Source organism: Cetorhinus maximus, chromosome 13 (genome assembly GCF_964194155.1).
Source record: "Cetorhinus maximus chromosome 13, sCetMax3.hap1.1, whole genome shotgun sequence".
Lineage (NCBI taxonomy): Eukaryota > Metazoa > Chordata > Chondrichthyes > Lamniformes > Cetorhinidae > Cetorhinus > Cetorhinus maximus.
Genome location: NC_135891.1, coordinates 66,560,862 through 66,632,950, shown reverse-complemented (window position 1 = coordinate 66,632,950; position 72,089 = coordinate 66,560,862). Strand labels below are relative to the sequence as shown.

At 45.1% G+C, this 72,089-nt stretch overlaps 1 protein-coding gene across 1 annotated transcript; it reads right to left on the bottom strand.

Annotated features, from left to right (window-relative positions):
- Window positions 1-18,397: 18,397 nt before the first annotated feature.
- LOC144688288 (transcriptional repressor CTCF-like) lies at window positions 18,398-61,271 on the bottom strand. Its single transcript, XM_078554720.1, has 9 exons — window positions 60,981-61,271; window positions 57,425-57,704; window positions 53,631-53,801; window positions 43,786-43,919; window positions 39,229-39,349; window positions 34,937-35,086; window positions 23,679-23,839; window positions 21,278-21,460; window positions 18,398-18,586 (listed from the first exon to the last, which is right to left on the bottom strand). Exons 1-9 carry the CDS (start codon window positions 61,269-61,271, stop codon window positions 18,398-18,400), a joined length of 1,680 nt encoding a protein of 559 aa, XP_078410846.1.
- Window positions 61,272-72,089: the final 10,818 nt, after the last annotated feature.

Genomic DNA, 72,089 nt, shown 5'->3' with positions numbered 1-72,089 from the left:
AGTCCACTGAAAAGCAGAGTAGGAGGATGAGGGGGAGGCTCCGCACTCCCTTTATCTGCTTCATACTCAAAGGGCTAGAAATTTGATTCGGCCTTTTAGCAGGAATGAGGATTGTGAAGCATGAGTATCCCACATCCTGTTGAGGTGATGCAAGCAATACAAAAACCCAGTGATGACTTTTCATCTCAATGACTGTGCAGTCCAATGCTAAACGTGTTTACTGGATGCAAACTCAGGAGGGAGCCCAGACAGATGTATGGATAGCATGAACATGGCTAGCCAGCACTTCTTAAAAACAGCTTGTTCCATGTTCTACAGCTGCAACACATCACCTGCCATATCATCGTTATTTTGTTTTCATTTGAGTAGTTAGGTTTTAAGTTTAGAATAACTCAACGTTATCCCTAGTTATATTATGGAGTTTAACTTACACTTTAGATTTAATATAATACTTATATTTCCCCACTACCAGTTTAGAGGGAAAAACATTTAAAACTCACCAATTGCCTACCTGCACACCTAAGGCCTCTGGGCTTCAGCTCTCAGGTCTTGCTGATTCCTACTCCCTCTCTTGGACCACTCCTTTATGTAAAGGTCAGAACAGTACCTCCTCTCTCATTTCACCGAATTTCCTCATTTACTAAATTCCCAGATTTAAGCACTTGGTCTCACTGAACTCAGTCTCAAACTTCGACCTTTATGTGACTATTGCTCCTCCTCTGAGGTCCAATCTAAGGCACCACCAATCCTGATCTAATTCAGGAAACGTCTGAAGTGTAGAAAATAAATTCTCAGCAAAAGAAAGATGAGTAAATCTTTTCCCAGTGATAAGAAAGCAGTTGTAAGCAGTGAGTACCCATAAGACTTTTAATCAGCCCCATCAATTGCAGTTCTGTTCTCGCTTTGGTTTCAATGGTGAGTTTTAGGAAGTCTGGGAAACCCGTGGATGCGAGATTAATTTAAAACTGGGTCGAGATATTGATGCAATCGAGCAATTAGTTGAGTTATATTAACCCTAATCCGCCCCTCTCTCTCGGGTTGCTGACAACTAGCCTAACTCAATCAAGTTAAGCACTGAAGTTGGTGGGCTTCTGAATGCATTAACATTTTTGTCAACTTTAAACACCTCAGCTGCTCCTCCATGTTAAGATGGCCTCTGTTGCCTGTTCAAAAAGCCAAGGATCCTGCACGTTTTTGTTTTAAACAGATATGTGTATGTAAACCCCCAGGTTCTGCAATCCCTTTAGAATTGTCTCAGTTAGTCCACGTTACTCACCACTTCGATCAAATTCAAGGTCTCTACTTACCATCAATAGCTGTTGCTGGGTGGTGCTTTTACCCACTGTGAGCCATAAAGACTGATTCACTAAGTAGTTAATAGAAAATTGATCAGGTTTACAGGCCAGGTTCAAACCTTGGCCTGACTGAGGTGGCCTGTGCAAAGAGTGTAGGTGCTGTCAACGAGAGACATCATGTGGATAAGGAAGAAAAGGAGCTGGGGGCCAAGATTAGATCCTGCAGAAAAAGTGGAGGCAGAAATGTGATGCAGGATGAAAAGTCACTATAGAAACTGCACTGGTTATATTTCATAGGAACAGAATTACTCAAGGGAAGGCTAATAGAGCAAGATAGCACGTTGCAAGTTCAAGCGCAAAATTTAGGCTGACATTCTACTGCAGTACTGAAGAAATTCTGCACTGTCGAAGGTGCTGTCTTTCTGACGAGACATGAATCTGAGGCCCCATCTGCACTCCCAGGTGGACGTACAAGATCCCAAAGCAACTAGCAGGGCAGTTTTTCGTGGTGGCCTGGCCAAGTTATTCCTTCAAAACCTGAAGGGCTGAATTACAAAAATTTATGGGGGTTTTGACATGTGGCCAATTATCATCAATTTTGGAATTCTATCCTACAGGTGGATGTAAAAGATCCAATGACACAACTTGAAGTAGCCCAAAAGTTCTCACCATTTCCCCAACCACCGTCAATATAAACCAGGTTATCTGGTCATTATCTTATTGCTCTTTGTGTAACATTGCTGTGCATAAATAGGCTGCCTGTTTCCTACATTAACATTACATCAGTAATTACGCTTGAAGATACTCCATGGGGTGTAAAGCACTTTAGAATGTCCTGGAGTGAAAGATGTCGTAAAAATTAAGGTCCTTCTTTCTCCTCTTTGAATACTGCCACTGCTGCAAAGGGTGGTTAAAATTCAGCCAGGCTTCTTACCCCAATCGTTATCCAGTGACTCTCACTGTGAAATTTATGTTGGTGTGCATCCGGTTGGACTTTAACTGAATAGCCTGATGACACTCAATGGAGGAGATTTAACTCCCAAAACAAGCAGGTTTGGGTCAGTTGAAATCTTAAAATGTTAAAAATCTGAATCCTGATCCTGGCATGGCCACTTATGGTTTTAACAGAGGTGGGAAGGGGATGGATGAGTAATCAATCTACTTCTATTGGGAGAGTTGGAAATTTAAATAGTATAATTAAGATACTTTTTTCATATTTAACCACCATTTTAAATTTAATCCTGGCCAACTGAGTTTCCGGGTCTTCGGGAAACAGAGCAGCTAAAGGGAGGTGAGGACTAATGGATGCAGGAGGTAAGTATTTTTCCATCAGACTGTTGGAGCCAGTTTCTGTGCTTCAACAGTTTCTGCAATCAAATACCCACCCCACCCTTCTGCCCTCCAATGCCACCCATTCTTCTGAACTCTGCACCACCTTCCCCCAGCCTCCCTCACCATAACCCTGCCCTTCTGAGCTCCTCCACTGGTCTGTGATCTTCTCATCCACCCTCTGATCTGCCTTCTGGCCTCCAATCTCCCTTATGTGCTGGACCTGATTTTGCCACTGGCTTCTGACATCCCTCTCTCCTTTGCTCCAGCCTCCAATCTTCCATTGAGCCTCTGATTTCAATCCCTGCTTCGGGTCCTGAACTTCTTTCTCCTCTGTGATATTCCTCACAACCCACTACCCAGGCTGTTCTGAGTCCTCTCTCCCTCCTCTTGTCTCTGCAAACTGCATTATGTTGCCAAAAGTTTATATGCTTGACACCCAGCCAGTCTCTCAATCCATGGCTAGGAAATGAGAGACAAAATATGGTAATCAGGCTCTGCCACTAAACTGTTGGACATGCAGGAAAGCCATTCTTCCAGGTTTCAACCCAGAACCCTGCCACCTCCCTGCCTCCAAGTTAATATCCACAACATCCAGCTCAATGTCTTGAACTCTAGGTTGACGTATGAAGGATGGCCACTTTGACCAAGTACCAAAGAGCATTGCTTCTAATGGCAGTTTTTATTGCACATTCCTAATTGCAAATGAAAATATGTTAGTGAACATTCACCTTGAAATGTTGTAGACCATGTGGTGTAGGTACATTCACATAGGTATTAGGAAGGGAGTTCCAGGATTTGGACCCAGTGGCACTGAACAAATGGCAAAATAGTTACAAGTCTGAATGTGTGTGACTTGAAGGTGATGGTGTCTCATGCATCTGCTGCCCTTGTCCTTCTAGGTTTTAGAAGCGATGACTTTGGAAGGTCCTCTCAAAGGTGCCTTGGGGAATAACTGCAGCACATCTTATGGATGCTGCACCCGTGCGCTGGTGATGGAGGTAGTGGACAGGTGCTGATTAAGCAGGTTCCTTTAGGCTGAATGATGTTGAGCTTCTTGAGTGTTGTTGAAGCTGTGCTTCTGGCTGAAGCGAGCTGCAGATCCTTCAGCCTTGCCATTTACACTCACATGCTGAGATCCGCCATCAGGATGGGGATGTTCATGGAGCCTTCTCCTCAGTTAGTTATTTAATTGTCCACCATCACTCACAACTGGACGTGGCAGGACTGCAGAGCTTTGATCTGATCTATTAGTTGCGTGATCATTTAGCTCTGTGTATAGCATGCCATTTTCAGTGTTTAGCATGTATGTAGTCTGATGTTGTAGCTTCACAAGGTTGGCACCTTATTTTTAGGTCTGCTTGATGTGCTCTACTACACTTCATATTGGACCGGGGTTCAAACTGGATGGGGAATAATAATGATTCAAGATTCTTTCAGGGCCCCATGACTACAGTATTTTTTTAACACTTGACCCTAAAACTGATAGAATATATGCCAGCAACATCTTACACCAACCAAAAATACTTTGTAAGCTATCCACACTATCAAAGCCCACAAATAAATTAAGTGTATGAACGGTGTTTCTTTCTGAGCAAAAGACGAACTATTGTGTAACATAGGAAAAGGAACTCATGACCAACATTTGACTGTTGTGCCACACAGCCCTCTGAGGAAGTTGTGTTTTGGTGATTTCTTTCAGGGGACAATTTAAATTGTCTCCAAATAATCTCTCAAGATTTTGATAGAGACCAACATGGCAATGTCTCGATATTGTCATCTTCCTGCTCAAATCCCTCCTTTTCTATGTAACCTCCTCCAGCTCTACAATCCTCCAAGTCCTCCTTCAAATATGGCAACTTGTGCATCCCCAATTTTGATAGCTCCAGCCCTTTAGCTGCCTGGGTGTAAGTCTGGAACTCCCTCTCTAAATCTCTCTGCCTCTTGATCTCTCTTTCCTCCTTTAAGAAACTCCTTCAAACCTCTCTCTTCCGCTAAACTTTAGGGTCGCCTATTCAAATGTCTCTTTGTGGTTTGGTGTCAAATTTTGTTTGATAACACTCTTGTGATATGCCTTGGAACACTTTACTATATAAAGATGCTATACAAATGCAAGCTGCCACTGTGGTTTCCTACACTGGAAGTAGTTGGCTCATAGTAACCTCTCTTTTCAAACAGCAAAGCAGTAAACAAAAACATAGAAGATAATTATGCTCCAGAGAGAAATTAAGTTGAAAACTTCTAGAAATCATAACACCTGAGACCAATACTGGATGATCATCATTAATCATATTCCTTTCCAATCAGAACTCTAGAATTTAAGAAATGCCCATAGGAATGTCTTCTCTCAGAGTCAAAGGTTTGCAAACCCTGTACAAGGAGCAACAGGTAGGGACGTGTTTGTTGTTAGAGGAATTCTCACTACATTACACAGATAAGATTTTCAGATATAAGGAGCCATCACACCTGGGCTTGGTCATTATCTCATCCCTGGACATAATGACTCCCTTGGCTTGTTTTTGTGACATGAATCACAATGCAGGATCTGCTATGTACTTTTGGCTTTCTTGGTGCTGCGGACCTACTGATCTGGAGCAGCCAAAGCCAATGCACATTTGCTGAAGGCATGGCTGGAGGGAAGCCTTCGGCAGCACACAAGAAAAGCCCTTTCTTCCCACAAATTCTGAAACCCAAGGAACCTGCATTTCAGAGGGGCTAACAAAAGAAGAAAATAAATTTTTTTCAGCCAAGTAACTTTGGGCAAAAAGTATAAAAGAGAAGATTTATGCACAACAGCTTGCATTTGTATAGCGCCTTTAAAGTAGTATAATGTCCCAAGGCACTTACAAGGTGCATAATTTGGGTTAAGGATATCTCATCTGGGCTGCAGAGGAACTTGGAGCGGGAGGGGAAAGAGCCAGTTGTCGTGGTCCACATAGGTACCAACGATATAGGTAGAACAAGGAAACAGGTTCTGCTGAGGGAACACGAGCAGCTAGGGGCTAAATTAAAAGGCAGAACTAAAAAGGTAACAATCTCCGGATTACTACCTGAGCCACAAACTAATTGGCACAGGGTCAATAGGATTAGAGAGGTAAATGCGTGGCTCAAAGATTGGTGTGGGAGAAATGGGTTCGAATTCATGGGACATTGGCACCAGTACTGGGGAAAGAGGGAGCTATTCTGTTTGGATGGGCTCCACTTGAATCATGCTGAGACCAGTGTCCTGGTGAATCGCATAACTAAGGTTGTAGATAGGGCTTTAAATGAACTAGTGGTGGGAGGGAGGGTTCAGTTGCATGGAAATATAAAAAATCAAGGAGGGTAAGAGTGCAGGTTAGTGACGAGGCTGATTGTTACCAAAAAGTGAAAGGAAGGGACAGAGTATGTGAACGTCATATTGCACCAAAGAATCATATGAGAGTAGGGAAAATTGACAATAGGGCAAACTTAAAAGCTTTGTATCTGAATGTGCGTAGCATTCGGAATAAAACTAATGAGTTAAGAGCGCAAAAAGAGATAAATAGGTATGATTTGGTGGCGATTACTGAGACACGGTTACAGGGAGAACAGGTTTGGGAGTTGAATATCCAAGGGTACTCAGTATTTCAGAAGGATAGGCAGGAAGGAAAAGGAGGTGGTGTAGCTTTATTAGTAAAGGAAGAGACAAGGAATGATATAGGCACTGGAGAGCAAGAGGTAGAGTCAGTCTGGGTAGAAATAAGAAGTAGCAAGGGAAGGAAGTCCCTGGTGGGAGTAATTTATAGGCCCCCAAACAATAGTTCAGCACAGTATAAATCAGGAATTACTGGGGGCATGTAAGAAAGGCACAGCAATAATCATGGGTGATTTTAATATGCATATAGACTGGACTAATCAAATTGGCAAGGATTACCTTGAGGGAGAGTTCATAGAGTGTATTAGAGATTGTTTCTTGGAGCAATATGTTGTGGAACCAACCAGGGAGCAGGCTATTCTGGATTTGGTTTTGTGTAATGAGATGCGATTAATTAATGATCTCATAGTAAAGGATCCTCTAGGGAAGAGTGATCATAGCATGCTAGAATTTCAAGTTCAGTTTGAGAGCGAGAAATTTGAGTCCCACACTAGTGTTCTGTAGTTAAACAAAGGTAACTACATAGGCATAAGGGCAGAATTGGCCCTAGTGGACTGGGCAGGAAGACTACAAGGTAGGACAGTTGATGAACAGTGGCAGATATTTAAGGAGATATTCAATTCCTCCCAAGTAAAATATATTCCAAACAAGAAGAAAGATGGTAAGAGGGGGAAAAAAGCATCCATGGCTAAGCAAGGAAGTTAAAGGTAACATAAAGGCAAAAGCTAAGGCATACCAAATTGCAAAGGTCAGTGGCAGGCTGGAAGGTTGGAAAACTTTTAAAGATCAACAAAGGGTTACTAAAAAAAATAATAAAAAGAGCAAAGGTAAATTATGAAGGAAAACTAGTGCAAAATGTAAAAAATGATAGCAAAAGCTTCTACAAGTATATAATAGGAAAGAGAGTAGCTAAAGTGAACGTTGGTCCCTTGGAGGATGAGACTGGGGAGTTAATAGTGGGGAAATGGCAGAGACGCTTAATCAATATTTTGCCTCTGTTTTCATGGTGGAGGACACTAGTACCACCCCAATAGTAACAGGTAGTGCAGAGGGTATAGAGAAGGAGGAACTTAGAACAATCACCATCACTAGAGAAAAAGAACTGAGCAAACTATTGGGATTAAAGGGTGACAAGTCCCCAGGACCTGATGGCCTACATCCCAGGGTCTTAAAGGAAGTGGCAGCGGATATGGTGGATGCATTGGATATAATATTCCAAAATGCCCTGGATTCTGGAAAGGTTCCAGTGGATTGGAAAAATGCAAATATAATGCCCTTATTCAAAAAAGGGGGAGGCAGAAGGTAGGAAACTATAGACCAATTAGTTTAACGTCTGTCGTTGGAAAATTGTTAGAATCCATTATTAAGGGCATTTGGAAAGTCAAAATATAATCCATCAGAGTCAGCATGGTTTTATGAAGAGTAAATCAGAATCACAGAATTACACAGTGCAGAAGAGGCTATTTGGCCCATCGAGTCTGCACCGACACGTGAGAAATACCTGCCCTACCTAGTCCCATTTACCGGCACTTGGCCCAAAGCCTTGAATGTTATGAAGTGCCAAGTGCTCATCCAGGTACTTTTTAAAGGATGTGAGGCAACCCGCCTCCACCACCCTCCCAGGCAGCGCATTCCAGACCCTCAACACCCTCTGGGTAAAAGAGTTTTTCCTCACATCCCCCCTAAACCTCCTGCCCCTCACCTTGAACTTATGTCCCCTCGTGACTGACCCTTCAACTAAGGGGAACAGCTCTTCCCTATCCACCCTGTCCATGCCCCTCATAATCTTGTACACCTCGATCAGTCTTCTCTGCTCCAACGAAAACAACCCAAGTCAATCCAACCTCTCTTCATAACTTAAATGTTTCATCCCAAATCGTGTTTGACTAATTTACTAGAGTTCTTTGAAGATGTGACAAGCAAAGTGGATAACGGGGTTCCTGTTGATGTAGTATATCTGGACTTCCAGAAGGTCTTTGATAAGATGCTGCACAAAATATTAATACACAAGATAAGATTACACGAAGATAGGGGTAATATATTAGCTTGGATAGAGGATTGGGTAACCAACAGAAAGCAGAGAGTTGGGATAAATGGATCTTTTTCTGGATGGCAAGCTGTAACTAGTGGGGTGCCACGGGGTTTGGCCCTTCGGCCCCAGATATTTACAATCTATATGAATGACTTGGATTCAGGGATAGAAGGTACTATAGTTAAATTTGCAGATGACACCAAAATAGGTGGGAAAGTAAGTTGCAATGAAGAAATAAGAAATTGACAAATGGATATGGACAGGTTAGGTGAATGGGCCAAAATTTGGTAAATGGAGTTTAACGTGGATAAGTGTGATCCATTTTGGTCGGAAGAATAAAAAGGCGACTTATTATTGAAATGGAGAGAAACTTCAGAATGCTTCAGTGCAGAGAGATCTGGGTGTCCTCGTGCATGAATTGCTGAAAACTAGTATGCAGGTACGGCAGGTAATAAGGAAGACAAATGGAATTTTGGCATTATTGCTAAAGGAATAGAGTATAAAAATAGGGAAGTGTTGTTGCAACTGTACAAGGCATTGGTGAGACCACACCCAGAGTACTGTGCACAGTATTTGGTCCCCTTACTTGAGGAAGGATGTGGTTGTATTGGAGGCAGTTCAGAGAAGGTTCACTAGATTGATTCCAGAGATGTGGGGCTTGACTTATGAGGAGAGATTGAGCAGTTTAGGCCTATACTCACTAGAGTTTAGAAGGATGAGAGGTATATAAGATGCTAAAGGGGACAGGCAAAGTAGACGTGGAGTGGATGTTTCCCCTTGCGGGGCATTCTAGAATGAGATGCCATAGTTTTAGGCGAAGGGGTGGTAGATTTAAATCAGAGAAGAGGAGGAATTACTTTTCTCAAAGGGTCGTGAATCTGTGGAATTCACTACCTCAGAGTGCAGTGGATGCCTGGACGCTGAATAAATTTAAGGAGGAGATAGACAGATTTTTAATTAGTAACGGGTTGAAAGGTTATGGGGAGAGGGCGGGAAATTGGAGTTGAGGCCAAAATGAGATCAGCTATGATCGTATTGAATGGCAGGGCAGGCTCGAGGGGCTGAATTGCCTACTCCTGCTCCTAGTTCTTATAATTTGACACTGATCCACATAAAGAGATTTAAAGGACATTTAAACCTTTTTCAAAACTGCCGTTTCCATGGTGGGCGGGCTCTCATTCACCTGCCACACCATCCCCTCAATGCTTCATCACGCTGGGTGCCATATTTAAAGTCCAACTCTGAAGAAGGGTCATACGGACTCTCTCCACAGATGCTGCTAGACCTGCTGAGTTTTTCTAGCATTTTCTGTTTTTGTTTCATATTTCCAACATCTGCAGTATTTTGCAGTATATTTAAAGTTCAGCCACACACACACCTCTTAGTGCTACCAGCCCACGACTGCTGCACAGAAGACAGGATGGTCCTGAAAGGCAAAAGGACTGCACGTTTTAGTTTAGTGTCGGGTCCCTCAAGTGCCTTTTGGACACCATGGAGGCCCGCCGTGATGTCCTCTACCCCTGCTCTGGCCGTAGGTGGGGCAGTGGCATCACCAATCCAGCATGGGTGGCAGTGGCAGCAGTGATCAGTGCCAATGCCCTGCAAAAGAGGACAGCCACCAAGTGCCGCTACAGGATGAATGGTCTCATCCATTCCACCAGGGTAACTCATTCTTCCCATCACTCTCAACTCACACTCACAAACCCATCACACACCCACAGGGATCTCACACTTCAAGGGACAACTCTCACATGTACCCTCACATCTCCACTCGGCTCATATCCTCTCGAGCTCGCGTCCTCATCCCGTCCATGACTTCACTCACACCACAAACATTCCATGCAGTGCCATGTGTCCTACTCACACGTTCTCCATCTGTTTCCATGCAGCAGAAGCCTGCTCACATCAGCAGGGAGAGGTCTCAGACCATGGGTGGAGTGGCCCACATAAGGCGCCTCACTCACTTTGAGGAGCGTGCCATCGCACAGACTGGTGAGTGCGTGGACTCTGCCTGCAGTGACGATGAGTTCAGCGGTGAACACCCACGTGAGGGTCCTGCACCACATCATCCCTCTCAATACAACTGAGTGCTCTCTCTTCTGCTTTTGACTCTGCTGCCATGCACTAATTACCTCTACTTTGGTTCAACAGGGAACTCTGCCAAGTGACCAACACCCTCAGCCAGCCAGTCCCTCAGTTCCATCCATGTCCTCACCTCCAGCCAAGAGGAGGCCTCCTCTGTGAAGAGCGGAAATGAACAGCCTAGAAGACCCATTACAGCACTTACCACACCCTCCGCCAGCACAGAGACACACACCTCGGTGGGACCTAGATCTAGAGCATCTCAGGTTCACAATCTGGTGGTCACCACACGGACACGTGCCCATAGCAGGAGATGACAGGTTCAGCCGAGCTCCCTGGCACTTGGAGGACTACTGGGGTAGAGACAGATGATAGGCCTCTGGATTTGGATTTTCAACTCATTCTGGAGAGCCAGCAGGTGTGGGAACATCACGCAGAGCTGTTGGGAACCCTCAACAGAGTGACACACGAGTAGGAGTGCGTCCATCTCCTCTCTGATGAAGTGGTGCCCAGGTGTGTGTGTATGGAGGTCTCCATGGGGAGGATGGCGGACGCCTTGGAGATCCTGGTCCAGCAGAACACGGAGATGTGTGCAGACCTTCACTCCATCGTGGGAGCCATGGGCGAGTTCCTGCAGTGGCATTGTGAGGGGAAACAGGGCATTTCGACATCCCTCCAGGTGCTACTTTCTCTCAAGGTCAGGCCGGGGCTCTTGGGGCACCCGAAGGGAGGAGCTGGACATCCCTGGGTCCTCCACTCAGGAATCTTAGAGGCTGTCCTCTCCCTCAGAGTCCCTTTTGCCTGTGAGCCCCTCACCCTTGTCCACTGTCACCGCACAGGGAACAGCTGGCTAACAAGTGACTGTGGAGGGAGAAGTGTGTGTGTGGCAGGGCCTTTCGGAGCCTCGTGCAAACACTCTCCCATGCACACGGATCCTTCACATACCACACTCACTTCAATCTCCTGAGCATTTTGAACGCTGCCTGCTGGGGTTCACTTTCAGTTATCCATCTGAGCTGACCTGTATCTCCACCCACCCAAAGATCACGCTCCCATGCAGCACCTGATCTCGCCCAACACGACTGTTGTTTCACTTTCAATTTAGACAGCGTGGTCTTGATTCGCTTTTTCACCAGCTCTCCCATATTTTCCCCTCCCCCAGTCACACATTTCCTTTCCTGCATCACAGCTGACCACCCTGGCATCACCTTCCACCTCCCCTCCGTGACCTACCAGCTACAACCCTTTTCCTTTGGGGATGTCCAGGTGAAAGTGCACATTCCCTTTCTTCCTGAAAATCCCACCCCAATTCACATTCACTTCCCAATCTCCTCCTTCCCACCCCTAGGGTCCGTGTCTGTCTCCGCATTGCTACCAGCCACCCTCGCTGTCCCTTCTACTGCTACCGTTGAACCCTCATCCTCCCACTCTGCTTCACTCTGTTCTCAGTCATTCTCACCATTTCCTCATTCCACGCCCACCTCAGTTCGCTCCCCAGGAGGCAGTCAAGGACCCAGCAGACCCCTCCCTTGCATGTTCACCTGGACAACCCCCCCTCCAGACCCCTTCCCTCCCTGGAACCCCATTCCCCCCTTCTTAGTCCTCCCATCCCCCAGGGCTCCTCCCCCCTCTTAGTCCCTCCCTCTTCCTGACTCGCTCAGGCACCCTTACTTTTTCCGCCACCTTTAATTCCTTCCCGCCCTCGACTCCTTCCTCCAGCCTCAATTCTTCCTCCAGCTTTACTCCTTCCCCCTTCTCAACTCCTTCCTCCATTCTTTCTTCTTCCTCCACCCTTATTCCCTCCCCTCTCCAGACTTCTTCCCCAGCCCAGTACTCCCTCCCCTCATTGCACTCCATCCTTCACCTTCACTCCCTCCCCTCTCCCCACTCGTGCCTCTCCCCGCACTCCTTCCCCCCTCCGAACTCCTTCCCTTACACCTACCTGCAAAGTTGCCATCTTCTCCCCGTTACCCTCTCCTCCCCCCATACATCCTTCCTCCTCCCAACCTCACCACCCAACACCTTCATTCCGCTCTCCCAACTCAACCCCCTGACAGCTTCATCCCCCTCCCAACCTCACCCCCCCCAACACCTCTTCCTCTCCCAGTCGATCCTAGACCTTCCTTTCCCACCCCCTCAACCATCATCCATTCTGAGCATCAACAGTGACTTTCCAACTTCTGTGAGCTGCTTTGCAGCAGAGCCATGTCCATGAGAATCCACCCAGCGTGCCATGGACATTCCTCTGGTGTGCCATTGTTGTCAAGCTCCAGCATTTTCTGCTCCTCGGATTTCCGCAATGTGAGCAAGACCCTGGTGGTAAGTCCTGACTTCTACACGTCACAGTTGTCGTGTTCTGCATTGGTGCATTTTCCCGCTGATGTGGGCGGACAATCCAGCAGGTTGGTGGGGGGGAATGAGTCCAGCGGGCTAGCCTTATAATAACATGATGTATTACAATGAGGTTCCCAACGTCCGATGGCGGGAAACGCGGCCCACCATCAATGGGCTGAGTGAACGATCACAAACTGGTTTCGCAACGTCGTGAAACTGATTTTTGGCTTTCTTGCCAAATTATCCGCTCACGCCACTGAACACACCTGACACCAGTGGGCAAGGACGATTACGCCTAAGGATGAAAATTCTTAAGTTTTCTACACTGCTGGACCAGGAGCCATTGTAGCTCAGTAAGCACATGGTTAAGAGGGGCTAGATGAAATTTAGGATTCAGGGAGACCAATTTTGGATAAGCTCATGGTTTACAAAGGATGGAAAATGGAAGGCCAGCCAGAGCTGTGTTTTGAAATAGCCACTTCTGGAGTTAATAAAGGAACGGATAAGGGTTTCAGCAGCAGATGGACTGAGACAGGGGCAGACACAAAGACAAGAGCTAGAGTAAAAGACTCTCTCAATGAAACACCGAAACATGTAGAAGCCACAGCTGAGTTAACAAAGGGATGATTCCTGGGCACTGCAGCCCGGAGTTGGGTATGCATAATGCAGGAGGTTTGAGAGCGACATGAGCAATATTACAACAGGAAGAACATCCTAAAAATATTAATCATTAGAACATAAGAAATAGGCCGTTTTGCCACTAAGACCTGCTCAGCCATTTAATAAGATCATGGCTGATCCGCACAACCTTAACTCCACTTTCCCGCCCAATCCCTATATTCCTGGATTCCCTTAGAATCCAAAAATCTATTTATCTCTGGACTGAATATATAAAATAACCTATCAACCACAGCCCACTCAGAGATCTGGAGCTCTTTGAGTGCAAGAATTTCTCCTCATCTCACTCCAAAACGTCAACCCCTTATTTTAAGGGCCCCTCGTCCTTCACTCCCCAGTCAGGGAAGCTTTGCAGCTTCTACTCTTTCAAACCCTCTCAGAATCTTCCATTTCAATCACCTCTTATTCTGCTAAACTCCAGGAAATCATGTGACTTTTACCCTCAATGGACCCACAAGTTTGCCACTCTCAGCAATGCAAAGTTTTCCTTTCATGACTAATTATTTGTAATAGCAACTTCAAATAATGATTTTGGCACCAAATTAAGAAAATGTACCTCCTTTTGTTTCAGCATTCTTTTTGGACTCCAGCTTCATCTTCTTGCTCTTCCTTTTCTTTTTTACCACCATCTTTGCATTTACATCTTGAACTGCCACATCCCCACACCTCTCAGCATGCTTTTTCATGACATTCTGATAAAGGAACATAGATTTGTACAAATCACATAGGTCACTCATTCTTTACTTCCACTGTCATCCCCAATCAGGACATTAAATAAGAAACAAAATATACAATGGGACAGTGACAAAGTGGGAAGGGCAGGAGTTGCATATATAAAACTGGGTGATTCAAGCAGCATTGCAACGAAAAGTGATGCTTAAATTGCTTACCAATTGTCTGAACCAAGATCAATGGGTTAGAAATTCATCTTCAACAACAGCAATTAATCAACAAGTTCCGAACATGAAACATCCAAGGATTAGATCCCTACTCACATCACATCAGTGAACATAAGAGACAGGGATAATTTTAACCTAACTTGAAGGTTCCATTCCTCTTATCTGCAGTGTGCTGTTTTCCCGATTGTCCATTGTTTATTTGTAGCCAAGGATCAGTAAACAAAGATTTACGTACCCAGGATCATCTGCTCCTCTCCATCAGGGACTTTTTAACGGGGTCAGCATTCACTGGTGCAGAGATTAGCCCTGTTTCCCCAAGACTGGAAGAGGCTGTAATATTTTTGACTGGCTTAATCATACTTACAATAGAAACTTGTGGTTGAGATTTGTGAAGCTATTCAACTCAGGGGGAACATCGATAGTTTTAAAGGAATACAGAATGCTGTATGCAGGATGTAGCAACTGCAGAATGGTATCTTCTGTTCAGTTTTCAGAGGCATTGATCCGTTACACCTAAAGCTATGGATGTTTAGCAAGAAGCATGAAAAAAGTTCTAAATGAATCAAAACCAATAAAGAAAAATGTTTTAAAAGATATGCTTTGCTTCAATGTCAAGTCAGAACTCTAGAGAAGTTTTACATACACTAAAATCTAGAGACATCATGTTCTGGGAATATGAAGATAAGGGATTGATATGTTTTAAAAATGCTAAATCAGTGGTCTTAATGTTTTGAAAGCTGCAAGGAAGAGACAGAAACTGATGAGGTCAGAGTTTGATCCTGCTGAATTGCAGAGAAATTAGGAATTCTAACAAACAATAGTTTATAAGTTAGAAAATTAATTGGTTTGAATTGTCTTATTGTCCTATGATCATAAAATGTGACAGAGACCACAAAAGAGGACGAAGGGCAGAGTCATCCCAGATTTGCACTGTACGGTAGTGGGTGTGAAAAAAGTTGTTTTACCTGCCAGCTGCAATGGCGGGTTTTCGTGCTATTCCTGACATGTCCCACTTCATGCATTCATGGAAAATATGCCGGATCGCTGACAGGGCAGCCTCTGATTTGCCTGCCCCCGCTGTCATCCCAGGTCTTCAATAATCCGGGTGCCATAATTAAAGGGTGCTCCTGCACAGAGCTAGCACTGTCTAAGGGATCGAAAGCTGCTGGAAAGTCATGGCTGCCAAAGAGAAGAAAAATGCTGCCCCCCAATTTAGTGACACCTCCCTTGGGTGCCTACTGGACACAGTAGAGGCCTGCCGTTAAGTTCTCTACCCTGCTCAGGGCGAAGACCGATAAGCAAGGTCACCAGTCCAGCATGCTGGCAGCGGTGGTAAGCGCCAGCGCCATGCAAGAGGACAAGCACCCAGTGCCAAAACAGGATGAATGATATCCTCTGTTCTGCCAGGGTAAGTCACTCTTCTCATCACTCCACAAACTCAAACCCATCACACATCCACAGGGATCTCACTCACTGCCAGTTCAAGGGACATCACCATTCATTCTCTCACACACACCTTCATTTGCCCTGCAGATCCTGTCCTCATCCCATCCATGGCACCACTCACCACCCACACATGCCTGGCATCCTTCTCATCTGGCCTAGCAAGCATCCTGCTTACACTCTCTCCATTTGTATTCATGCAGGACAAGCTGGCACACAACAAAAGGGAGAGGTCGCAGACTGGTGGAGGAATGTTCGACATGAAAGTTCCTCACAGACTTTGAAAATAGAGTCATCCAGCTACCCAGCGATGACCTGGAATGTTCCTGTGCTGACAATGAGGTTGGCGGTGCTCAGCCAAGGATCCAGCAGTGCAACATCCATCAGACAACAATGCTGTGAGTCAGTTGCCCTGTTCCACAGTCCCCTGCCATGCACTAATTATCTCTCCTTGCTTCTGCAGGCACATCACTCCGCAAACTCAAACCCATCACACATCCACAGGGATCTCACTCACTGCCAGTTCATGGGACTGGGAAGCAGCCAAGGAGGACACCGTGCCAGGTCCTCGACTCAAGCCCATAAGGCACCTTGGAAGAAAAATCTGATGATACCATAATTGAAGACCCGTCATAGCGCTCACCCACACCCTCCATCAATGCAGAGATACACACCTCGGTGGGACTTAGTTATAGAATAGCCTTGGAGTCACAATCTCATGAACATGTCGCACTGTCTGATCCACAGCAAGCAGTCCCCAGCCATGCACTAATTATCTCTCCTTGCTTTTGCAGGCACATCTGGGAAGCAGCCAAGGAGGACACCGTGCCAGGTCCTCGACTCAAGCCCATAAGGCACCTTGGAAGAAAGGCTATTCTATAACTAGGTCCCACCGAGGTGTGTATCTCTGTGAACTCCTGTGTGGTTGATGGCAGTGCACATACTCTCAGTGCTCAGGCTCATGTCATGGAGACGCAGCAAGCAGTGGCAGGGAGTTCTCAGGTTTCTGGCACTTGGAGGACTGCTGGAGGCCAGAAATCTGCTGAGTCCGAGTCGCGTGAGGAGCCCCTGGACTCAGTCACACCTCAGTAGCTGGAGCTGCGAAGTGAGGGATGTCGCTGCACTCCTCAGATTGCAAGGCACAATGGAGGAGTCCATCGCCTTCAAGCTGAGGTGATAGCACCAGCATGACAACACACCAAGAAGACCTTGGTCCAGGACATCGGTCCTACATCAATGCGTGGGCTGAGCTCCATTGCTGACACCATAGTTGGCCTCCAACAGTGCCAACGCGAAAGGGATGCGGGGCAGCTCAATCTCACTTCAGCTTTCCCTTCTCCTTAAGGAGTCAGCCAGGGACCGCCGGGCACCCACTGGGAGGAGCAGCTTGACACCCTGGGGTCATTCACCCAGTTGACTCCGGGAATGTCTGACTAATCCAAGTCCCCTCTTCCTGTGACCCCAGTAGCTCCAGCTCCACAGGCCGAGGAGGGTGCAGCTAGCCCACAGCAGGACACCCAAAGCAGGCCGGGGTCCTCCAGGTCTCGGCCCTCCAGAGGACGCTTTCCAATGTCATCGTAGACAGAGAACAGCAGTCAGCAGGCTGCCTCCACCTCCACTGTGGATGTCGGGGGAGCTCCAAGATGTAGCGGCAGGGTTAGGAAGGTTAAGATGTAGTTGCACAGCCTGGGCACGAGTGTTAATCACTTGTATGTAATGTTCGCTATTGTAAATAATCTCCTAAGAATGTCTCCCTGCCTATGGCTCCTTGTTATAATGAGCAGCGTGTGTATCACTCAAATGTGAAACCTTGATTCCTGCACAAGATAAAGGGCCTCTTCCCTGGCAGTGTGTAACCTTCAGACCAAAGTGATGGTTCGACTTCACAGTCACTGGACACAGTACTGATGCCTGCACCTCAATGGTGCTCGTCATTGCTGCGACAATGATGCGCGACACCCTTGGTGGACTGTATTGCAGTGCTCCACCGGACCTGTCGAGGCACCGGAATCTCATTTTCAAAATGCCTATTGTTTGCTCCACCAAAGTCCTGGTCATGTCATGAGCCTTGTTATGCTGTCGTGGGCAGGCGTCACAAAGTTCCGTCATTCTCTCTGTGTGCTCTCAGCACCTTTGAGGTGGGGTTGGCCCCCCATCTCTTCACCGGTGACAGTATGCTCCTGAAGGCTGACGAAAGGTCAGATGCATTTGAAGTTTCACAGCTGCGTCACCATATGACCCTGATCATAGAGCCCAAGCGAGCTGTCCTCAGCCAGACAGGAGTCAGACATTCTCAGAGGCTATGTGAAGATCTATGGAGTGTCCTCAGTACATGTTGTCCTCAGCCAGACAGGAGTCAGACATTAATAAAAATAAAAAATATATAAATATAAATAAAAACAAAAACAAAGTCAGACATTCTCAGAGGCTATGTGAAGATCTATGGAGTGTCCTCAGTACATGTCGTCATCCTCCTCCTGCAATCTAGCTTCCCAGAAACCTGGGAACTTCCTGCCACTGCTTGCTGCGTCTCCATGACATGAGCCTAAGCACTGAGAGTATGTGCACTGCTATCAACCACACAGGAGTTCACGGATGTAAGGTAAGGATGTCTGGACTGTCCTCACTGCATCTCGTCATCATCCTCCACGAACCTTGCGGCTATGAGGGCCTGTCGAGCGTGCCTGCTTCATCTGGCCAGTGCGATGGCCCCATCAACAGCATCCTCGCCTTCAAGGACCTCATCACCGTCCTCATCGGACCATTTCCTCCTCAGCCAGTTCTCCCCCCTCGTTGCAGCGTCAGGTTGAGGAAGACGCAGCAAGCGACAATGATGCGCGACACCCTCAGAGGACTGCATTGCAGTGCTCCACCAGACCTGTCGAGGCACCAGAACCTCATTTTCAAAATGCCTATTGTTTGCTCCACCAAATTCCTGGTCGCGACATGAGCCTTGTTATACTGTCGCTCTGCTCCAGTCTGAGGCTGTCGCACGGACGTCATCAGCCACATCCTCTGTGGGTAGCCCTTGTCCCCGATGAGCCATCCCTGCAGGGATCCCTGTCAGGGATCTGAGACCTGCTAAGGGTGTAGGAGTCATGGACGCTCCCTGGGAATTGTGCACTGGCCTGCAGGATGCGTTTGTGGTGATCGCACACCAGCTGAACATTCAGCGAGTCGAAGCCCTTGCGGCTGACGTGGTTGACTGCTTGTTGCCACAGAAAGCTGAGCACCATGTCAGTGCAGTCGATGGCACCCTGCTCCTGTGGAAAACCAGAGATCTGCGCAAATCCCAGCGCTCTTGCTTCCTAGCTTTCCTGATCCCGGGTGAAATGCACAAAGTTCTGTGCCTTTGTGAAGATGACATCCATGGCCTCCTGGATACACTTGTGTGTGGAGGCTAGCGAGATCCCGCACAGGTCACCTGTGGAGCCCCAGAAGGAGCTACTGGAGTAAAAAAAGAGCGCCGCGGTCACTTTCACGACCACTGGCAATGGATGTCCTCCATGTTCCTATGGCGCCAAATTCTGCAGCAGGTGGCATACGTGACCGACTAGTTCCCTAGACATGCTCAGTCTTTGGCGACACTGGTTCTTAGTCATCTGCAGGAATGCCAAGCGCTGTTTATAGACCCTGGGTCTAGCGAAGCGCCTACGAGTGACGGCTCTCTGTGGATGTTCAGCTGCAGGGGTGCTCCTCCCTGCGCCTCTTCCACACACTGCTTCTTCTTCTCTGCTCCCTATAAGCCATGAGGCATACCGCTAAATTACCAGGCTCCATGATCTTGATGTTCTCCTCCTGCAGGATCAAAGAGAGAGACATGTGGGTTAGCATAGGTGTCCTAAAAACTTCTCTTGGTTAAGTTTGAAGGCCCCTTCACGCATGCCGGAGGGTGTTGGCCACCACTTGGATGGCCAGTGTGTAGTGCGTTCATGGCTGTCCGAAACTCCACCCACCTCCATCCCACTCCACTTGACTGATTGGTGGCAGTTTTGGCCATTGAACTGCATACTGTGCTCTCAGCTCAGGCATTCTCCTAACCCGCACTGCAAGGCTGCGCTGTTAGCTTGAACCATGAGGGATACTGGTCCAAACCTTAATAAAGACATTGCAATGGGCTGTGAGCATCTCCACCAGTGACTGTGCCATGGGCACCTTTCACAAGGGGATCGTACAACTTGCCCAATCGTCCAATTGCTCTGCTGCCTCCTAAAACACAGATTAATTTGCACTCCGTGCCTGAGGGGTGAAAAGTTCTAGAGCATTTGGTGGTACTTTCATGCTTTTGCATTGCTTGTGTGGACAGATAAGCATCAGATGCCCGACTCCAGGCATGTCAATGGAGCTGCAGCTGAACGGTCACTGCTGTGGAAGAATGCTCACTTTTGACAAGCTTTTCCAAGTGTTTGGTTGTTTCCCTCATTCCCCCCACTCTGGCTGTGCTTGTGTACTTCTTTCAGTCTGTGCTGCCTTGCCCCCCCAAGGTAGCCACGTGCATGCCTTTTAAAGGCAGTCAAGAAGCACGCCGTTCTGAAGTCACACTGATGTGGGCGGTAAATTTGACATAGGGGAACGATTCCAGTGAGCAGGGCTTATAATGAGATGCTGAAATATTGAAATTAGGTTCCCGAGGTGTAGCAGTGGGAAACATGGCCCGTCATTGACGGGTGGAGCGGACGACTGCAAACTGGCTTCACAACGGTGTAAATCGATTTCTGGCCTTCTCGCCATATTATTGCCCCCCCCGCCCGCCATGACACCCGACGCCAATGGGACTAAATGATTCTGCACTAATAAAGATCTTGAAAGCATGGGCAACAGCCACATGGGCTGGAAAAATATTGAAAGGACTCAAACATATGCTCATTGTCAAAGAAGTGCCTCATATTGTGGTTTGAACAAAGAATTGGATGCTTCATTGGATAATTGTCGTTTGATTGGACTGTATGGTCTTGCCAATGAAACATCTTGCCTGCCTTGGAAAGAAGGGCATAAAGGTCATTGCAAAAGGTAATTTGATGCTTAGCCAAAGTAGCCCGGTCAGCTGCTAGAAGGTTTAATGGGCAAGAGGTTGACCACTCACTGGGTGATCATTTGTATGATTTCTTTTAATGTATTTGTGACTAGCAGATGTATTGTTAACAGATGTATTGCAATGGACGTGTTGTTCAAACCTAGTAAAAACATTAGTGTTTAATCTGAGCTTTCAGTGTTGTCTCATTATTTCTCATGTCCAAACAGTAGAGTAACCTGTCAGGGGTATAAAGGCATATCTTACAAGACCTATGGATCCAGTGTTGTTTCTTCCTCAACTATCGTGGAGCATCAGAGAATGCTGCACAATGGAATTGATAATGAAGAGTCTGATGTCCAAATGTGGGCCTTTGCGCTCAGGTGAATTCTGCCTGCCAGTGATTGCTGTATTCCTTGTTCAGCTGATGCTCCCATTTGAGGAGTTAGAGTAACACAGTTATTCTTTGGTTGTCACTCCCTGGATCTGCATGCACTGCAAGCTCCCTGATTTGACAGACGCTGCACTCTATAACAAAGGCAAAACACAAGCAGGTACCTTGCGAGTGAAGCTCTTACAACACCTGGAGCAAACGTATGCCTCTGGGATGAAACTGGGATTGTGATGCTTCTTGAAATGCAAATCCAGTAGCTGCTTCTGTCTGAACCGCTTATCGCATTGGGGGCAGCTGAATGGCTTTTCCCCGGTGTGGATACGCTTATGCATTATCATGTGACGTTTCTGTGCACAAAACAGGAACAGTGATTGCTAGCAACAGACTGGTTCTAAAATCAAATTGGTTGATAGGAAGTAAAGTATACTGAATGCTGGAAATGTGGAATAAAAACAGAAATTGTTGGAAATACTTAGTAGTTCAGGTAACATTGTTAAGAGATAAAGACCTTCATTTGCCCAGATAGCAATCCACTTCAAGGTAATTCATTGTATGCAATGCACTGTAAGGGTTTCTGAGAGATGTGCTAAAATCTGCGGGGTATTTCCATGCTTAATGTTTTTAACTCTTTAGGGGCATTTGAGCAAGGGCCAGGACTGGTTTCATTGACAGTAATGAGGAGGCATTTTAGACACTACAACTATTTCCATTGGAGTAAAAAGACTAGGAAATAGCTTTTTTCCAAACTGATGATTGGTTTTGACAGGGTGAACATGAAAAGGATATTGCCTCTGACTGACGAGTCAGAGACAAGTTAACAATCATTGAGAGGAGATAAGAGTTTTCTTCATCGAGTTGTTGGAGCTCCACAGGGAATAGTTGAGGCTGACATCACTGCATCATTTAAGATGACAATTAATGTTTCCTTGGCGGCATGGACGGGGAGCGCTGATGGCAGAGGCTGGTGGAGGCCTGGACCTGGAGAATGAGGAGACGAAGTGGCTGGCGGAGAAACCGCGGAAACACGACAGGGGAGCGGCGGATCTGGAGACGGCAATGTCCGTCATTGGAGACAGACGGTCCCAGGAACAGAAAGCTAAACAGGAAAGGAAGAAAGGGCTAGCAAAAGTGAACATCAGGAAGGAAGATGTTGAATTGATTATGAATGAGATGGAGATCTCTCGGAATGCAGCAGTGTGGCCTACGAGAACATTTAGGAAATGTCATCAAAGCTTTGGTTGCTCTCAATGACTGAGCTCACAGCATGTTGCCTGTGGCTGTTTCGGACATGCTTAGGAGGGGGGGTGCAAAGAGATTGGGGCAAGAGGTGAATGGAATTGAAGGTCCATCCATCTGTGCAAACACTGCCCACTGTTTGGTGACGGGATTGGGACAGTTTCAGTGAAGTGAATGCTTTACTGGTGCAAGTGCTACTCAAGATCCGACACTGAATCCTGAAGATGGGCAGAACCTTCCAAATGAGAAGGAATAAAAAGACTCAAAACTTGAATCAATAAAGTACAAGTTCACTTACTCAAAAAAAAAATTAATCTCTGGTCTAGCAAAGAGACGGCATACACGTGATAAAGTGATACCTCCTTCTGCTTTGTAAACTTTTGAGGCTTTTCAACTGGGAACACTTGACATGGCCTGCAGGTGGGGCCCAATGGTCATTTTTGGTAATTTTTCAAAATCAAATTCAGGCATAGCCTTTAATTGAGAAGGGAAAATGTGAAAAGACTGTCTAAAGCCACCAGACTGAACAGAAACAATAATATAATCAACAAAGGTGTACACATTACAAATCTTGATCACAGCATAAAACCCAGTCTGTGAGTCTTGCATATTTCTGCATTCAACAGTCAAGAGAAAAGTAATTTACAAACTTCACCATTAGCCCCTTTTAAAAGTTAACAGGCAAAATGAAAGATAAAAACAGAAATGCTGGAAAAACTCAGCAGGTCTGATAGCATCTGTGGAGAGAAAAACAGAGTTAACGTTTCGAGTCTATACGACTCTTCTTCAGGGCTCTGAAGAAGTCATACAGACTTGCAACGTTAACTCTGTTTCTCTCTCCACAGATGATGCCAGACCAGCTGAGATTTTCCAACATTTTCTGTTTTTATTTCAGATTTCCAGCATCCGTAGTGTTTTGTTTTTATCTTAGGCAAAAATGAGAGGCTTCCTCCAGTGGCTCAGTGCCCTTGGGAAGAGAAGAAAACTATCAATTAACTGTGCTCCTGCTCATTTTCACCATCCAGTGGCCATCTACAAGAGGTGTAAGAAGTGGCTCTGAGGTGAGAATAGAATTAGATTTAGCTGTGAAACCCCTGCAGTTGAATAGTCTGATGACACACAATGGATAGTAGCCTCCCTCAAAAAGGCTTCAGATTTCTTTTCTGGCTAAGCTTGCAGCAATCCGAATTGATAACACCGATTGACACTCCATGGTATCAGCAGCCGGGTATTCATAAATCGTTTTGGGAACTTTAAATTATTTTATCTACTTAAACACTACATATGAATCTGGAGTAGATTGTACCTTCAAACACTTCAGCAGTATACCTGTTTACATGCATAATCACACTGGTCACACTTAAAGCGTTTCTCATTCCTGTGGGTCTTTTGGTGCTGGATAAGTGCATAGCGCTCATGGAACGTATCCTCACAATGGCGACATTTCATGCTGGAGCTTGTGTAGGAATGCTGCTTTCGTAGATGGACACCTAAAGGTTGCAGATACAAGTGTCATTTTGTAAGAAGCTTATAAACAATAGGTTTTCAATTGAATATTTATCATTCTTGGCAAGTTTAAAAGGATTTTGGGGTAGATTGTGAACATAGAAACATAAGAACAGGAATAGGCCATTTGGCACCTCAAGCCTGCTCCACCAGTCATACGATCATAGCTGATCTGATTGTGGCCTTAGCTCCACTCACCTGCCTGCCTCCTGTAGCCCTTGACTCATCTGTAGTTCAAAGATCTATTTAACTCAACCTTCAACATATTCAATGGCCCAGACTCCACTGCTCTCTGGGGTAAAGAATTCCAAAGATTAACAACCATCTGAGAGAAGATATTTCTCCTCATCTCTACCTTAAATGGGAGACCTCATTTTTAAACTGTGCTTCCTAGTTCTAGATTCCCCCACGAGGGGAAACATCCTTTCAGCATCAATCCTGTCAAGCCCCCTCAGAAATCTTATACGCTTCAATAAGATCACATTTCATTCTTCTGAACTCCAATGAGAGGGGGTCTTTTTTTAAACATATACCTTTGTTGCGCTGTTATAAAATAGGTGATGGCAAGTCAGGAGCCCATTCTACACCTCTCCCCATTTTTACTTCCATTGGCTTCAGGTGCAGTGTAAAACAGATTACCAATTCATTATCACATCAAGTCACAATTACCCCCATTGTCTTTCTGTCTTTTCCAGATCCTAAATATCGGCAAGAAGAAAATCATTTAATTGCATAATCATGACACTTTATATAAGCAAGCCCAGAGGCTGCATGGCAGGGTCCTATGATAATACAGAATCTTCAAAACTTCTACTCTATACTAGCAACAATGCATGATAATCTTAAATGCCCTAAAGATTTAAAAACATAAAGCTTAGAAATACCCAGCAGGTTTTAGCACATCTCTCAGAAGCCTCTTACAGTACTATGCATACAATGATTTATTTTGAAGTGGATTGCTATCTGAGCAAATGAAGAGTCTTCATCTCTTAACATGTGCATAACCCCAAATAAATTAAACCCACCTTAATTCCAACTCTGTGTGGTTGAAACTTAAGTGAAGAATTTCTGTTATCACCTTCACAGGGCAATTGTAATGATACTCCTTAAATGTCATCAGCCATGTGGCAGCTCAAACTATGGGATCAGTTACAAGTCTCTCACCTACCGAAGTTATTCAAGTGCAAGAACTGGAATTAATCTCCTACACTATTGCTATTTTGAGTATTGGCACCAATTATCCAGTGGCAGCAACAAGTTTAATGAGTTGTACAGTGCTTTAGGTGCACAGGGAGAGGGTACCACAAAGTTTCATGCAATTTCATGAGCAAATTCTAAGAAGGCCATTATCTAGTCTCCTGCACTACTATATTTTTCTGATTGAGAAGACATTTAGTACCCATTTTTATTGCGAAGAAAACTGATTTTTTTTGTCCATCACTAATTGCCCTTGAATGGCAAACAACAGGTCATCTAAGATTCCGAAAAGGTACGTAAAAGCTGATATTTCAAGTAATTGACATGATGCATGATTACCTCTCAAATACGCCTATGTTGGGTTTATCACTGCATTATCAGTGTTAATGCTGTATTTTTGGCAATGCTGAAAAAAGAGACATGCAATCAAAGCTTTTCGTCTTGCACTCAACAGGATAGCTCACAAGAATTATCCAACCGTAACGGGGGAAAAACAATTTATCCCGCCTGAGAAGAGAGTGTTGATTGGTTCACAAATGGACTCTGATTGGTGGAGGCGCTGCCATGTAGAATGCAGCACTGAACAATTAACTACCCAGCTTTGTTCAAATTCAAACTGGGCAGGTCAACTCTGTTTAGTCAAAGCATTGCATTGGGAAATGAATGAGGGAATGACTGCTTCCTAAGCTTCTGTTTATTTGAAAATGGTGCAATGTGTGAACAAGTTCCTTTTGTCTGCAAAGGACAGGGCCCTGTGTGTGAATATGTGTGGCTTCTAGCTAGCAGTGTAAATGAGCCACACTGCAGGCCGGACTGACAATCTTAAATTGGTTTTCAGTATAATTCTTAGCACAATCAGGATTGTTTAGCAGGTGTAAAAAAATATTTAAAAAATAAAACACGGGAAAGCAATTGGTCTTGACAACGTAGCAGATAAAGCATTTTGGACAGCAAGCAAGGAAATGGCTCCTACAATTGTTCAACCATTGTCTGGCAACACACAAGCTACCTAATATTTGGCAGAAGGCACATGTAATAGCACTATTAAAGCCCGGAAAAGATCCCTCAGATCCTAAGAGTTTTCGGCCAATTTCACTGCTTTGCCACACCAATAAGCTGTTTGAACGCCTGATACTCAATAGGATAGCACCAACTGTAGATGAGAAGATCATTCCAGAGCAAGCAGGTTTCCGCCCCGGCAAATCAACAACAAGCGAAGATGGTTTTAAACAAGGGATGATAACAGGTGCTGTTTTTGTAGACCTGTCAGCAGTATACGATACAGTGAACCATAGACATCTCCTCTGCAAGATCCTAGAGGTGACAAAAGATATTCACTTAACAGAGCTGTAGGAAAGCATGCTTCAAAATCGCTGGTTCTATGTTGAAGTAGGTGGGAAGCGCAGCAGGTGGCGTATTCAGAAGAATGGTCTTTCTCAGGGAAGCGTGCTTGCACCACGGCTGTACAACATCTACACGAATGACCAACCTATAGACGGTGTCACACGCCGTTTTATATATGCTGACTTATGTGTCACTGCCCAAAGCACTGATTTTAACACCGTGGGGAAAACGCTTTCTGAGGCCTTGGAGGGACTAACATGCTACTATGAAGAAAACCACCTTCGCGCAAACCCATCAGACGCAAGTTTGTGCATTCCACCTCAGTAACCGTGAAGCCAAACGCCAGCTTAAAGTAACCTGGTGTGGAGCAACACAGATGCATTGCGAGCACCCTATCTACTTAGGAGTCACCCTTGACAAATGCCTCACCTTCAAGAACCACATCGAAAAGACAAAGACAAAAGTGAGCGCACGAAACAACATCCTGAATAAGCTCACTAACACAAAATGGGGTGCAAGCTCGAAAACATCGCAAAGCAGTGCACTTGCTCTTTGCTATTCCACTGCCGAATACGCCTGCCCTGCATGGGAAAGATCTACTTATGCTAAGATGGATGCCGTTCTGAATGCAAGCTGCCGACTTATCACAGGTTGTTTAAAACCAACAAACACCAACAGCCTATATATACTGGCAGGTATCGCTCCCCCTGATATAAGAAGAACGGTAGCCAGCAAGAAAGAGCGACTCCGTCAAACATCAGATGAGAGGCACCCTCTACATGGTCATACACCTACACCCAGCTGCCTAAAGTCAAGGAAGAGCTTCATGAACAGTGTTGTTCCATTACAATCAACCCCATCTGAAGCCCACATCGCCTTGTGGAAAGACCGGCTCGCCAGTCTCGAACAACCCCCAGCGATGGAAATTCTACCAGATGAAAGCCTTCCCCCAAGAGCTAATTGGAACTGGGCAACCTGGAAGTGCCTTAACAGACTCAGGACTGGTGTAGGTCATTCAAAGGTGTCACTAAGCAAATAAGGATATACAACCTGCCCGACAACTTGTGAATGTGAAACTGAGCCACAGACTATGCAACATCTCCTGCAATGTCTGTCGCTAGAAGAACCCTGCATTGTTGCAGATCTTGCCGAATTCAACAACAAGGCGCAAAAATGTGTCCAGTTCTGGCTGGGCCATGTATAGACTGTCCGTGGACACGATAAGAAGAAGCAGGTGTTGTTCATTCGCGGAATCACATCAAACGTTGGACACTATGTTTTGAGTTTTGCAAGCACGGGCTAGTTTGGCATGGTCAATACTGTGCCTGCAGTGAACAGCCGATGGGATATGATATTTCACAGTGCAGAAGAAGCCCTTCAGCCCATTGAGTCTGCACCGACACATGAGGAACACCTGACCTACCTACCTAATCCCATTTACCACCACTTGGCCCATTGCCTTGAATGTTATGAAGTGCCAAGTGCTCATCCAGGTACTTTTTAAAGGATGTGAGGCAACCCACCTACACCACTCTCCCAGGCAGTGCATTCCAGAGTGTCACCACCCTCTGGGTAAAAATGTTTTTCCTCACATCCCCCTTAAACCTCCTGCCTCTCACCTTGAACTTGTGTCCCCTCATGACTGACCCTTCAACTAAGGGGAACAGCTGCTCCCTATCCACCCTGTCCATGCCCCTCATAATCTTGTACACCTCGATCAGGTCGCGCCTCAGTCTTCTCAGCTCCAACGAAAACAACCCAAGTCTATCCAACCTCTCTTCATAACTTAAATGTTTCATCCCAGGCAACCTCCTCTGCACCCCCTCCAGTGCAATCACATTCTTCCTATAATGTGGCGACCAGAACTGCACACAGTTTTCCAGCTGTGGCCTCACCAAGGTTCTATACAACTCCAACATGATCTCCCTACTTTTGTAATCTATGCCTCGATTGATGAGGGCAAGTGTCCCATCTGTCTTTTTCACCACCCCACTAACATGCACCTCGGCCATGATCTGCCATTGTTGGGGTGTACTGCCTATATATCTGGCATCACAGATGCCCGTTTCAGTAGCTTTCACCATTACATGCAGTCCAACATGGATGAAGCAAGCCAGGCTGCCAGAGCTGTGGGATTTGCTGTGATCTCAGGCCTCCCGCAAGTATAGGGTCCCATCTACTGTACACATATGGCATTGAGAGCTCCCGGGCAGCAGCCTTTGAGATTCATTAATAGAAAAGGATTTTACTCTCTGAATGTCCAGCTGATGTGTGATCACAGAAAGTAGATCCAGCATGTTTGTGCTAGGTACCCAGGGAGCTCACACGACTTGTACATTCTGAGTCACTACGAATTCCAGGTCAATTTGCAAACTGTGCCATTACAGGATTCTGTAAAGCTAGGCAGCTCTTCAGGAGCAAAGTAAGATCCTCACAGGTAAATAGACGGCTTCATCAGAACGAGCACACACCTCTGACATTACACACTCATTCCATTCTAGCAGACATTTCCAATGTCACTGAGTGGAAACAACTTCCATCGTTCAGCGTTGTGCATGCGGAGAGTGGGAACTAAGAAAAGAATAACATTTAGCCTTAAATGCGGCGACAAAAACACACTGCAAGGAAGCATGAAAGGCTCGACGATGAATACTACTTTTCCCAAAAAATCAGTTATAAAATATTGCAAAGCACACCTGGGAGAAAAGGTTCTAATGCTGGTCACGACAAATACTTGTTACATCCACAAACTATAGACTTCAGTGCAACAGCACCAGGATATTCACTAACTTTGATGAGCAATTCTCCTGAGGCCAAATGATATCTGCCTGAGATCCAAGGGTCACGTGTATTGTCCGGTCATCATTTTCGCATATGAAGTGCCTTTGTTCATGATGTGGAAATAAAGGTGAATTACTGTGATGAGACTGAGTTAATGGAACTGAGGTTTCAGGCAATTGGTTACAGTTGGGGGGTGGGGGGGGGGATAAATGCAAAATATATTTACAAGAGTGAAGATTATATACAGTGAATGAACACCCGTGCCACCTTTGTGCACTCAAACCTTCTTAACTTTTCTTACCCTACCGCGACATCTAGGTGCAGCCTGACATCAGCAGCAGAGGTGGAGGCAGTCTGCTGACAACTATACCCTGTTTTCTGAGACGACTTTGGCGGGTGTCCTCTGGAGGCCCGAGACCTGGATGGCCTTGGCCTGCTAAGGGTCCCCTGCTCCGGGGCAGGTGCACCCTCCTCAGCCTGACCTGCTGGAGCTCATGGGGTCACAAGCAGAGGGGATTTGGAACAGCAGGATACCACTGGAGTGCCCTGGGTGGATGCCCCCAGGGTGTCTGGCTGGCAACCCTCCTCCCTTTGGGTGCCCGAGGGTCCCTCCCCTGACTCCTTGAGAAGGGGCTCCTGGAGGGAGGTTGAGATGCCCCAACCCCCTCACTTAGCCACTGCTGGAATGCACCCATTCTACAGCAATGGTGTGTAGGTCTGAGCGCAAATCCAGCAGAAATTGCTGGACTTGAGTCTCCAAGGTGGCTGCCACCCTTCCCATGGACACTTCGATATGCTGACATGCCAGAGCCATGACATCAGCAAGAAGTGGACGCATACCTCCATCCTTCATTCCAACCTGGTCTGACAACTCTGCCTGATCTTCCCCTGCCCGTCTCTGCATCTCAAATCTAGAGGCTTGTCATTGGACTCGACTCAGCAGGGGCCTGGTCTCCAGCAGTCCTCAGAGACCTTGGCTGCCACTGCCTCTGCCTGCTGTGGACACGTCGGTGAGGTGATGACCAGATTCTGAACCCAAGCCTACTCTAGAACTAGGTCCCACCAAGGTGCGTGTATCTGCACTGGTGGAGCATGCAGATGAATGCAGTGACAGGTCTTCATCAGATGGTTCTTCAGCATAATCATCTGAGTTGGTCTGGGGACTGGGGCTGAAGCATTTGCCAGAGCTCTTCCTCTGCCTTTTCTTGCCATAGCTGGAATAAAGAAGAGATAATTAGTAACTGACTAGACAAGCTCCAACATTACACTGTCACTGTTCACATGTGGCCGATGTATACTGGATGGATCCTCACTGACTTGTTGGAGGAGGCCGATCTTGCCTTCCGCGCAGAAACAATATCTATCCTTTCCAGAGAGCTCTGCTGCCTGCTCCTTGTGAGAGGAGGGTATCCTCAACACTAGGGGCCCCCCTCCAGTCTTGGCTCTCTCCCTTTTGTTGTGGAGGATCTGGTCCTGCATAAAGACAGATGGAGTAAATGTGAGCACTATGGAATAAAGAGCAGTTCAGACGCATGAATACCTGTTGTGTGTGCTGAGCGCCCCCCTCAGTAAGGGATTAGGATGCCGTTTGTGCAAGAACTTACATGATAGTGAGCTTAAAGTGGCCAACAGACATTCAGTACTGATGTCCCACCTGCTGGTAGTATGTGACATCCCTGTGCACTCTAAACCTTACACTGCCTGATGCCCTTATGAGAGTGTGAGTAGAGTGAGTTTCACTTAGCCTGGCAGAGTGCATCTGATCATTCATCCTTTTCCTGCTCTGCAGTGGCCATGGGCACTGACCTCCTTAGTGACCTCCTTCCAGGCTGGCACGGTCAGGTGGAAGGTCCTCCTGCTCCCATCCCGAGGAAAGAGGACCTCCCGCCTTTACTGGGCAGTCTGGAGGAGAATGCCCAAGGAAGCCTCGCTGAACTGTGGAGCGGAGGGTTTGTTTCTTTTGGGTGCCATTGAGAACCAGAATAAAACACACCTGGCCTGCAGTGTGTGAACGTCTGCGCGGGTACTGTTTAAATATGGTACCAGAACCTTCAATCCCATGAGGTAACGGCAGGATGGACAAATCCCTGCCCACCCCGCCATGAGATCTGACAAAGCTCCTCGTTGATGCATAATAATGAGATGAAAAGCGGAAGATCGCGCAAATTAATATGACCCACCGCCTAACTGGACACATGCCGACTTTCCCGTCTGCCACCAAACTTAGTCTCCAGAATGGAAAATTTCACCCAGTGGATTTGGTCTTCTCAATATTTATTTGGAGGAAATTTTTGCTCATCCAGTACTGGACTTTGGACAACCAGTGTGACAATTCAGTCAGTGGAAGGGTCGAGAAGTGGTGGTTGAGAGTCAGCTGGGTGTCTTCAATATGCATGTGGAAACTGACACTTGGGGCTGGATTTTATGGGTGTTGGGGATAAGCCCCCCTCAGTTGGGCTGGCTCACCCCACAGCCATTTTACAACCATTGGGCCTTTAATTGGCTTGACAGCAGCCTTTTTCTGTCTGGGGAGGAAGTCCCACCACTGAGATTGGCTGGCCAATCAAATGGCTGGCAGCTCTCTGATCCCAACAATGCCACCAGGAGTAGTGGCCACTGCTGGGACTGAAGCAAATCTGAAGAAGGTGAGCTGCGATGGAGCCTGGACTTTAAGGTATGTCCATGGTCAGAACTCATCAAGGAGGGTGAGTAGTGAGCAGAGCAGGAGGCGGGGGAAATATGGGAGGTGGGAAGACTTGGGATGGGGGTGGGGGAAAGAAGGCCACTGATGGGCACAGGGGGTCTGCGAAGGAGACGTTCCACCTCCCACTGACCCACCACCTGCCTAACTAGTGAAACCTGCTGAATTGAAAACCCTGTGTGGGCCTCTCCCACTGTGGGTAAAATCCCGGAGGATGCCCTTGAGTGACCATTAATTGGCTACTTAAGGGTCTCAATTGACCCATGGACAGCTGGGCTCCTGACCCTAATCCTGGTAAAATTGTGCCAAGGGTGAGGGTGGGGGAAGACAAATAGCCCCTAGCCTGGCACCCAATTTTATGAGCTCCCCACCTGGCAACCCACCCCTACAGGGCCAGCCCTATGTTTTCGGATGATTAGTCATTGGTCAGCATGTAGATGATGAGGGGCGGGCGAAGGATACATCCTTGGAGGACACCAGAGGAAAAGGTGTGGGGAAGGGAAGAGAAGCCATCACAAGTATCTCTCTGGCTAAGACTGGATTGATAATAATGGAACTGCAGTCCCACCCAACTGGACAACAGCGGAGATATGTTGGATGATGATGTCGTCAAAGGTTGCAGGTAAGTAGAAAAGGACAAGGAAGGAAAGTTTCCGATGGTCATAGACACATGGATGTCATTTATCATTTTGGTAAGGGCTGCTTCAAGTGCTTTGGCAGGGGCAGGAACCCAACTGGAATGATGCAAACATGGATTTCCAGTAAAAATGGGCACAGATTTGGACGGCAACGATAGGTTCAAGAACTTTGGAGGTTGGAGATGGGGAGGTAGCTTGCAGGAACAGAGGGGTCAAGGTTGGGTTTCTGGAAAGGGGATAGCTGATGACAGTGAATTTGATGGGGATAGAGGCAGAACCTGAGGAAAGAAAACTGTTAACAATATCAGCTAACATAGAGGACAAGAAGGGAAGTTTGATGATCAGCAGCTTAGTGGGAATAGGGTCGAGGGAACAAAAAATGGGTCTCATGGATACCCTGGAGAGAGCATAAGAGATAAGAGAGCTACTACAGAAAGTAGTTGAGGCCAAAACATTGTATGTTTTCAAGAAGGAGTTAGATATAGCTCTTGGGGTGAAACGGATCAAAGGGTATGGGGAGAAAGCGGGAGCAGGCTATTGAGTTGGATGATCAGCCATGTTCATAATGAAAGGCGGAGCAGGCTCGAAGGGCCGAATGGCCTATTCCTGCTCCTAGTTTCTATGCGAGATTAGGGCTGGGGTAAGGGGCAACTTTAGGGGGATGTTTGGCTGAGTGGACTAGGAGAAAGGAAGTGCTAGAGGCAACTGATCGGATAGCATCCATTTTAGTGATAAGTTCATGAGCTCCTTGTACTTGTTGGAGGTCAGGGTGGAGGGGGTAAGGAAAGGGGTTTAAGAAGACAGTCGTCTGAAGTCGGTGGTATGTTTGCATTCCAGGATGGCCCTGAAATAATGAGTAGGTTTGGCAGAGGACAGCAGGATTTGATAATACTTTATGTGATCCAGCCAGATCCAAAAATGAATGGCTAAGCCAGTTGTCCACCATGGACATTCAAGTTTGTATCCCTTGGACTTGAGAGTGTAGATGAGGGCTTTACCTGGGGAAGTGATGAAGGTGAGATAGAGTAATGGTTTTAGTGAGGTCAAGTGGATCAAAGGTGAGGGCATGAGTGAACAGATCAGTAGCTTCTGAAATGCCAAGGTGAACGGCAGACCACAGGCTAGACAGTTGAGAATTTGAAAATACAGTTTTTAGTGGCTTAGGCGAATGTTTTGCCAGGAAGGACACATAAGAAAGTGGGGTTGGGAACTGGAAGTGGCTTGTGGGTGGAGAATGATGCAGCGATACAAGTGATCATAAATGGCCTCTATCTGGAATTGACACGATGGGAGTAATGAGGCCACGTGATGATAAGATTAAGGGGGGGTTGCATGTGAATATAGGTTGGATAGTCCTTATGGAGGGGGAGATAATTGGAAGATAAGGCAGTGAACTCAGAAGAGAGAGAGAGCGAGAGCGAGCAGATGCTGTTCAGATGGAGATTAAAATCACCGAGAATGTGAAGTCATTTGGTGCAGAGACTGAGGAAGGAAAGCAGTGAAGGTATCTCAATGAGAAATTTAGCATGGTACTTCGGTGGACAGCAAAGGGAAAGGGTTTTAAATGAGGGGCCGGAGGAATGGAACAAGATGAGAAGCTCACAGAAGGACAAGCTGCCAGAGTGGGGGGCCAAGCTTGTGATTTGGTTATAAGAGTCACACCGCCACCCCGACAGTCTACATAAGGCAAGCAGTGCAAAGTATAGGCAGGGAGGCTTCATTTAGAGGTAAAGAGGAACAAGGCAGGAAGCTGGTAAAACCAGGGAAAGCTATGGTCGATTGGCTCCCTGAGCATGTCTGCCATCGGAAATTTTACAGAGGCTGGTAAGAGATGGACAGTCTTCCCGTTTCAATTTGAATATGTAATGGCCCTATTAAGGGTCATTTTTCCAGGCTAATGCAATATTGCTGAGGGTGCAGAAGCTGCCGGCTGAATGTCCTTTTAAGCAAAGAGGGGGGCTGGGAAGTCAGCACCCCACAGTGGCTGGAGATAATTTTTAAAATTATCTCCAGCCTACCTTCTGTAGGTTTCAAGATCCCTCTCTACCTTGGCCACCGTTCCTGCTGGTGTTGCTGAGGCTCCTGAGCTGCCGGCCCGGTTTGAACAGGCCAGCAACCCCGGCAGTGGCTCATTCATGAGCTGATGCCTGTAAAATTAAGGGGTATGTCTGCCAGTAAGCAGTACATGTTGTTGACAAGCATTTCAGGCCATGGTTGGGACCTTGCTGATTTTGGAAAAATCCAGCCCATTATGTGGGAAGTTATCCGCATACTGCAAATTCACTGAAAATTGGTTATTTTACAATGGTTTACCAAAAAAACCCTGCCAAATGGTTATAAGGATTATAAATAGATTGTTAGTTCTTTTATTTCCACTGTCTCTGAGCTTCCAAAGCTACCTTTTGTCTAGTTCACCTTACCCAAGTCACTCTTTCTTGCAATGATAGCATCACAGTGAGGACAGTGGTACTTGGGCACATTGTCTGTGTGCTTCTGCCGGATATGCATTTTCATCGTCCCACTCTGTGTGAAATTGGCCTGGCATACATGGCACTTGTAAGGCTTCTCACCTACAAAAGATCAGAAATTACAGGCCTTGCTGGAAAACCCTTTACTTATAAACTATAATTAGAATTGCATTTTATTCCACAATGCACAAGGAATAAACATAACAGTAGTCGCATTGCACTGATACCTTGGAATATGGCACGATTGCCCCTTCAAATAAAAATCTATATTTAAGCTTTTCATCAATTTATACTGTATGTGAAGAGAGTGCTCATTGGTTGGCAAGTGGCATGCCATGGAGAATGCACCACTGATGGTGACTGACAGTTATGTTATGGCACAGCCGATGGTAAATGCTGAGCTGCTCAAATCCAAAAGCAACACTTGAAACAACTGCCACAACTGTTTTGCAATTTGTATAAATTTCGAGATGCGTGCCTTGAATTCAGTAGTATTAAGACCACTAAGTCTTATAGGTTTCTTACAAAACTAAACTAAACCTTTATTAATAGAAGAAATGATTTTAAGCGCGCACATAGATGTATAAATTACTACCACAATAACTTCTAAATCTGCTAGTTAATCTAACTCCCAGTTACACTTTTATTAAGGCAACAGTAAGACACATAGATTTTAAAAGACCAAGGCAAAGAAACATGATACCCTGAATAATCCAATTCAAAGTGAGTTTTCTTAACTTCAGTTCTTTGTAGACAGCAGCTTGAGGCTTAGATGCTGAAGGCTTTTCACACTTGTTTTAGATCTTAGAATGCCTATCCTTATACACAGCCTTTGCTCCTTTATACATATTTTCCTCTTTGAATGCAAATTCCCATTGTTTCACTATGTCTTTGGGCTTTACCTCTCTAATAATAAAAATCTCTCATGGTACCAATTTTACCAGTAACCTTTGGGAAAAATAAACACACTGTTTCTTAACTTCTCCTGGCTATGTGAAACATTTTACCCCTCCTTTGAATTCAAGCTGGTCTGGTTTATTTAAAATGCAAATGTTCCCTTTACTTCAGGCATTCTAAAACTTCCCCCATATTTACCTACTTAACATTTCAAATCTAGCTTATCTTCTGACACATCAAAGCCTTCAGATGAGCTGCCTTTAATTCAATTAAGTCACACACACACAGACATAGACCCCACTATTACTCTACTTAGCAATAAATTCCAATAACATTATGAAAATTATTACATCTTCCCAACAGTTAACTACCAAACATTGTTTGAAATTTAAACAAGGCAGCTTGACCCTGATTGGTCAAGGCATCACCCTGAGGAATGAGTCAGAAAATGGCTGTCACTTATTTTGTTTAGCTGAAACAGGCGCAATGTATGTACATGTTCTTTCTGTCTGCAAAGAACAGCGCCCTGCTTATTAATATATGTAGTTTCCAGTACACATAAATGTGCCACATTGTGAGCCCGACTGACAGTCTTAAATTGGTTGTCAGAGTAATTCTTAGCACACTGAGGATTATTTAGCAAATGATGTTCAATCGTGGAATCACATCTAATGTTGGACACTGCGTTTTGAGTTTTGCAAGCATGGGCTGGTTGGGTATAGTATGTACCCTGCCCATTGCAAACAGCGGCTAGGATATGCTGTTTTATACGGTCTGCCAGTCTTTGGGACGTACGGCCTGCATACCCAGCATCACACTGGCACTGAAATTCATATACCACATCACTCATTTGTGTGATAGGCAGAGCGTCTTTTTGGCTTGACAGTAGCATCTGTCACTGGCAAATATCACTTGTGTTGCCACTGCATAGTAGCAGTGCGAAACAGCTAGCTTCACCTGGAAATGAGTGAGGGGTAGGAGGTTAGGTGTGATTCCATCGAAGGCACGTTTCCCATGGAACCCAACAAAGATGTTTGTGAGAGCTGGGCCTAGAGGGAATCCGTTGGCAACACCATCTATTTGGCATACATGCTGTCATTAAAACTGAAATCAACTGCGCGAGTTGCTGAGTTCATAAAGTTTAATGAATACTGATTCACGCAATTGTGGCAGGTCTAGATCACCATGATATAGTGCTGCAGCATAAATATCTATGGCGTCCTTAAGGGGAACGTTGGTAAATAGGCTAGCAATGTCAAATGAGCCCATGGACACAGCACTGCTTCCTATATGCAAGTCCTGTATGGCCTTCGCAAATGTGAAGGAGTTCACCCTGTATGTGGAAAACTTGGTCAAAACTGGTTGTAACGTTTCTCCCAACCATTTGGCCAATTCATGTTGTGCAGAACCGATCATAGATAAGATGGGGTGTATAGGGACATCACTTTTGTGCGTTTTGGGAAGCCCATGCATAGACAGACGGAGCAAGCTATGAGGACGAACCCTGTCATATATATCACACGGTAGCTCATCGCTCTTACACAAATTCAGCAAGTGTTTTTTTAGCTTATTTTCGAGCAAGGCTATCCGCTTATGTTGAGCGGACTGGCCCTGAAAAGTGCCCAGTCTACCTCAGATTACCCTGGAAGGGCAAGGTATCTCAAAAATTTGAGCAACAAGTGAAGCTAGCTGTTTCATGCTGCTACTATGCTGTAGCAACAGGAGTGATATTCGCCACTAACCTGGTTTATATATTCAGCGTTTATTTTGCTTTCAGATTTCCAGAATTTCCAGAAACAAACAAAAAGACATTCTGCCTATCACACGAATGAGTAATGTGGTATATGAATTTCAGTGCCAGTGTGATGCTAGGTATGTAGGCCATACATCCCAAAGACTGGCGGATCGTATCAAACAGCATGTCCTAGCCACTGTTCGCAACGGGCAATTTAAATATGAATCTCTAGTCAGGTTTAATTTCCATCTCTGATGTAAACAATCTGCGTGTCTCTAAATGCAATGATTCAGCAGCAACCGATAATGTGATCACTGAAGATGGCTGCAGAATGAACCACCTTACTTCACTGACCAAGAATTCAAAAACAAAGGAAACCACTGCAAAACACTTTTAAAGATTAAAAGCAAATCCATGTAGAATTTCAATGAAATTACTAAGTAAAGCTCTTACACCAGGAACTGTGTTGCTCAGGTAATAATGGAACACATGCTGGCAGTCTGGAGTCACAAAAGCTCGGGATGAAGATTCCTTCGGATCATTTAATCTTTCTTCCAGAATACCCACCCTGCATCTTCCAGCAGTTTAATGCATGAGTTGAGAGTCATTCTGTGACAACATCCTTACCAATGTAGCGACATCACTTTTATACATGCACTCCACCATCACCACTTTTCCCTTTTTATGAATTATTTTACTGTGTTTCTACTTTTCCCTCTGCCTCCAGATTTCTTGCCATGTTTCAGTTCCACAGATGCTGGAAGTTCTCCAAACCTTGTCTAAGTGTTCAGTCTTCTTGTGTGAGCCTTATAGTGAGAGCTGGCAGGATCTTCAAACGATCCCAGAAAGTGACTTAACTCGATATCCATATATTTACATTTCAGCTGAGGTAACTCATTGGCAATCAAGAGCAATAACTCTGGCAGCTTTTACTCTCCCTGGCACAGCCCAGAGGCACTCAGGCCAGAGTAGCCCTGCCACCCCCTGAGCAACCCTTCAATGGTTGCAAAGGTTGGGGTCAACTAACCACAGGAATCACCTTGGGACCTTCTGGTCTGTTTCATTTAATGACAGTGATGTCTTTATCATTAGGCCTTTTGGTGGAAGCTCTTTATTAAGACAAGGGTTTTCTATATAGAATTATATTGTACGTCTACCAGCTGAATGACAAGAACCTTTGGCTTGGTGGTAGCATTGCTGCCTGAGTCAGGAGGTGCAAGGCTCAAACTGGCTTGCAGAGATCAGAGTTCTGGCTCTAAGTTCTGGGACATTAAGGCTTGTGTCCGATAGGTGGGTGTGCCCCTCCTCAATACATAGGCTTTGGGAACCCAGAAAATCCTCCACTGTATAGGACCAACCACGCCATTTGTCATATGGTCATGGCCATGGAAGGAGTGTTCATGTCGCAGACTGTCAGTTAAGGAGCCTGTGAATCCTTCCATTACTTCAAACTATTCTTCAAGAAAAGAGTTTAAAGATGCAAAAACAGCAATCTTCTGACCGTAACAGTAAATTACAACTATTACAACTTATGACTCCCCAATTGAGATATTAACAGATAGGAACTTCTGCTCAATGCACTGTGTAAATCACCGAAATGTCTTTAGCATACCTGAGTGAGTTCTCATGTGTCGCTTCAGCTTGTATGTATCTCTGCTAGCATAGTTGCAAAACGTACACGGGAATGGACGCTCCCCTGTGTGGGAACGGATGTGTCGTTTCAGTTTACTCACCTAATAAGAATAAAACATGAAAAGTACAGTGAGGTGTGATATCTGTAGTTTACAAAGGAAACTAATAATTAAGATGTAGAATAGAAACTGTAATATGTAACTAGCTTGATTCACTGACTATTTGATGGCCTTAATTGCCTTTTTCTCAATTGCAACAGAAATGCACGACCAATGTTTTAAACCCATAGGGGTCATGAAGAAGCTCAGTCCACACCAGTTATTTTACATATATGGTGCTACTATTTTCAGGCCTTATTAGACCACCAGTACAATTACCGATGGCTGGAAACACATCTGCTCAGTCTGTAGGGAAATATGAATACATGGCCAAGTCTGGCAATTGACCGGAATGATATATACTGTAGAAGCTGTACCTTGATCTTTAACACTTCAATCAGTTTATCATTATCAGTACAAATCAAAAGTTTAGACAAGATCTGACACTGTGCGCCTTTGAACAAGTTACCATTATATGGTCTTCTACCAAAGCAATGTTTCATGGCTATCTCGTTCCTCCCAAATCACTATCTTTCAGCTGAGATATTAAACTGAAGCCCTGCCTGCCCCCTCAGGTGGATGTAAAAGATCCCATGGTTCTATGCAAAGACGAGCAGGGGAATTCTCCTGGTGTCCTGTGTAATATTTATCCCTCGATCAAAACAGACTACCTGGCCATTTATATCACTGCTGTTGATGGGAGCTTCCAGCATGCAAACTATCTGTTCTGTTCCCTCCCAAACAACAATGACTACACTTCAAAAGTATTTCACACGCTGTAAAGCATTTTGAATATTCAGAGGTCACGAAACATACTGTGTAATGTAGATCATGGATTATAAGTTGACCTTTGAAGCTTCAAAAAATCCTCCCAAAAATGGGGGACGAATTACATGTTGAGTATAAAATGTGAACTGCTAGTGTTGATGAAGTCGGTTGCCATTTTGAAATGTGAAAAAAAACACAACACTGGTAATTCAAATTAAATCACTGTCACGTTTTATTTAATTAAATAATTCTGCGAGGATAGCTTTACCACAATCATGTTTTAAAAATCGTCAAATTCATCATTTTCAGCATCTGACGCAAAGAGTTCATCGAATTCATCCTGAGTTACTTTGACTATAGCTTCATCATAAGGATCCATCTCTGGATCTGATTTGGTGCCTTTGGTTTCAGAACCGTCCCTCCACTACAAATCATCAACTTCTCCATCCACTGAATTGGATATTCTGCATTCTTTGAATGAGCTGATGATACTTTGTGCATTAATAGCATCCCACGATTAAATGACAAAACCATACAAAACGTCAAGCAGGACATGCTTTGTGGAGATATTTCCCCCATCAACCATCCCCCTATTCCATTTGGTGCGAACATGATCCTTGAATGGCTTGTTGAACCACACATCCAAAGGTTGAACTACGGACGTTAGACCCTCTGGACAACTGCAATGTGGGTGTTATTTCTTCACAAGCGCCTCTTGGTCTCATCAGTTATATCGGATCTGAATATGTCCCACACTAACAAGCTGTGTTCTTTGCGTAGGTTACCGAGATGCCTATTCCAGAATCAATTCACAACTTCACCCCATCTTCATCCATTTAACCATTTGTCATGGACATGCACAAATACTCCTGTAGGGAACTTGATTTTCAACGTGGTTTTACATTTGAAAATTACCACAGGCTTTAATTTTGCTCCGTTAGCCATGAAGACTAGGAGCACCGTGAATCTTGCTTGCCTTGACATGTCCTGTAGTTTTCACTAGAACAGTTTTCGAGCTTTTCTACTCCACAGTTCGGGTTACTGGGCCACTTCGAAACTCATGGGCTGCTGATGTGGCATAATGGGCACTCTTGTTTTTGCCACTCTCTGATGATGAATCACTGGAAACTAGTAATTTTGGCAGAGGTCTTTTGGCAGTCTCTGAGCAATCATGGTCTTCTGCCACAATACTAGACATTGTTAGGAATGCAGGAGTAGGCCATTCAGCCTCTCAAGCCTGCTCTGTATTCAGCCATTCAGTACAGTCATATTTGATCGTATTTGTTTCATAAAGTAGCTATACCAACTAGCTGTTGCTCTGGAATCTTTGTTGGACTCAGGGTTTGATTTGGCCTACATAAGTGCATATGTACGCTTTTCATTTCTGGTGACCATGTAACCATTCAGATGATTTTCATGGACCCATTCCAATATATGCTCTCAAGATCAGACCAATATCTGGTCCCTGTTCTGATGGGTGCATTTGGTCTTGAGCATCTTCTCCAAGATGGATTCCTTCTTCTTCTATTCTCACACCACTTTTCCACAAACACCAAATTTCCTCGCCACAGCACAGTTATTTGATGAGTTAACTCTTAACTTGAAAGCAGCTTCATACTTCGTTCCGTTTGCTGGAGGACCCATTTCTGTTCATCACTCATCATGCCATGCATGGTTTGCTCTGTGAGAGAGTGTCTTGAACTCTCACATATCTTCTTGGCAACACTGCCCCTATTGCCTGCTTGAATCCATGTCCTAACTTATAAGGCAGGCATAAATCTAAGCATGTATTTCTGAGCTGAAAAATTGAGGCCGCCTTCTAATGCAAGTATATCTCTAAGCATGCATATAAATATTGCAGGGGTTGACTTACAAGCTGAGGCCAAGACATGAATTTTGGTGCTAAGAAAATGGGACGTCTTATATGCCAAGTCAACCTATACACCATGATCTATGGTAAATGCAAGCTTGTTCTTTCTTTATTAGTTATAGGTAACGTTTTGCATTCTTGACTTTTTATTCCAGGTATAGGACTCAGGTCTCCCATTTCTTAGTGCAACAGCTGAATCACTGATTCTTGATCTTCTTGGTACTCTTCAGTTGAGCAATGGCCATTCTAATTTCTATATGTATCTTACATGTCTAACACATAGCTAACACCTCTGATAGATCCAATCTTAGTCTTTCTTCGCCTATTGATATTCCTGCCTTTTTCTGAATCTTCTCTGATTTCAAATGTGACTCTAACATCTCTTCCACACCTGAAGGTGTCTGCAAGCAGCTCAGTTCTTTATTTTCTCTTAATAATTTTCTACTTCATATAAAACTCAAAAATTTGAGCGTTGTTTTCTTTTGCACTCTTGGGCAGTATGCAAGAAATAGCTGGTCATCTGATATGCAACCGCTCTCTTGTTTCTAGCTGCCAATCCCCCTTCACACACAAACTTTCTTGCTTTTCTATATTTTATACATATTGCTGCTCTGAACTTTCCTCCTCGCCCAGTCTAATCTTCAAATGCATGATTTCCTGGGATCTTTAAAATGAATTTCCATTGTGTTCTTGGAACTGTTTCAGCTGGTGGATCAACTGAATACTGCTTTCTTACCGAATTTACGAAGGTGACGGAGTAATTGAAATTTCCAGCACCTCCCTTACAAAAATCAGAGCTGGAAATGCAATGCTGATGTCATAAAGATGCAATGCATATGATTTCTGACTCCAATATTAAGCAGGGAAAGGTAGTGCAACTTAGAGAATTTAGATGATTTCAGGTGCGATTTAAATAATTTTTAAGGAGACCTGGATCTTCTTCAGGCGCTACGAGATCTCTAGTTAGATTTGAAGGCACACCAAGACATTATTTGTTAAAACCATGATCACAACTTTCATTCTGGACATATCTGAAAATGTTTTTATTTTCCCACCATCTAAGGCAAATTAAAAGGTTGAAGCCACAATAATTAATATAGAAGCCTAGGTGTTTCGTACCGTTTTTCGGACATAACTTTTTGGTTGCAAAATGAAATGGGTATGCTCATGGCTTTCCAGCCGCAAAGTCAATTCTCCCAAATTCTACCACACTTTGCGACCTCCCACAGAAAACCCAGTCAATGCAAAGGATCCTACACGCCAATAGGAGATAGACAAGTTATCCCGATACATTCAAACTTTAAAATTTGTGCCTCTTTCACCTTTTGGGGGAAAAATACAGCGCTATGAAAAATAACCCACTATCATGCTTTTAAATTATGCCTGCAACAGAGATTGCAGTTTTTGATTAAGCATCAAGCTACACCACTCATTCTGCATACAAGTGACTCTTAATAATGTGAAAGGGAAAGTACCACCTGATGGATAGAAGTGACAAAACTGACGAACTGATTTAGTAAAGGATCAGGACCTTTGCAACTCAAAGAGAGGAGCAGTGAATGCAGGAAGCAAGGAAAGAAGACAGTGGCTTTATCAGCCTTTTCTGGATTTGAACTTACATCTGGTGCTCCTAATTTTTCTTACTGTCTTCAGCCTGAGTTCAGGCAGATGGATGCACCTGAATTGTGCTACACATGAACTTCTGTGGCCAGGTCATTAGCACTGCCCCAGTGTAGCCCCACAGCAATGATGATCCCTGATACCTGTTAATTGCACTCCACAAACACAGTGCTGCACTCACCTCCACGCTAGCATAATCACAGATTGAGCATTTGAATGGCTTCTCATGGGTATGTTTGTAACGTCTGTGACGCACGACCTCACCACTTGTAACAAAGGCCATAGCACAGTCAGGGCACTTATGTGGTCTGGTGCCTAAAAAAAAGTTGCAGTAAGATTAATCAATTGATTTTAGACAGGTTAAAAAGAGGCTAAACTGCAGATTTGCTGCCATCCTTTGCACAGCATATTACCAACTTTAAAATCGAAGTGCATGTGTTACAAATATGAGGTTTATGAGATTACTTTGTTTCAGGTCCGTGTCTTTAATTTAGGGCAAGATGTAGGAATGAATGGGGTCATATGACCTGCTCTGAATTCTGCTGACAACAAGCCTGGTGACTTGGTTGTTAAAGGTTAAAGGGAAGCAGTGGACCTGAACTTCCAATTTTCGGTCCGGGGACGGCTATAATAGGAGTCAAGGTAGGAAGTAGTGGGGTCAGAGATGGGCCCAGTGTGGGTTAGGCAATTCGTGCGGATGTAAAAAGCAACTCTTCAGAAAGGCCCATTTGTGAGGTAGGAAAGTCATGGTATAGTCCCTGAGCTTCAGAGGAGACGTCATCATCTTGGCACTACTACCTGGTAATGATATTCTGCAGTAATGTTGCTATGCCTCAGTATGATGAACAGGGTCACAGTCTTTAGCCCATCCAATTGCCCTCTTGCCACCCATCCATCAGGATGTACTCACATTGACATGGTACAACAGTGTGACTAAGAGGGAGTAAGCCAGCAAGGCTGTTAGTGGTCGGGAACACACCGTATCTGGGAGTGACAGCCGCAACATTCGCATTTGTGCAGAGCCATTTCCTCAACCACGCCTCAACAGTACACACTGATGAAATGGTGAAACTGGTTAGTGCACGTAAGCACTCAAATGTGAATGAGAGCATTGTAAGATGCATGGCTCACAACCCTTTTTGTTTTACATTTGTATTGAAGAGTGTCATACAGAAGAGACACTGGGGAAGGAGCAAGTCCAGCTCCCCAAGGATCAGCTATCAGGATCTGCAAATATTAGTGGACGAGGTACAGAAGACGAAACAAGTTCTGTGCCCTGTTGGCCGGTGCAATGCTCCAGCCACCACTAGCTGGAAATTTATGCTACAGTGAGCACAGAAGATCCTGGATCCAGTGCCAGAAAAGGTTCCACAACATGCTACGTTCCAACAAGGTGAGTAGCTTGGCTCATTCACACAGAGGTCCAAATGAAGGGTAGCATCAGCATGCTGCAGCTATGGTGCGAGACCTGTCATATACCTCTGCTATAGCATTGAGGCATGTATGTGTAAGCTGCTCATGGGGGTGCGCACAGAACCGATGTGAATGAACACTGTGAAGCATGGACACATTACAGAGAATTCTCCCTGCATCCACGAAAAGTCAGGCTAACAAATTCATGCTGTCTTTGCAGTCGAAGAGGGCGCAGAACGCCAAGGAGGCGGCCTGAACTGGGGGTGGCTCAGCCTGGCTGGAACCAATTAGAACTGTTGAACAGATAGTCATGGAGACAGCCAGGGAGTCTTTGCAGTTTTCTGTCAGTGATGGCAAGGCGTCTGTAGCAGGTGATAAAGGCGCTGTTAAATGCACTCTGGAACATGGTGGTAATGGTGGAAGTCACGCAGTCAGTTCACTAAGCACAGAGGAACATTGGCATGAGAAGGAGCAGAAGGATGGGGTTGCATCATAAGTGCAGCCTGGGCATGGCTAAAGGCAATGGCGTGCATCACAGCACGCTTTTACAATGTGAAGGGCCAGACCTAAATAACTCCTTTTGTGCCTCACACAGGTCCCAGCTCTACTCCCTCATCCCTTTCCCAACCCCCAACACCTTGGGCCAGATCATCTGGGCATTAGGAAGAGGAAGAGACTTCTGAGGAGGCAGTGTCAGATCAGACTAGCCCACACTACCCCCAACTCGGATACCAACACATCGAAGGGTTGTATTGCATGTGTGAGTTGGTGATACAAGATGATGGGCACCGCACCAGAGTGTAGGAGGAGGTGTCTGAGTCAGAGATATTTGTGCACAGTCCTCCTTGGAGGAGGAAGGAAAGTCCACTATAATGCTCCAGTGAGCTGAAACATGCAGCCTTGGGAGTCACCTTTTGGGGCAAAGTATTTGGACAATCAGATGCAGATGTGTGGGCATCTGGCGGAGTTCCCTGAGGCAGTGGGAGCTCTTGGACTGCCAGTGGAGGAGTCCATCACCGTCTTGAGCTCCACATTGTCCCAGGGGCTCAAACACATGAGCTCCGACCATCAGAGATTGGCCACTCTGCAGCAGCACTTGGAGTGGATGCAAGAGCAGTATACTGGCCAGGAAAGGGTGCAAGCCTCATTCAGTAGCCTGAATCAGCAACGCCTCCATCCAAGGAATACATGAGGAACTGTGTATCCTGAACAGGACGGTCCCACTGTTGGTCCAACAGATGCTGAAATGGACGACTGCTGCACACCAGCAGCCACCACATCAACCCCACCTGAAGGCCAACCCGGGGCTATGCAGGTCACTGAGAATGCTGAGGGAACCAAGGGTTCCTCAGAATACCAAGAGCACCCTCATCTTCTTCCACCTCCCCAGCTCCTCTGCCAGAGCCCTCGTCTGCTCCACAGGTGCCACCGGCTATGGCTGCCCATGCAGCGATGCAGAGATTGCAGTGTGAAGTAAGTCCCCAATGGATGCCTGCACGATGAGGCCAGCCACCACATTCCTCATTGCCATATAGACTGAGAAATGAGCAGCCTGCCTCCACCTCCTCTGCACAGGAGTGTGCGCGAACGCAGGCGCCGTCTCGCCTAGAGCACTAATGGGTTCACCGTGGCTACCTCTTTCACTTCGTAAGTATCACAACTGAGCACTTTTTGAATACTTGTACGTACACTCTTAGATGTCTTGATCTGTGTTTGTATACTACCAAACTCAATGAGAATGTTGACAAAATTAGGAAATTCTTACCATTGGCACTGAATGTAGAATGCTGAGGTCTATCTCGCATTAATGTCATCAGGAACAAGGGTGTGCCCAGATTTATGAGGCATTGGAAGGCTTCGTCCTTCTCTGCTCTATCGCATAAGGTTGAAGTGACCAAAGGGTCAAGGACTGAGATACTCCTTGCATCATTCATTGTCCATCCATGCTTGACTTTAAGGGAAGCTCAATGATCAGACTCTACAACAGATGGGGATCAGAAGGTGCATCTTAAACATGAGTGTGGGTGCAAGGCAGTCATCTGGGCATCAATGTTATGCATTGGCCTAGGTGTAGGCAATGCAGATCAAGATGCCATGTATGCTTAATCAGCCCAAACCTGAATGCTGTCCAGATCTTGCTACATAGGGAGACAAACTGCTTCAATGTCTGAGATTGCTTGTCTGCTGTCCCCGTTATTTTGAATGCCTTTGCATTACAGGTGGCAGAGGCTGTGCTTTGTGAGGGTAAGTTTATGGAAGCAATGAATGTTGCTTATGTCACCCAGTTCTGACACTGGACCTTGGGGCTGAATGAATGAGCATGCGCAGCATCCAAAGAGCTGTTGCATGCCAGTTATGACCTCAACCTGCCCAATATGCCTTATCTGCATGTATGTTGGCACATACAATCATATCAGCATGTAATGGGTGTGAAGTCATGATTCCTATTATTTTTTTCTTTTTATTAATTCATTCACAGGATGTGGGCATCGCTGGCTAGGCCAGCATTTATCGTCCATCCCTAATTGCCCTTGAGAAAGTGATGGCAACCCATGTTCTAAAACCACTTCAATGTGGTGTAGGAAGTGCTGTTAGGGAGTTCCAGGATTTTGACCCAGTGACAGTGAAGGAATGGTGATATAGTTCCAGGTCAGGATGATGTGCGACTTGGAGAGAAACTTGGAAGTGGTGATATTCCCAAGCACCTGCTGCCCTTGTCCTTCTAGATGGGAAAGGTCACGGATTTGGAAGGTGCTGTCGCAGGAACCTTGGTGAGTTTCTGGGGTGCTTCTTGTAGATGGTACATACTATTGCCACTGTGCTTCAGTGATGGAGGGAGTGAATATTTAAGGTGATGGATGGGGTGCCAATTAAGAGGCTGCTGTGTCCTGGATGGTGGTAAACTTCTTGAGTATTGTTGGAGCTGCACTCATCCAGTCAAGTGGAGAGTATTCCATCACACTCTTGACTTATGCCTTGTAGGTGGTGGACAGTCTCTGGGGAGTCAGGAGGTGAGTTACTCGCTGCAGAATTCCCAGCCTCTCTGTGTTCTTGTAGCCACGGTATTTATATGGCCAGTCCAGTTCAATTTCTGGTCAATGATAACCCCCAAGATGATGATAATGGCTAATTCAGCAATGGTGAACACCACTCAATGTCAAAGGGAGATGGTTAGATTGTCTCACATTGGAGATGGTCACTGCCTGGCACTCAATCAGCCCAAACCTGAATGCTGTCCAGGTCTTGCTGCATAGGGAGACAAACTGCTTCAATGTCTGAGAAATCATGAATGGTGCTGAGCACTGTGCAATCATCAGCGAACATCCCCACTTCTGACCTTATGATGGAGGGAAGGTTATTGAAGAAGCAGCTGAAGATGGTTGGGCCTAGGACACAACACTGAGGAACTCCTGCATGATGTCCTGGAACTGAGATGATTACTGGCACTCTCAGCATTGTGGGCATGGTTTGAGTAGGCACAAGGTGACTGCTTTGGCACCTCACTGGCAGTTACGTGAGGGGGCCAGGTTGCAAATGGCTTCACATGTTGTGTGTTTGCAATATGCTGAGGTCAATGGTTATGATGGTGATGGTTGATCAGCAATATATGATTGAGTCAAAATCGTTTATGTAGCTTCTCTCTCTTGCTGAGGATGGGCAATGCCCTGAGTAAGTGTACCTTCCATGTGAAAGGTTCTTTGGTTGGAGTTTGCTCACCAGTGACTGGTTGATGGCAAATGTTACATCTGCAGATCCTACATGAAACTGTTTGGAACAAGGCACGCCTGGTGATGAGCCTTTCCTGCACAAAATCAGCCCTGGCAACATGGCCATGTCTCCCATTCTACCATTGCCACCCTCCTCATCCTCCTCCATATCAGATTTGAGAATGGACAGGGGCTTCTTCATCGTCCTCCTACTCATCATCCTCCTCAGAGACTGGAGCTCAGACCTTGGCAACGTGTCTTCGAGTTGTAGGCCTCTCTGCTGTGCGATGTTACACGGCATGCAACACACAACTATTCCGGATACCCTTGCTGAGGCATACTGGTTTGAATAGGGCAATTGAGGTACCTGAATCTGATCTTTAAAATGCCAATGGCCTGCTCAGCTGTACGGCTTGTGACAACATGGTTGCTTTGTAGTTGCACTCGGCCTCAGTTTGTGGGCTCCTAAAGGGGATCATTAGCCAAGTCCTTAAGGGATGCCTCCTGTGCCCTAGAAGGAAAATTGCCCTGCCAAGTCCCACAGGTCTACGTTGGTGACTAAAACAACCAAGGGAGTTGGGAACTCCTCGGTATGAAGGAGTTGTGGCAGCTACCTGGGAACCTTGCACATACTTGAAGGAGAACCTTATTCTGGTCACAAATTATCTGGACATCGAGGGAATGGAAGAGTTTTCGGTTGACGAAGATGTCTGAATTATGATTTGAAGCCTTTATGGCAACATGGGTGCAATCAATGACATGCTGAACTCTGAGGGAAGCTTGCTAACTGGCCAAAGACTGTGGTTCTCTGCATCTGAGGCACCAAATTAACAGGGAAATTAAGGTGACCTCCCACACAGTTTAAATACCTGTAGGAACTCTTGCCATCTGTTTTTACATTTCTAGGGGCAAAAAGAAATTGCCCTGCCAAGTCCAGCAATCCCCCACTTCTACTCCCATGGGTTAAATCTAGACACCAGCAAATGATTTTTTTTCCAGTCCAGTGGCAGATAGTGCATCTTTTTGAGCAATTTCCAAAGGGGTACCTGCACCTCTCCAAAAGGGTACCCTACCTATCCAAACTATTCCACAAAATTCACAGAACCATAGAAAACTTCCAGCACAGAAAGAGCCCATTCAGCCCATTGTGCCCGTGCCTGCTGAAAAAGAAAATAAACTAGCTACCCATTCTAATCCCACCTTCCAGCACCCGGTCCGTAGCCTTGCAGGTTACAGCACTTCAGATACTGATCCAGGTACTTTTAAATGAGTTCAGGGTTTCTGCCTCCACCACCAAACCAGTCAGTGAATTCCATACACCCAGCACCCTCTGGGTGAAGACGTTTTTCATCATGGCCCCTCTAATCCTTCTACCAATCACCTTTTATATATTTTCCTTTTCCCACCTATTTCTATTATTTTTAAATTTATTTCCATCCATTGTTTTATCTCCACCTTTTAGCCTATTTCGATCCCTTCCCCCCACCCCACCCCCACTAGGGCTATCTGTACCTTGCCCGTCCTGCTTTCTACCCTCAGTGTCATCATTAGCACATTCCTTAGCTAATATCACCACCGTCAACACCCCTTTGTCCTTTTGTCTATGACATCTTTAGCAATCTCTTCTTTGCCTCCACCTATCACTGGCCCTCTATCCAGCTCTACCTGTCCCATCCCCCTCAACCAGCTTATAATTCACCTCTTTTCTATTTTTCCTTTGTTCTGATGAAGAGTCATATGGACGCGAAACGTTAAGTGTATTCTTCTCCGCAGATGCTGTCAGACCTGCTGTTTTTCCAGCAATTTTTGTTTTTGTTTCAGATTTCCAGCATCTGCAGTATTTTGCTTTTACCTTAAATCTGTGTCCCCTGGTAATTGTCCTTTCTGCTAGGGGAAACAAGTCTTTCCTATCTACTCTATCTAGGACCCTTATAATTTTGTACACTTCAATTAAGTCACCCCTCAGCCTCCTCTGTTCTAAAGAAAACAACCCTAGCCTATCCTATCTTTCCCCATAGCTACAATTTTTAAGTTCTGGCAACATCCTTATAAATCTCCTCTGTACTCTCTCCAAAGCAATTATGTCCTTCCAGTAATGTGGCGACCAGCACTGTACACAAAATTCTAGCTGCGGCCTAACCAGCGTTTTATACAGTTCTAGCATTACATCCCTGCTCTTGTATTCAATACCTCATCCAATAAAGGAAAGCATTCCATATGCTTTCTTCACCACCTTACCTACCTGTCCTGCCACCTTCAGGGGCCTATGGACATGCACTCCAAGGTCTCTCACTTCCTCTACCCCTCAATATCCTCCCGTTTATTGTGTCTTCCCTTGCTTTATTTGACCTCTCCAAATGCATTATCTCACACTTTTCCAGATTGAATTCCATCTGCCACCTTTCTGCCACTCAACCAAACCATTGATATCATTCTGGTGACAAGTTATCCTTTTTAACTATCAACTACACAGCCATTTTTCATGTCATCTGCAAACTTCCCAATTATGCCTCCCACATTTAAGTCCAAATCATTAATAATTACAACAAACAGCAAGGGACTCAACATTGAGCCCTGTGGAATGCCACTGAAAACTGCTTAACATTCGCAAAAACCTGCTCCTATCAGGTCCAATCTGTATACTTCGGGTTGCACACTCCTAGGTTACGAAAATCACACAAGACTGGGGGCAGCTGCTGATTTATATGGGCAGCTGCCTCCATTAAATTCGCATGAGGAAAACCCACCTTGTCTCCATTCCCCTCCCTGTGAAAATGATGGGATCATATTCCAGGGTGGGACTTCCAGATTTCAGCCTCTTCTGCCATTTTCACAACAACAGAGAGGCCTTCCGTTGTTCCAAAAATTCAGACCTTAGTGTCTAAGTCCCAGGGAGATGCTAGGAATGTCAGGTTTTGTAAACGGTTATACTTTAAACTGTCTATTTAATTCCAGGATAGAATGAAGTTGTTGTCTAGAGAATAACTGGTTTGTATTTCTACCCGGATACAAGGCCCATGTAATTCACATTGCCTTGGCGGTGTGCTTTGAGCGGGGGCGAGTCCATAGGAAGTGAAAGAGATTTACTAGATTGATACTTGGAATGAGCAGGTTGTCTTATGAGGAATGGACAGACTGGCTTGTTTCCTCTAAAGTTTAGAAGAGCGAGTGGTGATTTGAATGAAGTATAAAAGATCCTGAACAGCCTTGACAAGGTGGACATGAAAAGGATGTTTCCTCTTGTGGGTGAGTCCAGAACCAGGGGACACTGTTTTAAAATTAGGGATTGACCTTTTAAGACAAAGATGAGGAGAAAATTTTTCTCTCAGAGGGTTGTGCGACTTTGGAACTCTCTGCCTCAGAAAGCAGGGCCACTGAAATTTTTAAGACGGTGGTGGATGGGTTTTTGTTAGGCATGGGAATTAAAAGTTATCGGGGTAGATGGGAATGTGGATTTTGAAACAAAAACAGATCAGCCATGATCTTGTTTAATGGCGGAACAGGCTCAAGGGGCATACTTCTGCTCCTATTTCATATGTTCATATGCTATTGTAGGATCAAGCTTCAGGTTTTCCTAAAAACATCACTGAAACTCACAGGCAGGATGTGAGAGAATCAAAGAGAGAGAGAGAAAGAGAGACAGAGAGGGATGCAAAAGTTCCTGGTTTTTCACCATGCAGAATGTGGATGCGAGCTCGTACTCGAATTGAAGAGACCAAGGTTGTGAGGGTTTAACGCAACTGGAAGACTCACCTAGCTTTGGCAGGAGGGAGGGATCTCCAAGGTAACCCACACTGTGAAAGTCAGTTCAGAGTTGGGGAGTGTAAAAGTTATCTGGCTAGAAAAAGAAAAATGAGCTGAGAACAGCTTTGGACTGGTTCCTAGAGAATCAAGTGTCCACTTAATGGGAAAAGTAAAGTATAACTGGGGGAGGGGGCTTCTTGGTCATTCTAAATGTTAAATAGGAGATCTTCTCTCTAGTTTAGAGTACAAGTATAAGTGGCCTACTGAAATAGGGTTTAATCAATTTTACTTTTAGTTTGTTTGTTACAGTAAAAGTCTTAAAACTTGATCTTGTTGTGTGATCATTTCAGTCCTTCACTGGAAGTTTATATTTTGAAGTTCCAAATTCAGGGATTGTAACACATGCTCTTCATTTAAATAACAAAATTGTCATTGCATCGCTTGTACAATTGCAAAAATGACAAAATGACCTAAGCTTCTTTTTCTCAAGAGACTTTAATTTATATGGCTTACATTTGTACAATCTCAGGACATTCAACAGTGAGGTACTTTTGAAGTGAAACACTGTTGTAATGTCGGAAATGTGTCAACTAATTTGCAAGCAGCAAGTTCCCACAAAGAGCAATAAGGTCACCTATTTTAGTGATATTGTTTGAGGAATAAATATTGGCCAGGATCCCAGGAAGAAATGCCTGCCCTTTTTTGAAATGGTGCCATGGGATCTTTTACATCCAGCTGAGAGGCCATACAGGGGCTCAGTTTAATGTTTCATCAAAAGATGACACCTCCAACAGGATAGCATTCCTTCAGTACTGCACAGGAACGCCAGCCTTCATTTTGTGCTCAAGTCTCTGGAGTGGGACATGAAACCCAGAAACTTCTGACTCAGGGACAGAAAGTGCTATCTACTGAATTACAAAAACTTATGTGGAACAGATCAATATAGAAGGGTAAATTCTATGTTCCCACATTTACAGTGGGGGCCAAGCTCACAGGAACCACAGGGCAGAGATAGGGTTGTAGCACTGATTCTTCAACCCACTCTTTAAGCAAGTAATTTTCTGCCATAAAGAGAGGCTGCACTACCACGACCAGTTGTTGAATCAGTCAGTAAAGTACAGCTGTAGCATATGCAGACACAGAAGGTAACCAGCACATTTACCTGTATGAGTGTTGATATGGTTTTGTAAGAGGGTGATGGTTCGGAAAGCCTTTTCACAAAGATGACATTTGTGTGGCCGCTCATCTGTATGGCTTCTCATGTGACGGTCTAGGTTAGACCGTTGCGGAAAGGTGTACGAACACAGTTTACACTGAAATGTCTTCCTAACGTCTGTCATAAAAAAAGCATTTCAAAGAATAAAAAACTTGTATTTATGTCACATCTTTCAAAACAACCTCAAAACTCCCCAGAGCATTTTACCTCCAATGAGTTTTACACTAGCTTACCAGTATTCATGGATGAACATTGAGCTGAGGGGATTAATTCTCAGTGAGGAATCTGTGCTGCACAAAAACACATCTCTTAATTATAAAATATTAAGTTAAAATGTATAATTGTCTCATTTAACTTAAAACACTCAGGAACAGGTTTTTCTCTTAGTACTTGGACATAAAATGTAGCATGTGTAGAGAATATGTAGGGCAGTCAAAAGGGAGGATGCATACCCATGGAGCAACTGCCTAATTTAAGTATTATATTATCCAATGTCAGAATGGTGCTTATTGGTAGAGTAACCTTAAACACGTTAGAATCCGGATGGCCACAAGAATGGGTGTGGTCAGTCAGGCAGGATAGTTAGATTTCTATTGTGAATGTGGTTGGATTGGGCCACTATTCCTGTTGTACCTGAGCAAGTCGCAGTGTGATTTCAACTTGCCACTCCTTCTATAATGGTGTGCTGTGTGTTTCCAAAAAGGGGTCCACACAGTTTGAACATTACCCAGTCTAGTCAGAGGCAGTACAGAAAGGACTCTGACTTACCTAAAACCCCACAGATGTTTGATCCACATGTTTATTGTAGGAGGACTTTGCCATTGGTCAACGCAGCTTCTCACAGCAATGCTAATCTACTCATATCAGGCACCCCTCAAATTCCTGGAAGGCAACGCATCAGGCAGCAATAGAAATCAAAAGGGATCTCACTGCTGCTAATGATCTTTATACTTTCAGATCACTGTCCAGAATAGTAGGATTTGGAGAAAAGATGAGATGATGTGAAGGGATGTTCAAATTTGGCTGCATCCCTTCCAGCAGGCAGAGGTGAGGTACTTTTGGTGTCTGAGTTGGTCCTCCTCCATTTAATCATATGGCTTGTACAGAGTGAGACATCTTTCCTGATCAGAATGGAGATTACTGAGTAAATCCCGTCAATCCCTGCCATAAGTGAATGGGGTTAATTATACACACATCATTTGTATTGTGACTTTTGCTGGAGAAATAACTCTGCTTCTATTAGGAGGTTTTGCTCATGAGCTCTATTGTTATAGTTGAGACTCTTTTTTAATAGGCAGTTTGCTGAGTAAATAAACTTTGTTTACTGTAAAGTCCTGCCATAAGTTTGGCCCCACCTTCAACTCTCCAACTGACAAGTCAACATTCACTTGGTAATTTTACATCCATGTTTTCCTATTCTAAAGCCCTGAACCAGTGTCCATCTACTCTGTCCTATCCCTTCAGAATTGTAAATACCTCAACAAATTACCTTTGTTCTAATGAAAATAACTCCAATTTTTCCAAGTCTTTCTTCATATCACCCATTCCCTCATACCAAGTAGCAATCTAGCAAATGTGTTGTAATCTCTATGGCTTGAACATCATTCCTATAGTGTAGAGCCCAAATCTGCATACTTCACTCAAACTGTGGGCTTGCTAAAGCTTTATATAGATTCACCAATCGCATTTCAGGGGAGGCAGTGGCATAGTCACTGGACTGGTAATCCAGGGTAATGTTCTGGGACTAGGGCTTGAATCCATTCATGGCAGGAGGTGAAATTTGAATTCAATATAAGTCTGATGATAACCATAAAACCATTGCCGATTGTCATAAAAGCCCATCTGGTTCACTAATGTCCTTTAGGGGAGGAAATCTGCTGTCCTTACCTGATCTGGCCTACATGTGACTTCAGACCCACAGCAATGTGGTTCGACTCTTAAATGCTTAACAAGGGCAATTAGGGATGGGCAATAAACGTTGGCCTAACCAGTGACGCCCACATCCCAAAAGTAAAACAAAAATTTTGACTTTCATTTTCCGTACCTCTTGCCACAAAACCCAGCGTTCCATTAGCTTTCTTATGACTTTTTCTATTTGCAGTTCTGTGGATCTGATCCCTCAAAACCCTCTGGTATTCCACATACACATTCAAAATATAATTATTACTTTTACCAAAATGATGTCTATTGCCTGGCTCTGGATTAAACACACTTGTGCGTTCTTTGTTGTGCCATACTCACAAAACTTAGTGCGATCTTTCTTAGTTAACCTTAGCACAATTATGGTGTATTTCCTTTTATATCTTTTGCTAGAGCATGAGAGGTAGGCTAAACAGGGTATTTATCAGGAAGGTTCCATACCATAGCCATATGTGCTACAGTAATGTTGCTTTTCAGGGTACAATTCTCTTTAGATGGGCAAGTGTAAGCAGCGGGTTTCAACAGACTAGGTCCTCACCTTGGGCTTGTGAAGTTATAAACATCTTAGCCTATTTGTGGTTGTTTGTATGGCAAGAGGAACTTAACCATATGCCTTTCAAAGTCACAAAATGATTAGGCTGAAACCTTGATAATACAACAGAAAAAGAGTCAGGACAGTAGAGTCATCTTTATTGTGCTTCCATAACCCAAGAGTGCTATCAGCAGATTGCGTTGCTGTTTAGGTCAGCATTTGTGTTTACACTAAGTGATTACTAATCACACCTGTATAAGGTCCTAAGTGTAGGGGTTAAACCCAAGGATTAAAACTCATCCCTGTTCATAATTAGGGGTAAGATTTCCATTTATGCAGAGGTGGTCTCTGTAAGACGTCTTTTATTTTTGAACTGTTCAGTTTGTAACTCAAGCCAGTCATTCTTTAGTATTCTGTAAAATGGTCAGTGAGGTGATGGAGTCAATCTAGAAGTGACATGTCATCACTGTAAGCTGTTATTTCATGTTTGGCCTCTCCAGCCTGCATTCACCAATAGCTGGTTTTGTCCCAATCGCTGTTGCCAGTGGCTGTAGGGCCAGGGTGAAGAGGGGCCAACTCTAACTGTTCACACAATGGACGGGGAACGTAAAGGGGCTGTGGTCATTGGTGCCTAAGGAATGCAAGTGGAGGATTCTGATTCACTTCCAGAAATTCTCTCTGAAGGCCATTCTCTCAAAAATTGGAAGAAGGAAGTCCCACTCTATCTGGTTGAATTCTGATCTGCATTAACAGTTTTGGAACAGTGATGATATTATAGTAATGAACGATAGACCATTTAAATTGCTTGTGTTGTCTTTTGGTCAGATTTCTTAACCCAAAGGAGATGCTTAACCAGAGCACATGAACTCCTTCTCCAATACCACAACTTGCCCCATACACAAGTGTAAGCTCCTCTGAAACACAAGGTTCACAATTCAAAGAATAGATGTAGAGTATTCAGAATTCTGTTAAAAATATCAGCAGTTTCCCCCCACTGGGAGGAAAATTGGGCAAACTCACTTTAGGTTTTCTTTCATGCCTCCTGGTAACTAATCATTTAGCGGTTCAAGAAGACAGTTCACCACCACCTTTTCAAGGGCAATTAGGGATGAGCAATAAATGCTGGCCTAGCCAGCGATGCCCATATCCCATAAATGAATAAAAAAAATAAGCAGGAACCTGTAAACTGATGATGTGCCCACACTCTTGACTGGGATGGTATGATAGGGACAAAAAAACACTTCAAATAATAAATGATATACATATATGCGCTCAAACAAAAACTAACCTTTCTTTTTAATTTTGGTAAGTCTAGTTGTTATGGCAGGACCAATATTTTTTTCAACAGTCACATCTGCTCTTAGCCCTTCCGGCTGTCTGTCTCTACAGTCATAAACAGTCAAATCTGTATTATTCCCAGCTTGTATATTATACTGCAGACTACTTTTCTCCTTTTTGACAAGATGATCATGGTCTTGATCTACCATCGTGCCTATGTATTCTGACCCACGATTAGCTGCATCCAGTTCCACTCTCTCGATGCTCTGCATCTCTCCATTTGGCCCTACCTAATAACGAAGATGTTATCAATACAAATATTAAAGCAGGAACACAAATACAAACAAAACCACAGCTTTAATGTATGTCACCAGAGAACAGTACTGATGTCTGAGGAAGATAAACTTCTTCCTTGTTCGAGCTGGCATTGCACCCAACTAATCAGACACTAAGGTTAATATTTACACTCAAATCTGCAATGGCCAATCAGTTGCCATAAAAAATCTTACACGTGCCATAAACACAAATTGGTGCATGTTACGAAATGGAAATCTCCTGTATGCTGCTATTCAATATTTAAATTCCAAGGAGAACTCAGAATTTTTCTATTGTTATGCATGGTACATTTGTGATTCGTGGGGTGATTTATTTATTAATTAAAAATGCTCAGAATCAGGTATCCCCCAAGTTTGAAGTCTTAGTAGCCAATTTTACACATAATCTTTAATACATTTTACCTTTTAATGGCATATATAACACAGATTGGTTACAATGTAAACCTTTGGTTAGAAAATAATTTTTAAAAGGTTCATATTTCCCTTTCCCATTATGCATGTTTCTTTTTAATTCCTACTCACACGGTGTATTCAGCAATAATGAAATGATTTCCTATTCACAGCCTTTATACTGCTTCATGTTTGTGCTTTTATTAGTACAGGTTAAGCTACATTTAAAGGTAACAGTGTCTGTATCGCCTCCCGCACTCTTTGGTCCTCCAACTCTGGCTTTCAGTAAAGTTTGTCCACCACAGGCGGCAGAGCCTTCAGGTGTTCCAGCTGGCTCTCATTCTTCAATTGCCCTCCTTACATCTTCCCTTTTTCAAGTTGGAAAGAGAAGTGATGAAACTTACTCAAAAGCCAACTTCCCAATTGAACATCCAGTCACTTTTAATCTTTCCCTCCATGGCTTAGCATCCATTTGTATAACAATTTGTGTTTGTGAAGTGCTTTGGGACCTTTTTTTTTTAAATGCTAAAGGCATTGCACAGATACAAGTTTCAGTTTGTGTACAGGGCTCGCAGTATACTCTAATTTTCATTGGTGGGGGAAAAAGTGACCCTGCAGGGTAACTTTCTTAGCACATGTTCCAGTTTATCACAGGACACAATAAACAACTTAAACTTGGAGAAGACCACATGGTAGCCTTTTAGTAAAAAGTCTAATCAAAATCTAGGACCCTGCACTCCAGGACACAAACATCTATGATGGTGTCAGCCAAAAAAAGAAAGCTGGCTGGGACAACCATTGATCAAGTACTTTCAAAATAACTTGAATCTTGGCGCTTTGATTTACCAATGCCTTAGTGACAAGGATGTATCCTCACATGCACAAAATATAATTTTAAAAGCCACACAAATTTTAATGTAATATCTTCAGTAGTTGCTAGAATTTCAGTAAAGCAAAATGATTTGCAATTTTTTTTTGTACAGTGTCTCCTAGAACTGTGATAAACTAGTGGTTAGGCATTTCTGAACTGTTCCTTCACATTGGGATTGGAGGATCTGTCAATGGGCAACTTGATGTTTCATTGATTACGACTAATTTGGACACCACTGCATTGTGAGGATCAAAGAGAGTTGGCTGCTGCCTGAAAAAGCAGCCAATAGTTCAAAGTTTTCTTTTGCCTTACACTGCTGCAGCACCAACCTTCCTGCAACTTATTTTAACCAAATGCTGAATTGGCGCAGTGATCATACATGGCACTCGCTCATGGAAATTAAAATACGGTTGGGTTTCGCAGTAAGTGCAAAATGCACACACAACTCTCAGGCGATCAGAGGACAGGGAAATCAGCCTGGTGCAGTCAAGCAAGTTTAATTTCTGGTGGAAATTTTTCATCTCGCCAGGACCAGTTTTTGTTTAGAGTAATGGGGAGGCCCAGAGGTCCTGAAATAAAAGAAGCCCTGGAGGATGACCTTATTTCCACAACAAACATTAAATCCTTAGGGTCGATTTATAAGACAACTTTAATGTTAACAAGGAAACTGCTTCCACTTCACACCAATGCTGGTGTAGAATAAATCTGGAGTAAGGATTCAACCTGACCCTGGAGAAGTGTGATTTTTGTTTGTTTGGTTGGGTATCAGACACACATGGAGATCATCACAACAGTTTAAAGTCTCCAAGCTAAGCTATTGAGAATGTTACACTTACAGCGTTTGCTTGTTCAATACAGCATTGGGCGGAACACTGGTTTTACATTCCATGCATTGACTTCAATGAAGTGTAAAACTAGGCGGGGTGTTCAATCAATGTTACACCTGATCCTGTCAGTTTTCTGAAGACAGGTGAAGACTAAAATTACTCACTCATTCTCTGTGGGGTCACACTGTGTGCACCTAACTCTGAAGAGGTTAGATACAAGTTGGCATGAAAGTCATAGAAACCCTCAAACGTGAGCAGGGATATTGGTGGAGATAAACAATCCAAAACTAGCAATAAAACACCGTCAAGGTTTCTGCTGCCTGTCAATGTAGGACTACCCAACTGATTAGGGCAGTGGTTTGCAAATTATTGAGCATGGGAAGAATACCAGTTTCCAGTAACCTTGAGGCTCTGACAGAAGGCAAGGTTACTGATCAATCAACCAACCGTGTCCTGGAATACCACAGACCTGCTTGGTTCAACTATCAATCTATCACATTGGGCTGATTTTGTTTCTGAACTTTCCATTGTTGGCATGTCAGCCAAGAGCCAAGTCAACCTCACACACATCTCCACCCAAGGAGAATCTTCTTCAATAAAAACAGAAAATGCTGAATACACAGTTTGTCAGGCAGGATCTGTGGAGAGAGAAACAGAGTTTAATGTCTCAGCCACCTTTCGGCTTTAGTTGGCCATCAGACACCCCAGGGTTGAATCCTTGTTCGGCCAATAGCAGATACCAAAGGCTTCTCATTAGCAGCAGTGTGAGCAGCACAGCTCACCACCAAACCTGTGTGAGTGCATTGCTGCTATCCTCTTGAGCGCAGCATAGACATTTACTATACCTTCTCCCTGTTTCAATCAGAGTCAGGTGGGGCCAAATTTCCGCTATCACCTGGAGTTCTCATGGTCCTCCTACGCTCAAACTCTTGAGAAAAGGCATAAAAGGCTGTTTTTAGTAGTTTACTCTGCTGAAATTATGGGGCAAGATGAGGAGAACCCCTACAGAAACTGTAAGTATATGATTTAAAAATTTGCAGTATAAATGCACCTTATGAAATATTTGAAATGTAAAATAAGGATTTTAAGATGAATAATTATGTGGTTAAAAACCCCTTTTGCAGTAAGTTTCTAACTTCATACCTTAAAAACTTGCACTCCTTCAGGGAGTGGAAGAGTATGCATGATCTCACCCTCACTGCCTAAGGCCTGCCTCAGTCCACTTGGAATCATTTCAATCCCTTGTTGATGCATCGTCATCAAGTTGACCTCAGTCAGGCTAGGCTGGATGTGCTCATCCATATTCACTACTTGCAATGTGATGATGTGCATTTTGTCAGAAACTCCCTGGTCCACAGAATATTCCATGATGTCCTCTTCTGACTTTGTTAAAAATAAAGTTGTTTCATGGGGTAAAATTTCACTTTCCATCATGGTTTCCAAACTGTTGATTTCACTACTTTCCTCCTGTTTCTTTTATATCCTGCCAATCTCATCGACCTTTACTCTTGTAGTGCATGTTGATATTAGTAAATGTTTTCAATTCCAAGGCCTCAACTGACATGGTTGCCTGAAAAAAAAGCTAATTACTCAAAATGTTTGTATGTTTGCTTTAACCCAATTGTACATTAGCATAATTACATCCCAAAAGTACTTTATTGGTTGTAAAGCACTTTAGGATGTCCTGAGGTTCTGAAAGGCACTATATAAATGCAATTATTTTACAGTTCATATTTTCTTCACATATTGGGATTTACACTTCCACTGCGACACAAAAAACAATTACAATTGACAAATTCAAAACAGCATTGAACATGTTGCTCTCACTGACATGATGCTCCTAGGGCAGGTAACATTTCATTCCTACAGAGCTCTGTACATCAAGATTTTCCTAGACATTTTGCAGTTTTAACCAGGATATTTCCCAGTACTTTTTAAAAGCTATGGGGATGGTAGAGGGAGGAGGCAATATTAATTCAGAGCTTCTCTCTAGCAGAGAGGAGGGAAGGAGCGAGGGGGAGGAGGGAGAGGGAGTGGGGCTAGATTAACATCTTTGGAGAGCTAGCGCAAAGACATGCCACATAGCTTCCATCAATGCTGTGATTATGTGAGAGGGCTCGTCTCCCTTAAAATATTTTGGGCCTCCGTTAAGTTGTCCATCACCCCATTCAAAATTCCACAACTGTCTGATTCTCCCCACGCCCCAACTCTTAAAATACAGTTGCATTCTGTAGATGTATGGCTTTGGCATGGCCTCGTGCATCACTAACCTACTCCGAGGAAGAGCAGTACCTACCTGCTATAATAAATCTATTTCACACATTGCACTCAGTGGTTATGATTTTAGACAGGGCTGATAATAATTCCTGGGCAATGTAATGAGTAAATCCTGGGTAAGATGGACTGGTCTCCCTCAGAGGGCACGGGGAAGGCGGTCAAGTTTGTCTTTTCGGGGAGAGGGCTTCTTGGCGCTGCTCCACCTTCTGTCGTCGTCGTCGTCGTCGAACGGTAATCCCGGGAGCCGCACCGGCACTGCCTGCCGCTACCTCCTGCGCCAGCTCCGGCCCGCGCATGCGCCCCTGCCGCCTCCAGCGGGCGGGAAAAGAGCCGCTCGCGCCAAAGCCGCAAAATGGCGGTGAGAGAGGCCTAGCAGAGCTAGAATCCACCAAGTGTGAGTCATAACAAACAATGGCCTAATCATATATTTCATTCTTCTTTAAAATGCACAGGCAAAGGTCAAAACAATAAGGACATGAAGGATACCAATAAAACTTGTCCGAACTGGTCTAGTGTACCTTAAAATGAAACTCCACTATTGATGGTGCCTGTATCAATGCTTTTTACAGGAATTTGAACATTTTGAAATGGCTTTGGTAGTTGATATGTTCATTTGTGGTCTGTAGTATTACAATTTGTGTTTGAGTAAGATGAATCCCATTTAGGGTTGTTGACTCTGCTCAAGTATATTCCCGGAGGTTTTATCACATGATTTGCCCCCATACTCCAGTCATTAGTAGGCAACGCATCCATCTTTGCCTTCCTACGCCAATTGGAAAGCAAAAAGAAATATTACCCAGTTGGATGATGCTTGGCTGTTAGTCAAGCAGCCTTTTTAGTACCCCCCCCCCCCCCCCCATCTTTTCAATACTTTTAGAACTGGTAAAGAAATATGTTCAAAGAAAATGACAATTTTATTTTAATGTCTCGATGAGTTTCCTCCAAAGTTGCATACAGCAGTGTCGCGGAGAGTCCCGGCCAATCCTGGAGGGTTGATGACGCTAATTTGAGAGCATGCTGTACAATATACAATATAGGGAAGGAAGCCAAATAAAAATATCATGGAAAAAGGAGTAGAAGAAGATACTGATATGTAGGGTAAGATGCAGTCAGGTGCATGGAAGCTGTTTTGGAGCATAAACAATACGGACCAATTGGGCTGAATGGCCTTTTTCTCTGCTGTAAATTTATGTAGTTCTATGGCCTTGTGACACTCATATTTTTGTTATGAACAGGAGGGGGTTTGATTTAAACAGCCCTGATTTCTTGTCTCACCACCTGTTCATAAACAGAAAGGTGCTTTGATTGTGATTTCTGCCTTTATAAACGGTGGCATATTTTCCCAACCTCCCAATTTTGGTGTGATCCAATTTTCTGTTAATAACCCCACAGCAAACTCGAGATGGGGTGAACTTTCAGGGTTAGTTTATTTGCCCACACTCAAACATGGGAGGAGGGTTGCAACATAGCCTCCTTTTCACTCATACAATAACAAATTGGGATAGAGAAAGAAAGATTTACAGAACAAATATGACAGAGAAAATAATTATTGAATCAAAGTCCAATGGTCTATTCCTTCTCAGAGGCTGGCAGGTTGAAATCTGATGCTGGATAATTCACTTTCCAGTAGCGATGACTTCCATGATGAGATATTCATCTCTGCGTGTCTTAGTATTGTAGGCAATAGTTCAGAAGTTCCAGTAGATACAGTGTAGATGAGGCCAGGCATTCAAACCTGGACAGAGCCCCTTTTCTGTGCTGATGCTTGGTAGATGGAAAGATGGCAGACTGAGCTTTGCAGCTCCACGAGGCAATATTATAGGTTCCACCAGCTAGGCGAGGTCATGTTACGTGACTCCCACTTCTTCACTTTGGCTTGGACAAAGGGTGTGTATCCTTTGTCTAAGCTCCTGAGGTTGTTAATGTTCCAACCATTAAGGATTTGAAAGGAAGATTGCAGGGCTCTTTGTCCTAGCAGATTAGTAAACTCCAGAAGGCCAGCCTGGGTTCTGAAATGCAGATGGCCTTTGCATAGGTCCCTTTGAATTTGATCTCTGCAACCCACAGGGATTGTTAGCATCTCTTCAGAGATAATGAGGTGCGAGTTTCTGTGATACTGCCATATAGCTCTTATTGTTCGAGAGTCACAGCCAGACATCACTTCAATCATTTTAAAAAGTCATTGTCCAGTTTTAAAATTTTAGAAATTAGCCATGATGCTTTTTTTATATAAAAAATATAGTGAGGTCATAGCCCCGTTACACTTTTTGGTTTAAGATTGCTAATATTTCCCTGATGTTGACAGTTGTGTGTAAGGATGTCACCTCCCATTAATTCCTATATGAAAAGATATATTAGGAATTTTATACTTAGGAGCATATTATATAAACAAATGGATGTGATGTCCCTGTAGACACATGGCATTGCTTAGGCCATGATTGGTTTTCTGCATACCATGCTGGGCACCCGATATGTGAAGGTTAAAACCATAGCCAGTTTACAGGAAAGAATTATTTTGATGCTATAGTCAGAGCAGGGTAATTACAAATGTGAATAAAGGCTGAAATTGAGCATCTTGTTTATTGGAACAGAGAAGGCTAAGGGTGAATCAAATGAAGGATTTCAAATTATGAAACGTTTAGTGGGGCTAAAAATGAATAATTGCTTCCATCAGTAACAGGGGAGTATAGACTTAAGATTGTCACCAAAGGAATTCCATGAGTTGATTTTTTAAAATTCATTCATGGGATTTGGGCATCACTGGCCAGACCAGCATTTATTACCTAATCTTAATTGCCCTCGAGAAAGTGGCGGTAATGAGCTGCCTTCTTAAACTGCTGCAGTCTATTTGATGTAGGTATCAGGGAGGCAGTTCCAGGATTTTGACCCAGCAACAGTGGAGGAACTGCGATATTGTTCCAAGTCAGGATGGTGAGTGGCTTGGAGGGGAACTTGCAGGTGGTGGTGTTCCCATGCATCTGCTGCCTTTTTCTTCTAGGTTGTAGAGGTCACGGGTGTGGAAGGTGCTGTCAAAGGAGCCTTGGTGAGTTGCTGCAGTGCATCTTGGCAGATGGCACACACTACTGCCACTTTACATTGGTGGTGGAGGGAGTAAATGTTTAAGGTGGTGGATGGGATGCCAATCAAACAGGCTGCTTTGTCCTGAATGGTGTCGAGTTTCTTGAGTGTTGTTGAAGCCACACTCATCCAGGCACATTCCATCACACTTGTGCCTTGTAGGTGGTGGACAGGCTGTTTTTGTAGCCACAGTATTTATATGAGTGGTCTAGTTCAGTTTATGGTCAATGGTAACCCTCAGGATGTTGATATGTTAACTAATGTCACGGAGAGAGTAAATGAGTTTAATAACATGAGAAATTTTCCTTTTAACTGGTTGATAGATAAAAATCATCTCAGCAACGAAAAAGAATTAAAAACAAAAAGTGGGTAAGGGCTTTGTGCTTTCATTCTGAATTTGACAAGGCTTTGGGTTTTGCTCCCTGCATTTCTAACAGTAAACTTTCTACCAACTGCTCACCTCTCCAACTATTCCCACACGACTTAAGTCTTGTTTCCAACCTCTTATACTTCAGTCCCATTTCTCTGGCCAGAATTTTCCGGCTGACGTGCGGATGGCGTCAGTGCGTAAAATGACACGCGCTGACGTCGCGCGAGCATGCCAACATCAGCGCGCGCCATCGCGATATTTCGGTGGGCGTGCGCGCTCAGTTCGCCCGCCATTAATTGAAGGGCTCGTTAAGCCCCTTAACTTGCCAATTGTCCAGGATTTTGAGGGGCCCATGCGAACTTCGGGTTGGCGCACAGGCCCAATGGGAAGGCGGGTAGGAGATTATTTAAGAAAACTTTTGCAATGTCAGGATATGTGGACTCAGAGGGGTTGTTCATGTTTTTGACGAAGTTATAATTGCAGAAAGTGTTTAAAAGTTGCCTGTGTGATTGTTAGTAGTTCTCATCGATTTCCAAGAGCTTCTTGTGTACTTTGAAACCAGTCTGCAGACAGTAGTCTTTCTCGGGCCTGCAGCTTTCCGGAGGCCTCCATTTAGCCTGCGGGTATGGGTTCTGACCTCTCCACTGGAGGCAGCTCCCCTGAGGAGGAAGGGAGGGATAGAATAAGGAGGAGGCCAGGACTGGACAATCAGCCTCCAGGGGAGCCACCTTTGACAGGCCAGGCACAGGCACAAGGAGTGCAGGGCAAAGACGTTGTCCAAGGTGCAAGGGTCCGCAGAAGATGCCACTATCCTGCTGCCAGGGTATACAGGCAGCGAAGCAGCTACCTCAATATGACTGAAGTGCAGTGCCAAAGGAGGCTCCGTCTCTCAAGGGAGACAGTCAACTATATCTGTCAGATGATTGGCACTGAGATCTCCCCTAACTGTGTGGGTGGGATACCCCATGCCAGCGACTCTGAAGCTCACAGTTGCCCTCCACTTCTATGCCTCTGGCTCCTTCCAGGGCTCGGTGGGTGATCTTTGCGGTGTCTCCCAATCAGCTGTCCACACTTCAGTCAAGCAGGTTACAGATGCTCTGTTCAGACAGGTATCCACCTTCATCCACTTCTGCTGCGACCAGGCAAGTCAGACAGAGAGAGCCAGAGGCTTCGCAGCCATTGCTGGCTTCCCCCGCGTCCAAGGTGCAATAGACTGTACACATGTGGCCATCAAGGCACCAGCAGGTGAGCCCGGTGCCTTCGTCAACAGGAAGGGCTTCCACTTCATGAACGTGCAGAAAGTGTGTGATCACAGGATGCAGATTTTACAAGTCTGTGCAAGGTACCCAGGCAGCTCCCACGATGCCTATATCCTCAGACACTCCCAGGTGCCGGGGTTCTTCAGTGCTCCAGCTTGGCTAGATGGTTGGCTGCTGGGTGACAAGGGTTATCCCCTGCGAAGGTGGCTCATGATGCCACTACACCGTCCAAGAACAGAAGCTGAGCAGCGGTACAATAGGAGCCAGGGCACCACAAGGGCTGTGGTGGAGAGAACCATCGGTCTTCTCAAGATGCGCTTCTGTTGCCTGGACTGCTCAGGGGGCGGACTCCAGTACCCCCCAGATCACGTCTCTCTGATAGTGGTAGTCTGCTGCGCCCTGCACAATCTTGCACTGGAAAGGGGGGATGCAGTTGACGACGAAGACCTTGACGCCCTGGATGAGGCTGCACATGGTGAATGCAGCAGTGCCTCAGAGGATGAGGAAGCACAGGGCGATGATGAGGGGCAGAACGATGACCCGCATTTACACCAAGGAGGCAGGGACACCCGCGACAATTTAATCCAAAGAACCTTCAGCTATCTCCACACACATGGATCAGCAGGAGCAGCATTGCCTAGAACTTCCACACGTGGCACTTAGGTGCCACATCTTCCACCTGTTCAGCTGCAAATAAGGGCTTAGTACAGAAACATCATTGTCCACTCAAACACTCATGATAAATCTGTGAAAAAGAAAAATGCAGCACAAACAAAAGACCCTCAGCCATGGTTACAAAAGTGGACTTTATTTTGTCCAAATCAAAAACACACACCACTTATTAGCGATCAGAAAAATATGGGTCCCTATTCTAAGGCCAACACAAAATCACCAGTGACATACTCGTGGAGTGCCTAAGGTGCCTTATGCTTACGTTTTTGGGTGCTACGTCTAGGTGCTGCCCCATCGCTCAGTGTGGCTTGAGAAACAGCCTGCTGACTCTGGTGTCCTATTGGACTCGATTACCTTGGCAGGCGTCATCTGGCCCGTGGAGCCTGTGATGGCCCCGCCTGGGAGGGAGTGGCCAGTTCCAGAACTGGCACCTCCCCAGTTGTCGCAGCCTCAATGGAAGAAGCGTTGACTGGCAGAGGGGCGGAGGAGTTGCTGCCCTCATCCGGAGCGCCCTGAGAGGAGCTCGCAGCGACGGCAGGCAGCTACTGCACCGACGTGAGGTCCAAATCTACCTCCCTGCTCATCGCAGATGCATGGGCACCAAGTGCCGGCGCTTGGTGTCGACAACATCTCCCACAATGGAAAACATCACCTGTGGCCAGAACCGCTGTGAGGGCTTGCAGGTCAGAGCATAATCCAATCATATTTTGATCCATTTGGTGGAAACCCCTCTCTATAAGAATCGCCAATCTCTCATTGAAGGAATCCTGATGCTCTGCCCTGAGGGCGGATCTTTGCGTCCACTCTGCCTAGACTCCTCCCTCGCAGAGAGCAACTGAACCATTCCCTCATGCAGCTCTGCCAGATGCAAACGCACTTCCTGCTGCCTTTCCTGCAGCTGCTGCAATGGGGACAACTCCAGAGGCACATCATCAGTGCCGGACTCAGCATGTGCCTCGTCCCCTGCAGCCCTCCAGCAGCTGGCGCCATCAGCACTTTCTGCCCCTACCATCTCCTCCAGTGATCATGATGTGCCCTCTCCACTGTGACCCGGGACACTAGCCGACGGTAAAGTCCCCACCGAGGTGTGTGTGTCTGCGCTGATGCCTGGCTGGCTGAAATGATGTGCCGCAAGTTGCACTTGTTGGCCCTCAGGTGTGGAGGGGGGTGGTCGCAGGGTCAAGGTGGTGATGCTGAAATTAACAACAAGGACAGTGCATCAGTACATTCAGTTCAACCTTTCATCCCTTTCCCCCACCCCCCCAGCCTCATAAGTTGCTCACCCTTCAAGACCCTAAGGAGAAGAACATTAGTGAGGTGGAAAAGAGTCAAGACGAGCCCCAAACATTAAACACACATGCAGGCAGACTGGTCAGAAGGCCTCAGGAATGCCAGATGGCATGTTATGAACCATAGGAGTGGGGAGAGTGCAGAGGTACCTGACCTGGATGCATTGTGGCCTGGATAGTTGCGGGGCTGAGGAAACATCGCAAACAGTAGCGACATTTGCCGTCAATCACAGGAGATTGAGAGGTCACATTACTGGCCTTCATTCTGTAAGGAGGGGCATAGACCGGGTGGGCAGAAGGCAACATTTCCCCTTGGCGCAGGGATGAGTAATGCGGTGGCATTCATCTAAGTTGAGTGCCATGATGTTCACAGCTGAGGTGCTGAGGACCTTTTGGACAAAGTAATGTGGGGCGCACTGGCTGAAAGGGTGCTGGAGGTCCCAAACCCCCTAAGATGAAATAAGTCTTTAGCTGTGCAGCAGCGATCCACTGGCATGTGAGACCACGGTGATAGTAGTCACAAATGGGATAAGGTGACTTTGGACAGTGGTGGAGACGCGATTCCTCAAGGGGATGAGGGTCCCTTCTGTATGACCCACACGTCAGAATGTCTCAGTCTGTGAATGAGCATTGTTTCAGCATTAACGATTGCAGCAACCATCAGTGGTTTGGATGGTGTGCAGACAGAGTGGATGAGACTGTGGACCTCAAATACCTGTCCGCTGGACCCCAGCCTCACCGCCCCCGGCCGCCCTAGCCCCTGACTGCTGCCCAGCTCCATGGCCTGCTCTTCAAAAGGCGTGAGGCACTGCAGGAGGGCGTGCCCACCTCCAGTCCTCTGGCACTCCTGGGCATTGTGGTGAGTTTTTGCCTGCAAAACAGAGAAGAGGATTTATTGGGGCTGCTCGCTCATGTAGTCTGCACGCGCACGCCGCACCCCAACCACAGAGGCCCATCTGAGGCCTCCAGCGGCACCTGTCCACACTACTGGTGATCAGTCCCCAGAAGATAGCACGGCTGGTCCCAACCCCCTCCGCCAACGGCCACCTTTGACACATTAAGCGTCCATCACTTTGAATATCACATGGTTCTTAGCGCCCATGGCAAGGAGGCGCAACTAGGTGCGGCGCCAATGCCAGCAGATGGCACTTACCTAAAACACCTTGAGGAACCCCTTGCACCATCTCATTACCATCAATATGATATGTGTTGGAGTTCTGAGTATGTGTTGTGAGGCCTCCCCTGCAGGTTGCCCCCTGACTACTCAAATGCCACAAAGACCATCATATGCTGCAGGGAATACCCTTCTTCTCCTCAACCACTAAGGCTGGTGTAAGCATGGTCAGTACCCATTTGCCCACCCTGCGTGCGACAGATGCCCTGTGCAGTAACGGCAGCAAAACATGGTTGCGGGGGGGAGGGGGGGGTCAAAGGCTAAGGCTGCCTTTTGGGTCAAATGGCCAAGACAGACATGGTACTTACCCTTCCAGAGTGCAGCAAATCATTGAATTGTTTTCTACACTGTGTGCCAGTGTGCCGCACATCATCATGGGCGCTTACAGCGTCACCCACCTCCTCACACACCTGGCTGGTGACATGGGGGGCCCTCCTTCTCCTATCTTCCGGATACAGAAGGTGCCGACGGATGCCCACCTCTTGCAGGAGGACAACAAGGCATGCATTGGAAAATCGGGGGGCACAGTGGTCCCCCCCCGGCCTCTCCTGCAGCCTTTCCCACTCCTCCTGCTCATGCTCATGCTGCTCTCCACTCACACCTACTTCCCTCTCTCCATGAGTGGCCATGGTGCACTGCCTCTAGCAGACTGTCTGGCCACTCTTTATGCAGGCTGCTGATTCCCCATTGGAACCGGCAGTCTGAGGCTGCCCGACCCGCGACTATTTTCCCGTTCTCCACGGGAGTCGCTTACCCACGGGGCGGGCCTTAATTGGCCCGCCTGTGGAAAATGGTGGCGCGGCCCGTTTCTTCAGCGGCAATCGGCCGCCCGCCCCCCCGGCAAACGGAAAATTCTGGCCCCTGTTTCTTCAAATTTCTTTCAGTTGTGAAAATTATGAGGTTTAGAAGATTATTGATTTGGGACGGTGTCTTTAAAATTAAGGTGAAATGAAGGAGGTCATGTGACCTGTGCTGAAGTCTGCCTGACAGCAAGCTTGGGTGGTTTGATTGTTTGAGATTAAAGGGGGGGTCCCAGATTGTTTCACTGGTAAGAAGGTGCAAGGTGTTTATGTTTGGAGACAATGGCAGCAGCCTGTGTACTAACAGTGGATAATTTGTGAGTCTCCAAAGTCCCAGAAAAGTGTTGAGAATGTTGGGTTGTAAATAGTTGTGCTTTAAACTGCCCATTTAGTTCCAAGATGAAAGAGAGTTGGGTTTTCAAGGTAACCCTTAGCATTGCTACCTGGATACAAGGTTCATGTGATCCACATTGCCATGGTGATTGCCATTGAGATGGGAAGAGTATAGAGCATACCATTGTGATATCGGGTTACAGGCTTTCCTGAAATAGCACTGTTTCTCACAGACAGGTTAGTCTGCCAGGATCCAGGAGAGGGAGAGCAGCTATCAGCAGCAAGATACTATGGCTCTTCATGCAGAAATGCAGCTAGGAGCTTGCACTCCGATTGGAAAGAGCAGATTTGTGGGGAATTAAAATGAGACTAGAAGATTTGCCTAGTTTTAGTTAGAGGGAGAAGTCTCCAGTTATACTCTCACTGCAAAGAACAGTTCTGGGATTCGAAGTTACCAGGCTGAGAAAGGAAAAGAACAGAAGTAAACCCTCGAGAGCTAAGAATCATTTTGGACTGATTCTGGGAGAACTGAATGTCTACTTAAAGGGCAGTGTAATGTATATCTATGAAGTGTGTTTTCTTGGTTGTGTTAAAAGTTCTATTCTGTAGTTTAAAGTATACGTTGTTGAAAAAGTAGTGTTTAATCAAAAGTGCTTTTAGTCTTTTTTACAGTAAATGTCTTAAAGTGTGTCTCTGTTCAGCTATTAACTGGAAGTTTGAGATTTCTTTTAAAGTTATCAGTCTATATGGGGATTGTGACAGAGTCTACTTATATTACTAGAATTCTTAAATGTCCATTCCTTATCTAAGGTTTTCCTCATTAGTGGTTAACACTTTTTTTTTCAATTTTCAGGCTTGATGGGACTGCTCTTCTTGGTCCCACTCTCACCTGACTGTAGTCAGAGCTCTTCTTGGTTCCAATCTCACCTGACTGTAGCCAGAGAATTTCCAGCAATAGCTTCTCTTCCTGTCCCCACACTGTTCCCTACAGCAGCACACC

Coding starts and splice junctions, on each gene's coding strand:
- LOC144688288 (XM_078554720.1), bottom strand. CDS start 61,271: ATGATGGAAAGTGAAATTTTACCCCATGAAACAACTTTATTTTTAACA. Junction 39,350..43,785: donor GTGATTATGCTAGCGTGGAG/GTGAGTGCAGCA, acceptor TATTCTTATTAG/GTGAGTAAACTGAAACGACA. Junction 35,087..39,228: donor ACACATGAGAACTCACTCAG/GTATGCTAAAGA, acceptor GATCTTTTGTAG/GTGAGAAGCCTTACAAGTGC.